Raw genomic sequence first — 72,089 nt, 5'->3', positions numbered from 1 at the left:
AATTAAAATGATCCAAAACACACATACACTTGGAAGCTGAATAGCATGTTATTAAATATTGATTGGGTTACCAATGAGATCAAAGAAGAAATTAAAAACATCCTGGAAATTAATGACAATGAAAACACAACAATCCAAAACCTATGGGACACAATGAAAGCAGTCCTGAGAGGGAAGTTTATAGCTCTACAGGCCTACCTCAAAAAACAAGAAAAAATGATAGTAAATCATATAACTCTACAAATCAAAGAAATAGAAAGAGATCAACAAGAAAAGACCAGAGTGAGTAGAAGGAAGGCAATAATAAAGTTTAGAGCAGAAATAAATGACATAAAGACCAAAAAAAAACTAAAAAAAAACAATACAAACAATCAATGAAACCAAGAGCTGGTTCTTTGAAAGGATAAATAAGATTGATGAACCTCTAGCCAGGCTCACCAAGAAGCAAAGAGAGAGGAATCAAATAAAGAAAATCAGAAATGATAGAGGTGAAATAACAACAGATCCCACAGAAATACAAATGATTGTTAAAAAATACTATGAACAACTCTACTCCAACAAACTAGGCAACCTGGAGGAAATGGACATATTCCTAGAAAAATACAACCTTCCAAACTCAATCAGGAAGAATCTAAATATCTCAATAGGCCAATAACTATGGAAGAAATTGGAGCAGTCATCAAAAAGCTGCCAGCAAACAAAAGCCCAGGGCCAGACAGCTTCACAGGGGAGCTTTACCAAACATTCAAGGAAAAACTAAAACCTATCCTCCTCAGACTATTCCAAAAAATGAAGAAGAAGGAACACTTCCAAGCTCATTCTATGAAGTCAACATCACCCTAATAGTAAAACCAGATAAAGACAGCACAATGAGAGAGAATTACAGGCCAATATCCCTCATCAACATAGATGCCAACATCTACAACAAAATCGTAGCAAATCAGATTCAGCAGTACATCAGAAAGATCATACACCATGACCAAGTAGGATTTATCCCAGGGATGCAAGGATGGTACAATATCCGCAAATCAATAAACGTGATACATCACATAAAAAATTGAGAGGGAAAAAAACCACATAGTCATTTCAATTTATGCAGAAAAAGCATTTGACAAAATCCAAAACCCATTTATGATAAAAACTCTCAGCAAGGTGGGGATAGAAGGATCATACCTCAACATCATAAATGCCATATATGACAAACCCACAGGCAACATCATACTCAATGGGCAAAAACTAAAACCATTTCCCTTAAGAACAGGAACAAGACAGGGATGCCCACTCTCACCACTCCTGTTTGACATAGTACTGGAAGCATTAGCTATTGCGATTAGACAAGAAAAAGAAATAAAAGGCATCCAAATTGGAAAAGAAGTAAAACTGTCCTTATTTTCAGATGACATGATATTGTACATAAAAAACCCTGAAGACTCCATCAAAAAACTATTAAACTTAATAAAAGAATTCGGCAATGTAGCAGGATACAAAATTAACGCCAAGAAATCTATGGCATTTCATACATCAATAGTGAATGTGCAGAAAGAGAGACTAAAAAACCAATCCCATTTACCATCGCACCACAAAAATTAAGCTATCTAGGAATAAACTTAACTAAAGAGGTAAAAGACCTCTACTCAGAAAACTACAGGATGTAGAAAAAAGATATAGAGGAAGACATAAACAGATGGAAGAACATACCATGTTCATGGATTGGTAGAATCAACATCATTAAAATGTCCATAGTACCCAAAGCAATCTATAAATTCAATGCACTCCCCATTAAAATACCAATGGCATATTTCACAGACCTAGAACAAACTTTTCAAAAGTTCATCTGGAATAAAAAAAGACCCCCCAATAGCTGCAGTGATTCTGAGAAAGAAGAACAAAGTAGGTGGGATCTCAATACCAGATATCAAGCTGTATTACAAAGCCACTGTTCTCAAAACTGCCTGGTACTGGCACGAGAACAGATATATAGATCAATGGAATAGAATAGACAACCCAGAAATCGACCCGAACCATTATGCTCAATTAATATTTGACAGAGGAGGCAAGAACATACAATGGAGTCAAGACAGTCTCTTCAATAAATGGTGTTAGGAAAATTGGACAGATACATGCAAAAAAATGAAACTAGACCACCAACATACATCATACACAAAAATAAACTTAAAATGGATAAAGGACTTAAATGTAAGATGGGAAACCATAAAAATACTAGAGGAATCCAAAGGCAACAAAATCTTAGAGATACGCTGAAGCAATTTCTTCACAGATACAGCTCCTAGGGCATTGGAAACTAAAGAGAAAATAAACAAATGGAACTACATCAAAATAAAAAGCTTCTGCACAGCAAAAGAAACCATCAACAAAGCAACAAGAAAGCCCTCTACATGGGAGCACATATTTGCCAATGTTATCACCGATAAGGGTTTAATCTCCAACATTTATAAGGAACTCATACAACTTAACAAAAGGAAGATAAACAATCCAATCAAAAAATGGGCAAAGGACCTAAATAGAAACTTTTCAAAAGAGGACATTCAGAAAGCTAAGAGACATATGAAAACATGCTCAAAGTCACTAATCATCCGAGAGATGCAAATCAAAACAACGAGGTACCATCTCATACCTGTCAGATTGACTATCATCAACCAATCAACAAATGACAAGTGCTGGAGAGGATGTGGAGAAAAAGGAACACTCGTGCACTGCTGGTGGGAATATAGACTTATGCAGCCACTATAAAGACAGTATGGAGTTTCCTCAAAGAGTTAAATTAGAACTTCCATTTTACCCAGTGATCCCACTTCTAGGAATATATCCCAAGAAACCAGAAACACCAATCAGAAAGGATATATGCATCCCTATGTTCATAGCAGCACAATTTGCCATAGCTAAGATTTGGAAACAGCCTAAATGCCCATCAGCAGATGAATGGATTAGAAAACTAGTACATCTACACAATGGATTACTATGCTGCTGTAAAAAAGAAGGAATTCTTACCATTTGCATCAGCATGGATGGAACTGAAGAGCATTATGCTAAGTGAAATAAGCCAGTCAATAAAAGAAAAATACCACATGATCTCACTCATTTATGGATAATAAAGGCCATTATAAACTGATGAACAAAAATAGATACAGAGGCAGAGCAGCATGGAACAGACTTTCAAACTACCACAGGAAGGCCGGGGAGGGTTGGGGGGGGCGGTGTAAGAGATCAACTGAAGGACTTGTATGCATACATATAAGCATAACTAATGCACACAAGACACTGGGGGTTAGGGGAAGCCGGGGGAAGGGTAAGGGGGGGAAGGAGACATATGTAATACTCTTTGTAATACTTTAAGCAATAAAACAAAATTTAAAAAATGGCTTACAAAATTAATATGCTCCTGTGACATATAGATACATATCAATTAATACTTAGAATTATGGGTAGAAAAGAGGTACTTTTGTAATTGTTTGTTGTCTAATTCATACACATGAAGATTCTTCTCATTGTTTGGGTTTCATCTCTTCATGTAGCATGTCAAATATGCCATTCTTGGCTAATTTAATATTGGTCACCATGAGAAATAAAATAGCAATACTGTTATTATTCATAATGCCATAGCTCTTAACCATTTGTATTGAAATAATGTTGATCTTCTTGCCTTTGCAATTTCTTAATGCCATTTCTTTCAGGCTGATAACATAGACCAATGAAACAAAATAAACAGCCCAGAAATAAACCCACACCTAAATGTGAATTAATATATCATAAAGGAGACAATAACATACAATGGGGTAAAGACAGTCTATTCAATAAGTGGTCTTGGGAAAATTGGACAGATACATTCATAAAAATGAAACTAGACCACCTTCTTACACCATATACAAGAATATACTAAAAATGGAATAAAGACTTAAATGTAAGACTTGAAACTACTAAACTAGAAGAAAATATAATAAGCAGTAAACTCTCAGACATTTCTCTTAGCAATATTTTTTATGATATATCTCCTCAGGCAAGGGAAACTGGAAAAAAAATAAACAAATGGAACTATATCTAACTACAGGTTTTTGTATAGCAAAGGAAACCATCAACAACAACAAAAAAGACAACCTACTATATGGGTAAAAGATAGTCACCAGTGGTACATCTGATAAGGGGTTAATTTCAAAAATTTATAAAGAACTTATACAACTTAACACAAAAAAAATTCCAAAACAAGTCAATTAAAAATGGGCAGAGAACCTGAATAGACACTTCTCCAAAGAGGACAGAGACATGGCCAAGAGACATATGAAAAAATATTCAACATCATTAATCACTAGAAAAATGAAAGTTAAAACCGCAGTGAGCTATCACCCCACACCTATCAGAATGGCTATCGTCAATAAATCCACAAACAACTGGTTTTGGTCAGGATGTGGTGAAAAGGAAACCCTCATGCTCTCTTGGTAAAAATGCAAATTGGTGCAGCCACAATGGAAAACAGTATGGAGGGTCCTCAAAAAATTAAAAATGGAACGGCCTTATGACACAGTGATTCCACTTCTGTGTACACATCTTGAGAACACCAAAACACAAATTTGAAGAGATATGCATGCCTGTATTTATTGCAACATCTTTTTACAATAACCAGATATGGAAGCAACTCAAGGGCCCATCAATAGATGAGTGGATAAAAAAGTGGTGGCACATATAGACAATGGAATGTTACTTAGTCATAAAAAGAATGAAATCTTATCATTTGTGACAGCATAGATGGGCCTAAAGGGTATTATGCTAAGTGAAACAAGATAGTCAGAGAAAGACAAATACCATATGATTTCACTTATATTTGGAATCTAAAGAAGAAAATAAATGAACAAAAAAAAAAACAGAAACAGACACATAGATACAGAGAACAAACTGATGGTTACCAGAGGGAAGGGTTGTTGGGGAGCTGGGAGACAAAGATGAAGGGATTAAGAAGTATGAATTAATAGTTACTAAATAGTCACAGGGATGTAAAGTACAGCTTAGGGAATATAGTCAATAATATTTTATCTTTTTTAAAATATAATTTTTATTGATTTCAGAGAGGAAGGAAGAGGGAGAGAGAGATATATAGAAGCATCAATGATGAGAGAGAATCATGTATCGGCTGCCTACTGAATGCCCCCAACTGGGGCTTGAGCCTGCAACCCAGGCATGTGCCTGAGCGGGAATTGAGCCATGATTTCCTGGTTTATAGGTCGATGCTCAACCACTGAGTCACACCAGCTGGGCAGTCAATAATATTTTAATAAGTATGATGTGCCAGGTGGGTACTTGAAATATTGGGGGGATCACTTTGGAAGGTATATGATTGTTTACCCACTAGGCTGTACACCTGAAACTAATAGAAAACAATATTGAATGTCAACTGTAATTGAAAAATAAAATTTAAAAACAATGCCTAAAACTATTCTCTCTGCCCTCAGGTAATATAGGCAGAAGGTTGATTCACAATTGGAATTCAAATGGAAGAAAGCTAATGTTTAGGTCAATGGTGCCCTAAAATAATCCTGTGCTCAATGAGAGAGTCATTCCTAATCAATATCACAATACCGATCTGGCAGCTCTATCTTGCATAATCCTGGGCGTGAAATATTTTACCAGCCAGGGGGAGCTATTTGCTTATAAAGCTACCCTCTTAGCATAGGGTCTCATTAACAGGTCTGTGAAATGATTTTATAGGAATGAGTCCTAGAGCTTCATGGGGAATCTGGTTGGCCAGATGACCAGAATAGTAGAGCAGATAATGCCCTAACATGGAGAAATAAGGACTGAGATTCACACAGGTACCAGCCCTCACTCAGGGAAGCTCATCTGGACAGCACTAAAGGTATCTTAGAAATTTTTGAGAAAGGCACTTCAAAGAGTAGGGCTCCCAAAGGTATGCGCCATAGCAATAGTTCTACTTGTCCAGGTCTAAGGGAGGTACTATGTTCAACACACACACACACACACACACACACACATTCTGGCTTCATTGTTTCTGTTCTTTGCCTATTTCCCAATGGCAATGGTTTTCTTCAGGAAGGCCAGTTTCTTCAGCGAGTTCCTTGACTCATAGCCGGAAGTAAAGCCCAAACATTTTCACTGTCCCAATTAATAAATAACAGCTATCTCCTGACTTTATATATATTATATACTATGCCTAAGAGGTACTAGTTTTTTAATTTTTAAAGGTTTTTTATTGATTATTTAATTTATTTGTTTAATATATCTTTTTATTGATCTCAGAGAGGAAGGGAGATGGAGAGACAGAAACAGCAATGATGAGAGAGAATCATTGATCAACTACCTCCTGCATGCCCACTACTGGGGATTGAGCCCACAACCCGAGCAAGTGCCCTTGACTGGAATCAAACCCGGGACCTTCAGCCCACAGGCCGATGCTCTATCCACTGAGCCAAACCAGCTAGGGCTTTTATTGATTTTTAGAGAGAGGAAGGGAGAGGGAGAGAGAGAGAAACATTGATGAGAGAGTAACATCGATCATTTGCTTCCTGTATGCCCCATACATTGGATCAAGCCCACAAGCCAGGCATGTGCCCTGACCAGGAATTGAACCAGCAACTTTTTGGTGCACAGGACGATGTCCAACAAACTAAGCCACACAGGACAGGACAAGATACTAATTTAAGGTTCAATTATAGGTACTTCTTACAGATCTTTTATATTACTTTTAGGAAATAGAGCCACATGTTCTAATGAAATGAATGGCAATCACCATCTCCTCATTTCTGATTACCATGTCTTCTTTTCAGCTCTTACTAGTTGGACTAGCAAAGCTGCCTCTTTGCTCACAAAGGCAAGGACATGGGGATGGATGGTAAAAGACATCTACTCCAGTTGGAAAAAAAGCAAAAGAAATAAAAAAGCTTGGGCATTCCAATCAGACTGCTTTCTATCCAAGATCATTGGCTTCATGGTAAACTTTATTTTTATAAAATGTTAAGATTAGCAGAAAATCAAGCTGTCCCTTTGAGTACATTTTCCCTTCTTGTCTAAAGCCTGTGAATTAAAGCCACTATTTCTGGCAGATTTAAAAATAGGATGTGGGTATTAGAAAAGATGCCATGGCTTTTTCTTCTTGAATAATTTGAAAGGAAGTGCTGAGAAAGGCATCATTTTTAGTATGCTCTTTTAGGGACTTGGAAAGAGTTTGACTGCTTTACTATTTGTGAACATACAGGCCCCAGGGCTCTATATTCTTAAGTTAAAATGAGCTTTGGGACCTGAAGATCCTCCACAGAGGACGCTTTTATTGCTTACAAACTTCCTCTGTGATTAAGATCCAACCTAGACTTCAGTAGTCAGGTAGCATAGACCCACACATCTGCATATCTTCTGGCCAGTTTTCTCTCTGCTTAGGAGTTCCCAGACAAGTGCTAGAATTGGGTAGCTTTATTCCTTTTAGAAACCAATTGTAAGGTTGACATCTGGAATCTATTATAGTGAATACTTTAGTTCTGCTACACAATGGCCCTTTGCAAAGTGGTTTCTCTTTAGGCAAAGGCAGTTGGGGCTTTAGAAAGTATTTTTTTCCTTCTGTACATATTCATTCATATACTATGAAAACAGAAGAAAAGTAGAAATCATGTCTCAATACAAATGAAGATGGCTAGCAGGGTAGTGGAGGGGAGAGGGGTTGAGTCTGCACTTTCTTATTCAAGCATATGGATGCTGTGAAATGCTTACATTGTTAAAAAATAAATTTTGATTTCCACATGAATTTCTATGCCTCACATGGGAGTCAAAGATAATAAGAGGCACCTTAGCTTTCCTCAGGAAGGCAAATGTAGCATCAAGTTTGTTTTTTAAAGGAGTTTTTAGAGATAAAAATGCTAACTGCATTTCATTAAAGAAAAGTAGATTTCATTAATCTATGGTTGAATTTTAAAAAGGATAACCAAAAGGGTTTGCTATTTGATTGAATTACAAATTAAAAAGATCAACTCTCTTCTCTCAACCCTTTAATATCTTGTTGTCTTAGCTACTGAGTTACTGTGAGCAAATGTCATCAAAATGAGTCACAGACTGTACTGCCTGTGATACAGCCCCATTCTAAGAGCAAAGGAGCATTTGGTTGCACATATATATATAAGACTCAAGTCTTATTTCTTCTTCCAAATTGATGGTGATCTCAACCCCTTTGTCAGTGTACAGCAGGGTGGGTAGTGAGGTCAGGACACATCTCAAACCAAGCAATCTGGCTTCTGTCCTCACCTCTCCAATAAAGCAACTTTGGTAAAGGTTCTCAGTATCCTCCTATTTTCCAATTCAACTGGACCTCTCAGCTGCATTGGGGATTTATTTATCACTCCTTCTGATAGGGGTAGAAATAGAATGTTGAGGAACCAGCTAGAACTATAAGAAATATTAATCATGCTCTGTTAACCATGATTGTTTTATTCTGATTAAAGAAGGCACATTCTAACTTGGCTGGCAGCTGCACTCAGGGTCTGGGAGCTCACCTGGAAGTGCAGCCCTTCCTCCCCATTTGGAGATGCCCATTATCACAGAAAGATTAACAACTTTGCTGCAGAAACCAGAGTTGCCAGACTTTTGAAGATCCCCAGTCCTTGCACATCACTAAGCCCTTTGAAAATCCCCAGCCCTTTTGCATACCTGCAGACCTTTGCAAATGTCCAGCCTGCTTACCTCTTAACTGCCAATTTAGCAATACCCTTTGGCTATTTCCCCATGTAATCCTTTGTACTTCTTCCAATATAAACAGCGGGCTTATGGTGGGGTGCAGAGCAGATTTCTGTGGATGACCTGCTGCTCTCTCATATTGCTGGCAGTATTGGAATAAACGCTCATATATGATTCAACCCTGTCTCTGCTGAATTGGCTCAAATAGTGACAGGCAGCATGGACCCAATGATTGTCTAGGTACACTTTCCCCTTGAAACTTTTATCCCTTAGCTCTGATAACACTCTTCCCCCCCCCCTTTTCCCCCCTTAATGCTGTAGATTAATCTTTCTGAATTTTCTTACTCTGTTCCTCTTCCTCTGCCTACCCTTTAAGTGTTGTTATCATCAGGACCTTGTTTTCAGTCTTTTTTCATAGTTACACATGGTCGTTTTAGATAATCTCATCTAATACTGCTTCATCAATTACATTTTCATCAAAAACCACCTATTTGCTTGCTAAATCAAGCTCAAGATAGAGATATAAAAATATATCCACATATAAACTTGACAAAATTTGCTGAAAGAGATTTAGCACCCCACCTCCCACAGAACCCACACCCCTCCTCTGGTAATCCATATTTTAGTTAAAATTATCCAGATTTCTTCCAATTACTCACAGTCATCTCCAATTCCAGCTTTGACCTTAATTATCTGTTCTTACCACTGCGAATCAAGAACTAAAAAGACAATCCTCTAAATTCCATTGAACTTCATACCCTCAAATCATCATCATCTCCTTAAAGGGGGAAGAGATTAACCAAAGAACTTGTATGCATTTATACATAATCCATAGACATAGAGGATAGGGTGGGAAAGGCTTGAGGTGGGGCAAGAGCTGGGTGAAAGGGGACAATGGTGGAAAAATGGGGAACATCTATAATACTCTCAACAATAAAGATAAATAAAAAAGAGGATTCTGACCCTTGTTAATATAATAAGAAAGACTTTATTTAAGACCATTGCAATAGGAGTATTGTAAATAGGGGAGAGAGATTGGACTCAACTCTAAATACAACAAAGACAGCTGGGGCTTTAGAGATAACAAACAGAATGATGGGGTTATTGGATAGAAATTACTAAGTGAAGACATTTAGGGTGGGGGGAGGGGTTCTTGCTAAACAGACCAGAGGATTCTTGCTGAATGCCCTGGCTGGTGTGGTTCAGTTGGTTGGGCTTCATTCAGTGCACCAAAGGGTTGTTGGTTTGATTCCCAGTCAGGGCACATGCCTGGGTTGCTGGCTCAATACCCGGTGGGGGGCATGCAGGAAGCAGCCAATCAATGTGGTGCTCTTACAAGGTTGTTTCTCTCTCTCTAAAAATCAATAAATTATTCTTTAGAAAAAATAATAAGATTCTTGCTGAAGGCAGACCAGGGTGACCAGATATGAAAGGTGAAAGACTCTCTCTAAACTAACTTAACAGGATTCTTGGTAAAACTGTACTCACCAAGAATGAACATGAAGGTCTAAGATCAAAGCCTAGTTGAGAATAGGGCTCAGCAGAACCTGACTAAAGTTTGATCAAGGAGAAAGTCTTTGTCACTCTGCTCCAATTTTGTCCTGGCCCTTATCAGCTCTTTCCTTAGTTGTTGCACTAACATCCTGACTACATCCTTCCTCTAGTCTCTAGCCCCTAAGATATCTTCTTCTTTCTCTATCCAGAGTGGTTTTTAATACATACATACATACATACATACATACATACATATAATCAAGTCACTCCCCTTCTCAAGAATCCAACTTCAACAGGCCCCCATTGCCTACATATATAATTCAATCTCCTTTACACAAGAACAACAGTTACAACTTATTGAGCACTTATATGTCTCAGGCCTGTGCCAAGAACTTGATAAACATAATATTTTATGTAAACAAATCTTCATTGCAATCACATGAAGTTGTTATACTCTTCCAATTTGATAAGAAACCCAAGATACAAAGAAATTAAATAACTTGTCCAAAGTCACATAGCTGGTAAGTGGCAGTGCCTAAACCTGAACCTGTTTCATCTGATCCAGAACCAAGTGTTAGATAGTTGCTTCACCATCTCGCCTGACCTGTCTTTCCAATCTCATTTCCATGATGCTCCCCTACATAGTCTCAGCACTTCATACACCCTAACATACTTCCCATTTCTTAAGGATACCATATGTCCAGCTTTCATACTTCTGTGTCTTTAAATATATACTAGAGGCCTAGCACACAAAATTTGTATGTAGGTACGGTCCCTAGGCCTGGCCTGCTATCAGGGCCATCTTCCCTGGCTGCCCACAGCTGTCCCCGACCCCTGCTGCCACCTACCCCCAGTTTCCCGTTCACCATTGGGCAATCGGAGCCTGACGGCTGGAGAAAGCGACCAAGAGGTCAGCCATTCTTGCCTGCTTGCCCGTCCCACCCCTGCCCGGGTTGCCCTCTGTGTGTGGGGGCCTTGTTCTGGCACCACCCACATCACCCACCCCCAGTTCCCCATTTGCCATAGAGTGATCGGAGCCTGCCAGCTGGAGCAAGGGACCGAGAGGTGGTCAGTGCACCTCATAGTGACCGGTTGAGCAGTCGTTTTGGTCATTCTGCCATTAGGGTCTATTTGCATATTACCCTTTTATTATATAGGATAGAGGCCTGGTGCATGGATGGGGGGAGGCCAGCCTTCCCTGATGGGGGCCCCAGATTGGTGTGGGGGTCCCCGCTGGGGGGGAGGGCCAGCTGGGGCGAGGGCCATGGAAGGTTTGCAGGCCGGCCATGCCCCCAATTGGGGTGGGGATCCCCTTCTGGGGGGCGGTGCTGGCCGGGCGAGAGGCTGTGGTTGTTCTGGTCTCTGGTTGTTCTGGTCATTCTGCTATTTTGGTTGCTGTGCTTTTATTATATAGGATTCCTTCTGCCTAAAATGTTTTATTTTTATCTCATTGACTTAATGAATCTCTTCTCATCCTCCCAGATCTAACTCAAAAGTCATGATCACTCTGTAGTCTTGCCCAACCATTCCAGTTAAGTCATCCCCTCCTGTGTCAAACCACACTGCCTTGTACATAAAAGAGAATGGAAGCTCAATGAGGACAGAGACTGTCTTCATCACTCACTTTAATTCTCTGGCATCTAGCACAGTGCTTTGCTTAGAAGGGAAAGAGTAGGTTCTTACTTTGAGTTCCCAGTGGTAGTCCATAAATATGTGTTTGAATTAATTAAAAATACCTTTCTCATAGCAGTTAAAATCTTACACTAAAATTATTTTGCAGGCCCATCTCTTATACTATACTGAAAACTCCTAGGGTAGAACCACATTTTATTATTGTCATATCCATTGTTTCTAATGCAGTGTTTGATTCATAGCAGGAATGTATTAAATGTTTAATAAAAGAATGAATACCTGAAATTCACACAATAGAAAGCCATTTCTTGGAATAAGACTTTGTTTTCCTAAAAATTTCCTTTTGAAATGCAAATATGCCTGAGGAGGAGGATAGAAGCCACTTTGAAAAGACCTTAGTAGAGATTGATTTGCCCGATTGATTGCCAAGACAACAGGTGCCAGCAGGTGGGTACTTAGGACAGAACATCATGCAGTACAACAGGTCCATAACAAGGGACACAGTAGAGGTCCCTGAGCTGTCTAAGTATTGCCTAAAGGAACTTAATGTCTTGAAGAAGAAAGGCTGGTGTGCTTGTAAATGTCTCTATGTATAAGGTACTTGAAAGTGGAGAGTGAAGCAGATGGTCAAACAAATTGGTTGCTCATTGGATGAGAAAAAGGTTAGCCTGGGAAATTCACAGATGGAAAAATTTTCCTAAGATTTTAGCATTCTGAGCACACAACTCATACATGGAAACACACAGACAGCATACACTGAAGGACAGATATCAAGTGGATATCTGAATGGAGAGTAAAGTATCTCCATTTTCTGTAGCACTGGTTCTGGATAGGTCTTTGTGCCACTTTTGGCTCTGCATATGGTGAGTACTCAGGCCTGGAATTGCTGGCAGGGGCCCCAGACACTGCTTGAACTCAACAAGGCCATTGACGCAGTCCCTACTCCCTAGAAAGAGCATATCAAGAAAGCCCACCTTGACATTTACATTCCTTAGTGAGCACCTGGAGCTCGCTAGCTAGGGGAAGGAAATGGATGGAAAAACTAAGGTTTCAGCCTGTTCAAGAATTAGATTTATCTGATTATATATAGTTGCGTGCAGAGTTAAAATCACTTAATGGGTCTATTTTCAAAGCTTCTCTTCATCAATTTTCAAGAAAAGTACCTTTCTAAGGCTCTAAGTAATATTTAGCTTATTTATGCCTCAAGCAAGCTGGAGTATATAGTTCCTAAGGAAGAGAAAAAATAACCAAATAATTTACAGAGGCCTAAACAGATAAGCCAGGGAGTGAGGATTCAAGAAGTTGCAAGTTGTTGTATCCAGAAATTTGGGATGTCATTACCTTTAAGGCCACAGGGAACCAAGTGCTCTAGAAAACAGAATCAGTCCTGCACCTCAGTGAAATCAGCAAGAGTTAAATGCCTTACTGGTTTAATTTGAGGTACAAGAAGCTCTTCCTTACTTTTCTTTCCCTTACTCTAGAGCAGGGGTGGGCAAACTTTTTGACTCGAGGGCCACAATGGGTTCTTAAACTGGACCGGAGGGCCGGAACAAAAGCATGGATGGACTGTTTGTGTGAACTAATATAAATTCAAAGTAAACATCATTACATAAAAGGGTACTGTCTTTTTTTTTTAGTTTTATTCATTTCAAATGGGCCATAGTTTGCCCACGGCTGCTCTAGAGCTTTCAATTCCCATCATTATATTAATTTTTCCCCTTTTGGATAAGGTGCTCAAGTAAAATGGAAAAACCCCTAGGAGCATGAAGACATTAACTTCTTATTAGATTTAACTACCTTAGCACCAATTCATTTATGGCTACCAGGGGAACACCCCTGGAAGAAGAGAGTAGGGAATCAGGTGTTGGAAGAAAAGTAAAGGTTAGAGCAGAGCCTGGCCAGGGTTTGGAACACAGTAGTCCTGGTTAAACAGGAAATGGTGCAGGACCCCTGAGTATCTTGTGAGAAGAGAGCAGTGAAGCAACCTAGAAGAAACACAGGGAAATAACAAGTACCATAAACAGTTCCCTGATGTCACAATTTTCTAAGATTGACTCTGAGGGAAACATTAAAAGGTGAGCTTGGCTCCTTCTTCTCACTCCAGTACTTCTGAAAATACTCTTTTATTTATGTTTACAATGGCATTGGGAGGCACTGCCAATCTCCAGAAATAGGAAATCCATCCATCATCAGAAATAGGATTGGGAGGACACTTTGTGCTTCTCCTTGAATAAAACTGAGATGTCACAACTCAAAAAAGCTATACTGTTATCAATAGTCAGGAGCCCAGGTAAGCAAATTGACACAGCTCTGAACTCCATCCAGTACATACCTTAGTCTAACCAAGATCTAACGGGAAGTGTAGCTAGCTCTGGTCAATCATGCTCATTTCCTTCCTCTTGAGACAGTAACTGCCTACCCCAAATTAAGTTTCAGTTTGAGCCTTGGACTTGTGTCCTTCATCCTCATTACTCACTGTCATTCTTGCTCACAGAATAAAACCATCAAGCCTAGCCTGGCTGGTGTGGCTCAGTGGTTGAGCATCGACCTATGAACCAGGAGGTCATGGTTCAATTCCCAGTCAGGGCACATGCCTGGGTTGCGGGCTCATTCCTCAGTGTGGGGTGTGCAGGAGATAGCCAATCAATGATTCTCTCTCATCACTGATGTTTCTGTCTCTCGCTCTCCCTTACTCTGAAATCAATAAAAATATATTTTAAAAAATAAAACCATCAAACCTAATTTTGCTTACTTTATTGCCAGCTCTCTCCTACTCAGTTCAACCCTTTTTGTGTCATATTCCTCTGCGTTCTGAGGCCCTCTGGTCTTTTCACTCTGCCCTCTGGAGTCTAGTTCTATTGTCAATAGCATTTCTTACATTTTCGTCTCCACCCGCCCAACCCCCCCGCCCAGTATTCCCTCTTGCCCTGTGATTTACCTGCTGCTTACTGCTTTCTTCATGGCCATTCCAAGAGAATGCCCCTCATCTTCTCCCTCTCAGGGCCAAGAGAGAATTCTGCCTTTACCTCACTCATCTCAGCTATTTGCCCTCCACTGTCCCATCACCTTCCTTCAGTTACTACTCCCCCTTTGACGATCACACTGTAGTCCAGGTACACCTTCAACTTCTCATCCTTCACAGTGGCATCACTCACCCCAGATTCCACTCTCACATTGTGTTTGTAATTTTCTTCCATACAGGCTCCTGTCCAGGGTGACATTAGTTTCTATATGCAGAAGCCATATGACACCTTGACATAGCAATGCCTTAGTTCATTCTACTCTGAAAACATCTATTTTGACTAGTTTTTTATTAAAGTATATTTTTATTTTATTTTTTAATATATTTTTATTGATTTCAAAGAGGAATGGAGAAGAGAGCGATAGAAACATCAATAATGAAAGAGAATCCATTGATGGGCTGCCTCCTGCATATGCCCTACTGGGGATCGAGTCTGCAACCCTGGTATGTGCCCTGATGGGGAATTGAACCGTGACCTCCTGGTTCATAGGTCAAAGCTCAACCACTGAGCAACACCAGCTGGGCTTGACTATTTTCAAACCCCACTCTCTTCTGACTAAAATTTGTGACAGCCTCAAAATTTGGAATTCAAACTAAGAACCTCCCTCTTCTAGGCACAATCTACTTTGCTCCCTTATTCAAAATAAATCAGTCTTTTTTAAAAATATATTTTTTGATTTTTTACAGAGAAGAAGAGAGAGGGATAGAGAGTTAGAAACATCGATGAGAAAGAAAACATCGATCAGCTGCCTCCTGCACACTCTCCACTGGGGATGTGCCCACAACCAAGGCACATGCCCTTGACCGGAATCGAACCTAGGACCCTTGAGTCCGCAGGCCGATGCTCTATCCACTGAGCAAAACTGGTTAGGGCCAAACTAAATCAGTCTTTAACCTCATCATGACTTCCATTCTCAACTTCTCTCCATTTTCCCAGTCTGAAAGTGCCCTCCTGCTTTCACTCTCCTCCCTTGCCAACCTGATCCCCTTAAGCCCTGTAATGCAAACCAAAGAAACACCATAAGACAAATCCATGTTAACTTTCCTCGGCTGCTGGTATTTTTATTTTATTTTTTATTTGCTGCATATCCCATCCCTCCCAGCCCATGTCCCACTCTTCTCAAGCCCTCAGTTTCACCTGTTCTTCAAACTTGAAAACAAAATAATATTTTTTAAACCTTATTTGGAGACTGCATTCATCTCAGTTAATTCTCCATTCTTTTTACTGACAAAAATGGGTAGATTTTGTTTTTTACAACTTTTCACCACACACTCCCTTAATTCTTACCACTATACTGAAATTGGTGTAAAGTATGGCATGGTGAATATAGTCAATAATATTGTAATAACCATGTATGATGTCAGATGGGTACTTGACTTATTGGGGTGATCACATCATAAGCTATATAAATGTCTATTCATCATGTTGTATACCTGAAACTAACATAATATTGTATATCCACTATAATTTTAAAAATTTAAGAAACCAATGGAAGGGTCCTTGTGTAAATCACAGGATTATTATATGACAGCCTCTCCTTCATAAGCTAGTTGTGAGGATGACATGACAAAAACTATGTACACAGTTTGTCAACAGTGCCTGGCTCAACTATTACTTTTAGCATTATCATCCTTATTCTCATTAACAAAGCTTAAGTCCAAAATTTTAGCCTATAGTTAGAGACCCAAACCAGAAACAAAGGCAAGGAGCAGTTGTGGGGTTCCCAGGACACAACATCCTAAGTCAGACTATATTGGCTATCCTTTATCCTGTTTTGTTCTCTGCACCCCCACCTCCATTTCTCTCTCCAGGAAGTTATGATCTTGTCCCCATGAATGACTACATGAGTTTGCCCTCTACCATGGAACTACAGAGTTCAACTGACTTAATAAGGTTCTTCATTACTTGTATACTCCTTTCCTCTTCAGACTCATCTGCCATCACTCTCATTCTTACATTTTATCCTCTGGGTACACTGAATTGCTCATAGCCTCCACATACTCTCTCATGTCTCTTTGCTTTAGCTCAAGCTGTTCTATCTGCTTAAGAAGTTCTCACTCATTCAACAAATAATTAATCATGTCCACCAACACTGTTTCAGGTACTGGGGATACAGCAGTGAAGACAACAGGCAGAATTCACCTAACCTCATGGCACTTATATTTAGCAGGGGGGAGACTGATAATAAGTATGTAAATAAAAACAAATAACACAATTAGAGATTGTGATAAGTGCTATGAAAAATGGAGAAAAAGGCCGAAACCGGTTTGGCTCAGTGGATAGAGCGTCAGCCTGCGGACTGAAAGGTCCCAGGTTCGATTCCGGTCAAGGGCATGTACCTGGGTTGCGGGCACATCCCCAGCAGGAGATGTGCAGGAGGCAGCTGATCGATGTTTCTCTCTCATCGATGTTTCTAACTCTCTCTCTCTCTCTCTCTCCCTTCCTCTCTGTAAAAAATCAATAAAATATATTAAAAAAAATGGAGAAAAAGTACTGAGATAGAGAACAGGGTGTTATTTTCTTTTTAAAAAAATATATTTTGATTGATTTCAGAGAGGAAGGGAGAGAGAGAGATAGGAACATCAATGAGAGAGAATCATTGATCAGTTGCCTCCTGCATGCCCCCTACTGGGGATTGAGCTCACAACCGGGGCATGTGCCCTAACCAGGAATCAAACCATGACCTCCTGGTTCATAGGTCGATGCTCAACCACTGAGCAATGCTGGATGGGCAACAGGTCTTATTTTCAACAGGGTAGACAGGAAAGGCCTCTCTGAAAGGTGTCCTGTAAATGATTATTAGTATTATTATTCTACTCAACCTTCAGGTTTCTGTCTCAGTCTTCACTTCTCCAGGAAGCCTGCTCTCAGTCACCAGATCAAGATAAATACTTCCCTTCTGGACTATCACAGTGCCCAGTGTATGCTACACACAGTCCCTGACATATAACAGAAACCTAGTAGAAATAGGGGTTCTTAGCCAGAGGACTATGGACATTCAGGGGATCCACAGAAAGACTAAATTGCACTCAAAAGTCAGGATATACATGTGCATTCATGTATTTTTCTAGAGCAAGTGTTCATAGGTTTTATCATATTCTGAAACAGTAAATGACCTTATCAAAGTCTAAGACCTCCTGCTAAGTTGATGATCAATGAACCATCAAATTTCACTGCCTCCTTGTGAGCACTGCATTAGCTCTCCTTGAATGAGTTCTATCCCAGAGGTATGTGTGACTTAATGCTAAATTAGTAACCACACTAAATCATTTCTTTAATGTATTTAATGTCCCTTTATTGAGTGATGAAACTATACCAGGAACTATGTTAAGCACAGTGGGAGCTAAAGAGATGAGGTCCAAATATAGAGCATAGGAAAGGCCGTGTAACATTTCCTCACATATATCTATTCCCTTCTATTTGGTCACAAATTCTTGTAAAGATAGAACCCCTTGCTGTGCTTTCCTCTATATCTCCCTTTAGCTCTTAATGTGAACTCATATAGATGGTACACTATAACATACTATTCAGTTCTTGGTCATTGTTGTCAATATACAGTACAGTTAGCTGAATTCTATCATAGCTAGTTAACAATGAGTCTGTGTGTACTTTCAGAAATGTGATTAAATTTAATCTATGAAAGACAACAGCTCAGAAAATACAAATCCTATTGGATTAATGGTGTGGCCCCTTCCTGAAGTAGAATGGTACATGGCATTCATGTTGTGTTCCAGGAAAATAAGTGAGGTTCCTGGGAATGAACTGAAATAGCCATAAAAGTATTTTTAGGGCTAAATATGTTCCCACTAGAGTTCACAACACAGTAAAAGGGCATAATTCAGAAAACAGCAGGATTATTTAAATGAACATGGTTTTCTAGGGGAGAACTCAACATCCAGAAAAAGGCAGGAAGGGTGAGAGATGGTAAGAGGAAAAGGGGGGAAAGGAAAATGTGTTGCAGGTAACCACTAAATATCATTTTGGTCCTCTGTTAAATTGGAAAATAGTTTCATTACAGTCAGTTGAAACTATCTCTGAAGTAATAATTCTAAACTCCGTCCCACCCTCCACCTAACTCCTATTTAACACTGCTCTGGGTCATACCTGGCCTAGCTTTAAAAAAATAACAAATTGCATTCCTTTAGACATGAGTAGTCTTCCTTAGAATAATAATTGAAACATGTCTCAAAATATTTTCCTTTTTATTTCAGACCCTACTAAAACATTAGTTTTATGCTCTCTGTTTTATTAAAAGGCTGGTTGGAGAAATCCAGGAAAAGGGTTATTTAGAGTCACCTTTTATAGAAGTTTTGCAAAATTAGATTATTTAGGAATAAAATTAATCTGAATTTGTGCAAAGTCTTCCTTTTAGAAAAAGATTAAAGAAAACTAATTCTATCAAGTATTACGCACAAATGTAAACTAAATGCTAATAAACTGCTTTAATAAAAAGACTCATTTAAACAAGCTTTAATTAAGAGATATGACTCATTTGCAATTACAATATTATTTGTAGGGAGGTAGGTATAAAAAAAGTGATTCGAGAACTCTTTTTAAAAAAAGAGTTCAATTTCTCTTTTTAAAAGAAAGTTCTGCAGCCTTGCTTTATTGTTTATATGTACATGCAAAGATAAATCAAATCCCAGTTTTTTCCAAATGATCATAAATTCTTATTTTTAGAGGAGGGCTTATAAAAATTAACACTATAGCCCAGCCAGTGTGGCTTGATGGTTGAGTATTGACCCAAGAACCAGGAGGTAAAGGTGTGATTGAAGGTCAGGGCACTGCTAGGGTTGTGGTTCGGTGGGAGGCAGCCAACCAATGATTCTCTCTCATCATTGATGTTTCTATCTCTTTCTCCCTCTTCCTTCCTCTCTCTGAAATCAATAAAAACTAACTAATTAACTAGCTAATGAAAATAAAATTAAAAAAAATTAACACTATGGTGTACACCTGAAAAGGAATATGGAATCTTAAATGTTCAAGGAAGTCATAAGCATCTGTGGAAAACCAAACTTCATATAGATGGCAACATCTCACACCAGGTTATACAAGTAGCTTTCCAACTGTAAGATCCACATACAGGGGATGGGTGTGGCAAATGTTCCAAACAAACAAATGTCTCACTGTATATCCACATAAATTTCTGCAATTCATCTCAAATCTAGAACAAACTATCACATCTCTAGACATTTTAATTCTTTAAACATATAAACCATAGTTACTTTAAAGTCTGTATTTGGTAAATCTATTATTGAGGGCACTTGTGGGTCTTTAATATTTGTGGTTTATCTTATTTTTTGATCATGTAGTCTTAACTCTTTCTATGACTGATTATTTTTGACTGAACATCCAAGACATCATATGTAAAAAATTATAAAACTAATTTGAAGCTTTAAATGATATTATCTTCCTACAGAGATGTTTTATTTTTGCTTTTGGCAGGTACTAATCATCTAAGAGCACTAACAACCCTAGATCATTTTAATCCAATCAGGTATTAAAAGAACTAGATGTTGGGCTTCAGTCTCCATAAGTAGTAGCCTATTTTTGGTTTGCTCTTACACCTAGAATTTTGCCTTTCAGGGTCTCAACCAAAAACTGGGGTCTTTACCAGAAACCTTCCTCTGTGATGGGCTCTGACCTTCAATTTTGCACCCCCCCCACCACCTCTAGAGTTTTAAACTCAGTTCAACTTAGCCTCTCAGCTGAACTCCTAGAATCAAGAAATATATATGACACTGAAGAAAGAAATTGAAGAAGGAACAAAGAAGTGGAAGCATATACCGTGTTCAGGGATAGGAAGAATGAACAACAATCAAATGTCCATACTACCCAAAGCAATCTATAGATTCAACGCAATTCCTATCAAGATACCAATGGTGTACTTCACAGAACTAGAACAAATATTCCAATAATTTATATGAAATCACAGAAGATCCTGAGCAGTCACAGCAATCTTGAGAAAGAACAAAGTTGGAGGAATCATGCTACCTGATATTAAATTATACTACAAGGACATAGTAATCAAAACAACATGGTACTGGCATAAAAACAGGCATATAGCCCAATAGAAAAGAATAGAGAACCCATGCATTTACAGTCAATTAACATTTGACAAAGGAGGCAAAAACATACAATGGGTAAATACAGCCTATTCAATAAATGGTGTTGGGAAAATTGGACAGATACATATAAAAATGAAATTAGACTACTTTCTTACACCATATACAAGAACAAACTCAAAAATTATTAAAGTTTTAACGTAAGACTTAAAACCATAAAAATCCTAGAAGAAAACATAAGCAGTAAAATACTGGATTTTTTTTTTCAAGGCAAAGCCAGCTTTTATTAAGTTTAAAAAATGGAAAAAGTCTTTGCTGAATACCATGTTTATTACTCTGGCTTCCTATGAAGGGGTCCCTTTTAGATCTACCTACCTCCCAGTAGGAAATAAGGAAGAGAAGCAATCTCCCTCACCTGGGAAGTAGCAGCAAGGAGGTAAGACTGATCCACCAAACAGATGGGGTAGGTGGCTCAATGTCAAAGTGGGCAGTGAACTTATATCCCCTCAAGAGAGAACTCAGGTAAGCTTTGAGAAGTAGTATTTTAAGGACCAAACAGCTACTAACTTTTAGAACTTTTAATTTTTCATTTTGAAATAATTTAAGATTTTAAAAAAGTTGCAAAAACAGTACAAAGATTTCTCATAAACCCATCAACCAGATTCCCCTGTTTTAATGTATTCTATAACCACAGTGCATTAAAACCAGAAATTAACAGAGGGAGTTAATATTATTAGATGATAATGCTGTTATTTAATCTAAACAGTTCTAATTCAAATGTCCCTAACTGTCCCATTAATGTCCACTAATATTTTAATGAAAGCAATTCAAGAGCTGAGAACAGCATGTAGAAATTATGACCATTAATGTTATGACCATTTCTTAAAATGTAATGCCTGAGTTGCAAATATAAACAGCAAATATATTCTGTTGGCAAAGAAAAAGCCACAGTGCTAAGGTGATGTGAACAAGAAAATACCTCAGTCCTTAGATTCTAAAAACATATTTGTTCCTTTTGCACTTTATTTCTGCATCATAAGATGCAGATCAATGTGTAAATTTCATTTGGTGTTAAGCTATTAAACTGGCAGTAAAGTCAGCATAAGTCTTATAACCTATGGACTTGTAAAAATTAGAAAGTAGAGAAGGAATTGTTATTCAAGGTCTCAAGAAGTACAATAGAAAGAAAGATTCATTAATATTCTTTCTTATAAAATTAGTAGAGAAAAAGAAATTCGATACTCAAAAATTTAAGATTTTAAAAAAGCGGTTTTCAGTAATTGCTATATGAATAAGATTATTAATAATGGCATATTAATGGGCTCTAATAAAGGGATTATTCCTTTTTTACCAACTTCACCTGATATTTGGAACAAATGAAGGGCTTTGTGATATGACTTGCTGAAAAATCCAAGGTACAAGTCCTTGGGTAGCCAGGCAGACCTGGGCTAAAACGCCAGTCTCCAAATAATTGAAAAGCTTCCCATCAGTGCAGGATGCCTTTACTAAATGTGGTTTCACCATGGTTACTACAGATGTATAGCGCTCCACTACAGGTGGAAATCCAATTTCTAATTGTGTTCTGAAGTATCCGGATCTCTTGGATATTATATTGGATTTTTTGCACCACGGAACAAAATGTTTGTAATCTTCTATTCCTGCTACTACATCATACGTTTCCTGCATAGAGTATCCTATAATTCTCCTCTCTGAATACTCCTTTCTTTTGTTTATTAACGGTGCAGCAATTTTGAAGAAAGTTCTTGCATATATCTCCTTGGGCAAAACTGAGGTATGTAGTGGAAGAGTTCTGCTCATCAGTATACCACAGAAAGCTAAGTATCTGACGTTCCGCGTAGGCCACTGTGCTGAAACTGGGGGTCCAGCTGCTACCGGCGACTTTGGATGACATCCCGAGCCCGAGACTACCTTTCTCAGGACCCTCTGACCGGTTCGAGCTGCCATGATCGTCCAATACTGGATTTCTTATAGCAATATTTTTTTCTGATATATTGCTTTGGGCAAAAGAAACAAAAGAAAAAATAATCAAATGGGACTATATCAAACTAAAAATTATTTGCACAGCAAAAGAAACCATCAAAAAAATGAAAAGAAAACCCACTGAACGGGATAACATATTCACCAATGATACATCTGATAAGGAATTAATATTCAAATTTTATAAGGAACTTTTATAAAACTCAATACCGAAATCAACAACAATGCAATTTTTAAAATGGGCAAAGAACCTGAATAGACACGTGTCCAAAGAGGAGAAAAAGGACCTACAGATGGCCAATAGACATATGAAGCAATGCTCATCATCACTAATTATCAGAGAAACGCAAATTAAAACTACAATGAGATATCACCTCACACTTGTCAGAATGGCTATCATCACTATATCAACAAACAAGAAGTGAGGATGTAGAGAAAAGAGAACCCTTGTGCACTGTTGGTGGGAAGGCAGACTGGTACAGCCACTGTGGAAAGTGGTTACCTCAAAAAATTAAAAATGAATAAAAGTATGATATTTATATGTAAAAAAAATAAAAATGGAATTGCCTTATGACCCAGCAATTCCACTTCTGGGAATATATATCCAAAGAAACCCAAAACACAAATTCAAAAGAATATATGAACCTCTATGTTCATTGCAGCATTTACAACAGCCAAGATTTGGAAGTAGCCCAAGTGTCCATCAGTAGATGAGTGGATAAAAAGGGTGTGCTAGCCATAGCTGGTTTGGCTCAGTGGATAGAGTGTAGGCCTGTGGACTAAAGCGTCCCTGGTTTGATTCTGGTAAAGTGCACATGCCCAGGTTGTGGGCTTGGTCCCCAGTAGGGAGCATGCAGGAGGCAGCCAATCAATGAGTCTCTCACCATTGATGCTTCTATCTCTTTCCCCCTCTCCCTTCTTCTCTGAAATCAATACAAATATGCTATAAAAAAAACAAAACTGTGATATATTTACACAATGGAATACTACTTAGCCATAAAAAAGGAAATTTTACCCTTTGTAACAGCATGGATGGACCTGGAGAACATTATGTTCAGTGAAATAAACCAGTCAGCCCTAACTGGTTTGGCTCAGTGGATAGAGCATCAGCCTGCGGACTCAAGGGTCCCGGGTTCGATTCCAGTCAAGGGCATGTACCTTGGTTGCAGGCACATCCCCAGTAGGGGGTGTGCAGGAGGCAGCTGATCGATGTTTCTCTCATCGATGTTTCTAACTGTCTATCCCTCTCCCTTCCTCTCTGTAAAAAAATCAATAAAATATATTTTTAAAAAAAGAAAGAAACCAGTCAAAGACATTTACAATATGATTTCACTCACATGAGGAATCTAATGAACTAACAAGCAAGATAGAGAGACTCATAGAGAGCAGAATGACAGCTGCCAGGGTTGTGGGTTGTGGGTTGGGTGGTGGGGAGGAGGGATTGAACATAAAAGAAAAAATAGAAAAAAAAACTCATAGACACAGACAACACTGTATTAATTGCTGAGGGAAGGGACTTGGTGGGGGAGGGGGACAGGTGGAGGAGGATATAGTGGGGTTAAATGTGATAGAAGGAGACTTGACTTAGGGTGGTAAACACACCATACAATATACAGATTATGTATTGTAGAATTGTATACCTAAAACATGTATGTTTTATTAACCATGTCACCCCAGTAAATTCAATAAAAATAACCAAAAACAATTGAAAGATGTTGAGAGGAAATGTGGCATGGAATGTTGGGTTCACCTCTCTGGGCTTCTCTCCTCTCTTCGTCTTGATCTATTAATTCTTCCCTGCCAGTTTGTTCGCTAGTATCTTAAAATGGATTTATTTATATTTTGAACATCTTTTTTGTTATTCTCAGTTAAAGGGTTGATCCAAACCAGAAGGACTGACTTATTCATTAGGCACAGTAGACACTGTGCCTAAGGCCCACAGTAGTTTTAGGGGCCCACAAAAATATGTTAATTTTAAAAATAAGTCAAAATAAAAATTTAGGTTGAATAAGGTGTTTTAAAATGTAATTTTAATATGCCCATCATTATACCTATGTAGTCATAAAACACAATATTTAATACACTTTATAGAGGAACAAATTCATGAAGGGAAAAGTGCCTAGAGTTCACAAAAGTCATAAGGTGGCCCTAAAAACAAGCAGTCTGTCATTACTGAAAGCAACATTTCTCTGGGGGCACTTTATTTTTTTGTTTGTTTATTTATTAATTTATTTTGGAGGTACTTTAAAGGCATTAAGACTACTGTAATCATGTCCAAACAACATTTTATACTTTGCAAAGCACTTTCTTACCCACCATCTTGTTTGAGACTTCGAAGAATCTGGTGAGATAGGTAGGGCAGGTATTAGTTTACTATTTTGACACGTGAGGGAAGTGAGACCCAGAGAACTTAAGTGACTTGCCCAAGGTGCCACAACAAGTCAGTAATAGACTCAGGATTAGATCCTACATCTGAGTCTAAACAGTGTTCCAGAAACGCATTGTGCAATATAATCATAGAACCCAATATCACATGATAACCTATTTTCAAAAAAGCTGAGAAAATACTTGCTTACATCAATGAGCATCTAGGAGCCATAAAATCTGAGTTTTAACCCTGGCTCAGCACTAACTTATTGTGTGACCTTGAAAAAGTCACTCTGGATCCTGGCCCTCCTCTCTAAAATGAAGTGCTTGGAGAGCTCAGTCTGAAATCCCCCACCAGCTCCATTTATTTATTTTTAATTGTGTAATGTATTTTTTTATTATTGTTATAAGAGTCCTTTATACATTCAGTGAACCTAACAAGCCAAAACACTCATCCTGAAATTTTTAAAGAATACTTGGAATAAAAAGAACAATTGTAATTCTCTTCATTAACATAAATAGCCTGCCACATAACAGCCAAGAGTACTCAGTCTTCCTTGAAGTAACAAACTAAAGCATATAGAGGAAAAGAGCCCCAGTAATGAAACAAGATCATGTCAGATAAATGCCATTTCTCCTATTATCTTCAGGGTTTCAGAGACAAATCAATAAGTGTGGAGCCAGGTCTCTGTCCACATTGCCACTGCCTTTATTAATATTGCTTTTTTTCTATTCCATTAATATCGCAAATACCAGCAAAGAATTTATGTTTAAACTTTCCCCACTCCTTTGTAGTAAGGCATGGCAGTTTAAAAGCAGAAAGAGTTATATTTGTCTGAGTCCCATATACTTGAATTCTAGAATAATCCTCCACATCAAATCCATTTCCCAGCTAGATCACTGAGTTACTTACATCGCATTTTGATCTAAGGAGAACACAGAGCATACAAGTGGCAAGAACATTCAGGGGACTGGGCTTTAATTGCTGCTACTTAAGGAAATAGTTACATTCAATTCTCCTGGGGCCTGTGTATTATCTACGGTAACACTCCTTTGAGAGGACACCAGGGCTTAGGGCAGTGATGGCGAACCTATGACACACGAACTCATTTTTTTGGTTGATTTTTCTTTGTTAAATGGCATTTAAATATATAAAATAAATATCAAATATCAAAAATATAAGTCTTTGTTTTACTATGGTTGCAAATATCAAAAATTTTCTATATGTGACACGGCACCAGAGTTAAGTTAGGGTTTTTCAAAATGCTGACACGCCGAGCTCAGAAGGTTCGCCATCACTGGCTTAGGGCCTGCCTTACCACAGACATTCATTACATAAATCTGGTAAACCGCTTCCCTCTCTGGGCCTTTGTCTCCTGCTTGTACAAGGAGGAAGTTATATTAATGATTTCTAAGAGTCCTTTTAATTCTAAACATTTATGATTCTATTCTCAATCGGTTTTGTAATGTATGGGCTCCTACAGTCTTTCCCAGTTTTCATGTACCAGAATCACTTATATTCCCTGTGTCATGACTTCACTCAGTGTGCTATATGACACTAGGATGCTAACACAGACTGCCTGACATTTTGCCAGTTGCACTGCCCACATGGGTGGCTATAAAGATTTTAAGATCATGATCTACTGACAAGTCAAGATCCCTGGGGGAACTGGGGTGAGAGTGGAGGAAGGAAAGAGAAACATCAAGATATAGGGCTTCACTTTAAGCAACATGCAAGCCACATGTTTTCCATTAACACCATCAAAGCCTTGCTTTGTGACAGGCAGAATACTACTGGAGGACCTAATGGCCCCTTTTCCAAGAAGACGTTTTCTTTCCATGCTTATGGCCTTTTTTCCTCTGTAAGACTCATACAGTAGGGGTTGTCCACTGCCCTGGCAGGAAACGGCTCCCATTTTCCAAAATGGAGATGCCCAAGGTCATATACGTAAGAATTAAGTAGCACCTGCAACTAATAATGTGGCTGCAATGCTGAGGCACACTGCTATGAAAGTGCAGGGGAAGAGGAGGGGAGCAGGGAAGGAAAAGCTAGAAGAATGAGGGGGAGAGAGAGGAGGGCAGAGAGCAGAAGGGAAGAAGGAAAAGGAAAATAGCATAAAGAAATGTGAAAACAAACAACTGGTTTTCTATTAATAAAATAAGGGATATATTAAATGCCATTTTCTGAACCAGAAAATTTATTGTGAGACATATTAAAAGTGTTTAAGCCCAACCAGCGCAGCTCAGTGGTTGAATGTCCACCCACGAACCAGGTCAGGGTTCAATTCCTGGTCAGGGAACATGCCTAGGTTGTGGGCTCAATCCCCTAGTAGGGGGCATGCAACCGATCAATGATTCCCTCTCATCACTGATGTTTCTATTTCTCTCTCCCTCTTCCTTCCTCTCCGAAGTCAATAAAAATATAGACATATTTTTTAAAGCGTCTACGACTTAGACAGGAAAATAACTCACTAATTTCTGGCACACAGCACTAAACCATGTTTATCCTCATTTCAGGTTTTCAGCTGACTGCTACTGTCACTTTAGGCACTGACTATTCTGAGGATTGGTGGAAGGCCTCTCATGCTTCATGCAACTTGTACATGTATTGCAAAATTACTCAACAGATAGTATATATCTTAAATATGGTAAGGGGTTGCTTTCATTTTCTTTCAAGGTCTCTTTCTGCTTAAATGGCATGGAGCCAATATTATATAGGTTCACATGTGGAACCCTGAGTTAATTGGCTCCACACTTCCAAATTTCCCAGTGCTGTGTCAATACCCCTTATATCCTTATGCCTTGGGCAGCTATTCTGGCCCTCAAACCAATTCTGCTTCCAGAGAATTTCAAGCACAATACGTCCACCACATGATACTTTTCCGAATGAGCAGTTTGGTCTAGTTAAAAGAGCATGTGCTTTGGACAGAAACAGACTTGAATTTGAATCCAGGCTCTGCAACACTTTATCTGTGTAGCATTGAACAAAATAGGGGTGATGGTTCATACCACACAAGATTCTTACAGCCATTCAATGAAATAATGAATGTGAAGTCCCTAGTGCAGAGTAGGTGTTCAAGCAATGCTAGTTGTATGATAACAGTTACAACACTAATGATAATAATAACTGAGTTGATGGTATTATAATTCTTATTGCTATCCTACCACCAGCCTAGTTCAGTTTGTTCCTATACCGACAGTGAGGTCAGCCCCAAAGCCTCTGCCTTATCAAGTGGGTATTGCTGGTTCCCAGATACCCTCCTGTCCTGCCTGTCCTATCCTACAATCCACTATGTGTTTGAAGCTCTTGTTCTGACAAATTGGCAAGCTATACGGCAGAACTCACCAGCAGGAACAAGGGGCTAATGGCCCTAGCAGCTGCAGCACCTAACCCCAGGGAGAAAAGAAAAATGAGGGCGCCAAATATATAAATGGCCCCTGTCTGGACAACTCATGAGAATTATCAATTAAGATCTGAGAATGCTTTGTGTGCTCATGTCTTCTTGGTGATGGGAATGATGGTTGCAATGTAGCATATCACCCTTAATCGCTTCAGCCCATCAATTACCTACAAGAGAGGGGAGGGAGCATGGCCCACTGCCAGGGAAGGTCTGTAATTGATGGTCACTTGGTCACCTGAACAGCATGGATCAGGTCTTACATTAAGCATGAACAATTAAAAAGATAGTTCAACTGAAAGCGGGCAGGTGGTACACCAAGTTGGACTCTCTCACACATTTCAGAACTTGACCCTAGCCCTACAATATGGTAAGGCATTATTTGATATACTCATAGGCAAAGCCACATTCACTTTGGAGGGGCTGGTTAGCCATTTTTAGGCCTTAGGTTTAAAGGCTCATGTCCTTTAGAAGACCTTGGTCCCTAACTCTAAGTTGGATTAATAAAGAATGAAAGGACTCCTATATTAAGTTAGAACATTTTTTTGCTGTTAAATGAGTTTGTGGCCACATTAAAACACACACACACACACACACACACACACACACACACACACACACAAAACGTGGTTTACAGACTTCAGATTTTGGAATTGTGGATATGTATTAAATAAATAAATGAGTGTAAAAAAACCATCTTTAGCCTCAGCACCCCTGTCAGAGAGTAGGGATATGTTATTAACAATCCTCCTGTAACTCCCTGAGCAACTTTGCCTTCTACATCTCACGTCAAAATTGAACAATTACATTATGATTACATTATGATAGGGGACATGCTCTATACAATATAACTTCCAAGGAAGCCAGTTTTTCTCCCTCATCCCATTCATTTGGCTTCAAATAGTACATAGGCAAAAGAGTGGGTACACTTGGTGAGTAGGTGACTCTGTCATTCACAGGGAAAATGCCTTCACCTCTCTTAGTGGAAATCTCTTATTCTGTAAAACTCAGGGTAAATTTAGGGAGTAAATAGCTAATATTTACTGAATATCTTCCAGGGTAAAGTTATTGTCTATAATTTACAGATTAACAAACTGAGATTCAAAGGGTTTGGTTACTCCAGCCCTTTCCCCCTTAGTCAGGAGAGAGATAATTGAGAGAATGGAAGGGAAAATATGGAAATGAGTCAAAGTGCTAACTATACACATGCAAAATAGTATGAAGATGATAATATTGTAACAAATCACAAACCTGATGCTTCCGCCCATGTCTCTCTGTTAGCTTTTTGCGCTAAAATAATTATAGCAAGGACAGAGTGTGAAATTAAGAACTGAAAGTGAGCCCAGCCAGTGTGGCTAAGTCGACCTATGGACCAGGAGGTCATGGTTCAATTCCTGGCCAGAGCATATGCCTAGGTTATGGGCTTGATTAATGATTCTCTCTCATCATGGAGGTTTCTATCTCTCTCTCCCTTTCCCTTTCTCTCTGAAATTAATAAACTTTTTTTAAAATACTGAAAAGAAAAATCGGTGAGATGGAAACACCCAAGTTTCTGGGAAAAGTAAGGGCCATTGAATGGCAGGGATTAAGGTGCTATATTTTAGTACTAGTTGAAAATGCAAATGATGCCATTATCAACTACTCTTTAGCAATATTTCTTAGTATTCAAAGTGCAATTGTGTGGTTTGGAAACAATTTAAACTGAACAAAAACTAATGCTGCTTTGACTGATTCTGTATTGGAGTTTTCCCTTCCCCTCCTCCCAAACACAGTCTCTTCTATGAATACACAGTGAGTCAATCTATATCTTGATGGTTGAATAAGCTCTTTGATTTTTGAATTATTTTGAGATTAACTGAATTTGAAATGTGGGCTGCCTGCAATGTCTTGCTGACACAAAAAGATGAGCTTTGTTATTGACAAAGAAGACTTGCAAATGACATTTTTATTATTATTCTCCTGCATTGAACTTCTGTTAGTTTCAGCCTGGCTCTGCTGCCTAGATGAGGGCTGCAAGGCCAGGTTCAAAAGTGCAATTTACAATCTTCTTTCTCAATTCCCATGAACTGCTATGTGGCACAGGGTGACTTCTGCCTGGGAGACAAGACACATATTTCTTGCTGCAATCAAGGAGCATTGCCCATTATTAGGGTTTTTGAGAACCTGCATAATGTCCCAAATGAATATAAGCTGTCATCCAAGAATCATATTATGGGTAAGTTGAATCAGAATGTCACTGAAGCTGTTCAAGGGATTGAAGCTCTACAATCCTGTCCTTGGTTCCAAAGGAAACCTAGCAATTTCATATCAGCCTTAGGGCCTCAATCTGTGGTGTCCCAGGTAATCAAGCATCCTCTTTATTCCTATAGTAAAGCCCACTCTTTCTCCTCTTTTCTCTCTCTGTTCTCTCTCTCTCTCTCTCTCTCTCTCTCTCTCTCTCTCTCTCTCTCTCTCTCTCTCTCTCCTCAAGGCTCTGTTATCTACATGAAATGAGTACCTTCTCCATCCATACTGCCACCTCTGTCAGCCTACTATTCCTTCTCCCTTGACATGAAAGCACTCATTAGGTAGGCACAATGATTAGCTGGTCTGTTCAGCCACCTATTAGGAATTCTGCTTTAATGCATAGATAATAATGATTTTAAATTAACCCATGGTAATCTGCACAGGCTAGTACTTCTAAAATATTCTTCCTTTTAGCATTTCTGTCTAGGGGATACAGTAGTGCTAAAAAAAAAATAAGTTAGACAACAGGCCTCAAAAAGGCCTCTCAGGAAACAATCAGACAGGCAGGCCTTGAGCATGATGGCAAGCGACAGAATGGCCCAATTACAAACATAGGAGTCGCAAGACCTACTGAAACCCCAGCCCTTCCAGATCTCTCCCTCTGTCTCAAATTCAGGGTCAGGAAAAGTAATGATGCCCCTGGGCAACTGACAAACAGCAACCTTCTGGCATTCCCACAGGACCTCTGTGCCATCACTCCTGCCCAGTCAATCTGCAAACCACTGCGAACTATTTCCTCCTTACTATTTTCTGCATCGGCCAAAACGGGCTCCAAACTGAAATCAGTGGGAGGAAACAATTCTTCTCTATCAGTTATGCCCTGCTTTTACCTCACACAGCAGCAATAACTTGTGCTCCAGGGGTCATACATAAACTCTACAGATATGACTATCATCTAGTTTTTGCTATTATCCCTACCATTAGTACAACTGTAAGCAGCTTGAGGCAAGAGCCTCATTGCTGGATCCCCTGGTGATGCCTATCACACAGTAGATATCACACAGTAGATGCCCAATAAATATGTATTGGATTGAGTTGTACCAGTCAGTAACATTATCAGTATTAAATTATTCTGTTTCCCACTTTATTCACAAAGACATCTGCAGCCCTCTCCTTCTACTTGTTCTTTGCTTCATTGCTAAGGCAAAGGATGAAAGTGTCACTTTAAATTCAGTGGCCTTCCTTTTATTGAAAGGTAATCATCCACAAGGTTTTTCTCTCCCACTGATACCATATGAGAAAACAATTAACAATTATTTTTTTCTGATGTCAGTAAGTGACCTCAATAATAATCTTATCAGGCTTATCTCTTTTGGGAGTTTATTCAGAAATCAATTCAGGTTGCATTATAAATTAAAAAGAAGAGAAGCCCTAGCTGGTTTGCTCAGTGGATAGAGTGTCAGCCTGAGGACCGAAGGGTCCCAGGTTCAATTCCAGTCAAGGGCACATGCCCGGGTTGTGGGCTCGATCCCCAGTAGGGAGCATGCAGGAGGCAGCTGATCAGTGATTCTCTCTCATCATTGATGTTTCTCTCTCTCTCTCTCTCTCTCTCTCTCTCTCTCTCTCTCTCTCTCTCTCTCTCCTCTCTTTCTTTCCCTCTCCTTCTCCCTCTCTGAAATAAATAAAAATATATTTTTTAAAAAAGAAGAGAAAAGCAATTCCTAGCTTTCTCTTCTAATGTAAACACATCAGTTAGGAATATCCTGATTAAAATCTCAGAATTGTATCATAAATGATCTATTCATTTTTTTTCTTTTTCAGCTGTATACTTAATTTGTTAACCTTCTGAAAGTATTTGTTTCAATAACTGTTTCTATATTTACTGTTTGTTCACCCATTCATACTCTCACAAGTTCTTTTTCCCCAGAATAGTAGAAATGTAGACCATTCATTATATCCATTTCTGTGATGCGCTTGCCACCCAATAATGGGCACATCTTCTAAATCCAAACTCACTTCTCAGATTAGGCAGTCTATTAAACACTTCCATTGGCAATCCCATTTCTTTTATCTTTCTTTCAACCTAAGCCAATAATTACGGCTACTCTGATGACCTGCATAACTTATCTCTAACCCTGCTACTTTCTTGTACACATGCAAACTCAGAACATAAAAAGCCCAATGGCTTTTGTCAGTGCACTAAATTTAACAAATATTCATCCAGATTTCTTCTAGTTATTCATCTGAATGTCTGTGACCTCTATGATTCTTTCCACAGCAAATCTTCTATTTCAAGTTTAAAATTAGTCCAGAGTCTACAATTACATGAACTCTGCATTATTGAAATCATCTAATTAGCTGGTAATGATCCTGTTTATACAGTTTTTATAACCTCCATTCCTGCTCAGGTCCCTTTTTCCTCAACCTCTTAGCCGCTGACACATAACACATTTCACTTCCCCAAGTCATATCAGAGGAAGTATATTTTTGATTGCTTTGTATATTCTTTCCATTCTTTGATCAACATAAAAAAAGAATTAAATCAGCCCTTCTTGAAGCTAGTTCATTTGTTAAGAACATTTATTCATTTGATACTTGTTAAGCAACAAGAATTCTATACAATAATTTGGTTAGAGACTTCCCAGTCAGTGTTATATGAGAATCTTAAATCAAATAGCTTAGCTATTGAATGATTTGAGCCTAAAGGTATTATGACTAGACTTATGTTTGAACAACATCACATTGGATGCTGCAATGAGAATAGACCATACAGAAAGATGGAAACAAAGAAACCAATTAATAAGCTCTTTCAATAATCCAGGTGATTGTGCTTTGGACAAAAATGGCAGCAATAGAGGTGGTGAGAAGTGGTCAGAATCTGGATATATTTTAAATATAAGGGCAAGATTTCAAATAAAATTACTGAAATGGGAAAGAGGTTGGAGCAGAGTTGGATTTTCAGTATTTTAAATTTGAGATGCTTTTTAGAAATTGAAGTGAAAATTCATATTAGGCAGTTTTCTATTTGACTCTGGGCTTTTGGGAAGAGTCTGTGCTAAAGATATAAATTTATGGTTACTCTGCATATAGATGGTAGTTAAAGCCATGAGACTGGATGAGATCATCAAGGGAGTAAGAACAGATGGAGTAAAGTTCCAAGAAATGAGGTCTAGAATACTCCAGCAATTAGAAGTAATAGGATAAATGTGTATCTTGGAAGTCAGGTGAATAAATTTTTAACATGGTACAAGGAATCATCAACTGTGACAAATGCTGCTAATATAAATACCACATGATCTCACTCATTTGTGGAATATAATGAACAACATAAACTGATGAACAAGGACTGATGCAGAGACCAAGAGGCATTGATTGGACTGCCGGGCCTTGGAGGGAAGGTAGGGGAGGGTGGGGGTAAGGGGGAGAAATCAACCAAAGGACTTATATGCAAGCATATAGGCCTAACCAATGGACACGGAAAACGCGGTGGCGGGGAGGTGAGGGCATGAGCGGGGGGGGGGGCGGGTAGGGGATAACGTGGGGATAAGGACACATATGTAATATCTTAATCAATAAAAAATATATTTTAAAAAAGGAAAATAAGATGAAAACTGAGAATTAAAAACTGGGTGTGGCAATTTATTGATGTTCAGTGACTATGATGAATCACTTCAGGGGAGAGGTGATTATAAAAGCCTAATTAAAGTGGGTTCAGGAGAGAAGCTGTCCGGAATCTATCTCCTGTCCAGACCCTTCTTTTACCAGCCCTTTGATACAGCCAGGGAGCAGTCATGTGACAAATTGAGCTAATGCAATGTTCTATCATGAGTTTCATTTTTTTTTTCATAAAAGAAGCAAGGGAATATACATTAACATGTGTGGTGGAAGTAGTAGCAGCATCAGTAGTGTCCTAATCAGCTGATTCCTGCTATGAAACAGTGTCTCTACATTCCCTGGAGCTTCTTCAGATTTTGCTTTTTATAAGCTCGGTTTCCCAGCCTCCCTTCAATTGTAGGAGTCCCTGATGCCCTTCAAAAATAAATCCTTTAGCCTGAGTGTGTTTGTGTGACTTGTAGCCCAGAACCCCAATTTACATAGTAGTACAGCCTTGTCAGGAAGCCAGGCCATTTGCTGTAGTGGTGAGAATTGGCAGAGTAACTCAGATTTTACATAAATAGGCCTGGCCTTCCATCCTTAAGAGTCCAAGGTTTGGGAAGTTGTTTTTATTTTCTTGAAGTTTTTGCTGAAACAGCAGCAGAATTGGTTTAGAACTAAGTGCATTGTGCACCATTTAATTTGATGAACATGGATTAAATAATGTAACTGAGAACTCAAGTGAATAGAAGAAATAAAACTAATAAGGTGTAGACTGAGATGGAACAATTGGGGAAGATCACATGGGAACCCAAATGTATGGCAAAACTGGACTTCTTGAATTACTACTCCTTTGCCCCAACATGTTCTTTTTCCAGATGACATTTTAAATACTCTTATTGAAGTTTGATGTAGAGTCAATCGTTAAAAAAGGGAAGAAATAAAAAGGTAAGAAAACTTCTGTCCACTAAGGAGCAACCAAAAATGAAGATACAGCAATGTCAGTCAGTGGGGAAGGATAATCAATTGACATAGGACTTTTCAAGGTCACATTAAATAATCATTGTAGGTTAAACCTATGGTTTAAACTATCTGTTTTATATTCATTTCCTGGGACTATATATCTCCATATTTACCCTAGAACAGTTCTCAAATCTGGAGCCCATACCCAAAGACCCATTTAGTAAGTGCATGTTGTAAACTCTAATCTCCCAGAAGGCAGTTCCCAGCACAATGCCAGACCTGTGGTAGTATTCAATAACTATTTGGTAAATAGATAGATAGATAGATAGATTGATTGATTTTTAATACTTCCCCAGGAAAAGAAATACAATTTTACATTGAATTTTGGGGTACTATCATATATTAATTATTTGAGAAAATGTTTCTTTCTCAGCACTTGCTACTGACTCAGAATAAGTCACCATTTGGACTTTGCTGACATGAACAGGATAATTGATTACTTTATCCAAAGCAACTGTCCTTCAGCCCCATGTATGAAGCTGCAGATCCAGAGAACAGTGTTGCTTTAGGATAACAATTAAAATAGGTATCACTTTTTGAATGCTTAATATGTGCTAGTAACTCTTCTAAGTGCTTCACATGTAGTATCTGATGATATAGTCCAAGTATGGAGAGGAAAAGACAAATAGTAAAAAAATGAGGAATAACAATGATTACAATAGTAATAATAACAATATTTATTGGGCATTTACTACATGCAAAGAACTGTTGTGTTTTGCATGAATTATCTATCTCGTATAACCCTCATAAAAACCCTATGACATAAGAACTATTATTATTCCCACTTTATAGAAGAGAGTAACAACACTTTAGGAGTTTAAGTGACTTGCCCAAGAGCATACAACTAGTGAGTAGTAGAATCAAGACTCAAAGGTTGATATGTATGACTTCAAATCCTGAACTTTTGCCCATTCTGCTACATTGTCTCCCTTTTGGATAGCTGTCTGTGCAGAATCTGACTTTGCTGATTCAAGTAAGACAATGTGTGGGAAATAACTTCACAATGCTATAAAAGTGTGTGCTTATTGTCATCATTCATTTGTATATTGACCATTTATTGCCTTATTTTAGAGCTGTGAGCAAGACAAACATGACACCTAACCTTAAGGATGCACAATCTAGTGGAAAAACAGAGATGTGAACAAAGAATTACAATCAAATGGAGGAGGCAGAATGAGAAATATGTGTACAAATCATTATGGCATTATAGGACCACAAAAAAGAGGTACTAATCTACTCTGAGAGGGGAGGAGGGAAGACAGATATTCTTTCCTAAAGTTGGTAGATCTATGCTGAATCTTAAAGATATGTCAAATTATACAAACCAGGGAGATCTATATAGAGGGAGGCATTCTAACAAAGTGAATAGTATATGCAAAGTATAAGAACACATAATGGCATGTTATAGGGAAGGACAAAGGACATTTCCAAGGTAGGGCTAGAAATGTAGGCAGGATAAGGTGCTGGAAGGCATTAAATGCCATACTATGTAGGTTGAGTTGTTCTCAGTAGGTAATGAGGAAACTGCGGTTTTAACCATAGCAGTGACAAGGTCAGATTTTATTAAAGAACTCTCTGGTGGCAGTGTGGAGAATGGATTGTAAGGGAGAAAATCAGAGGTTAATTGAAAACTATTATTATAGTTCAGAAGTTAAAATGAGAGAGCATTTCGTAGGACTAAAGTAGAAAGGAAAAATGTAAGGAATATTTAGGAGAGAAAGTCAACTGGACATAGTGGTTTATCATATGTATGGTGAAATAAAGAAATGATTAACATATGACTTTTCAATTAAATGACAAAATAGAGACATCAAAAGAAGGAATGGGTTTTAGGGAGGGGGAAATGATGAGTTCCACTTTGACATAAAGAGTTTGAATTGCCTGTGAGACACCCAGCTAGAGATGCTGGCTTGCTACTGAATATTTATCCTGACATTTCAGTCAGATATTGTGGCTAAATCATAGATCTGGGAATCATCAGCACATAGGTGATGAGTAGAAGGCATTGCCCAGTGAGAGTGTTGACCTTGGCAAGAGTAATTTTCATGGATAACGGCAGCAGAAGCCAGTTTATAATGGAATGAAGAGGGAATAGAGGTGTGAAATTGAAGACAGTGAATATGATCTACTTAAGAAGTTAGGATAAGAAAAATAAGAAGGAATGAGAGAAACATGAGGAGTCAAGGAAGATACTTTGTTTGTTTATAGAGCAAGAGGGACTGAAACACGTTAACTGTTACTTGTAATCTCTTTCAAGGTCACCATTGAGATGGCAGTGCTATTGGAAATGGGCAAATCAGATGCCTAGCGGTGGATCATAGGAAAGAAGCCAAGCTCCCTAATGTTCTGAGAAATTTAGTAATGACAGTTCAGAAAGATGAAGTTGACAGAGAGGGGTTATTTAAGAATAAGACAAATAAATTGGTGACCCAGTTACTGGTATTTTCGGATTGTTAATAAATGTTTAACAAAAAGGGGTTCAATAATTCAACATCACATTAAGCCAAAAAATATTTTAAAGCTGTCTGTAGATGCTCATAAATCGAATTGTGCAGCATGTGATAGACTTCCTGCCAAGAACATTTGCTTGTTCCAACTTACTCTCCTTTACTGAGATGCAGTAATTATTTCATTTTGGCAATGATGCTTGTTTGAAATTAACACTTACTGATCCCTACACATTGCCCCCTTCTGAGTTCTCCACATATCCCATTGTCTACCTAAAAAATATTTTTGTAACCAGGTCTCTACAGTAAAGGCCTTCTAGAAAACATCCGTCTCGAGATAGATTCACTAAAGGAGAGCCACTACTGGTCACACTGGATCTGGCACCCAGTGAGCAAAGAGCCTCTAGGTCCACAGGAGCTAGCAAAACCAGTCCATGGGGTCAGCAATAGATAACATAATAATAGCATTAGCTATACTGTTTTTGAGGCCCTTACTACATGTCAGGCACCCTTTTAAATGCTTTACACATATTGACACTTTTAATCTTGCAATTCCACAACTCAATGAAACTAGTACTTATTGTTATTTCTGTTTTACATGTAAAACAACAGAGGCACAGAAATATTCAATAACTTGTCCAAGGTCACCCAACAAGTAAGTGCTGAAGCTAGCATTTGAATCCAGGCAGCTTTGACTCCAGAGTCTGTGCTCTTAGCCACAATGCTCTACTGCCTTTATGGTCATAATATCCTCATCATTACCCTCCTCTGTCTCTGACTCTAGTCTCCTAAACACAAAAGCTATTTCTCTTGTTTCCTTCTTCTATCCACTTCAGTTAATGCAGTTTGATATCATGCGGACCACTGATTCAGCATATGGCTAAATTATGAATCCAAGATCAGGCTGAGCTAGGATACCCTGCTCTACCTAATTTAAATCCTGTAAATAAAGCACCCAAAGGCAATGTTGGTTAATAGCAGGCACTCAAAAGATTTTTGTTTTTTTTGTTTTTTTGCTAGATCATTAAAAACAATAAAAAAGAACTTCTTAGTACCCAAGTAAACCAAAAGAGCAGATAGATCAACAGCCTGGAATAAAGGCTTCAGGAGGTAGGAGAAATAGGATAATGAGGTCACTTAAGATACTCCCTAACTCCTCTTTAACCTCATCCACACACAGACAGTGCTATGGGAAAGGGCCATCTAAGCTTCTCCCCAGCCTAAGATCTACTCTATGTTCCTTTAGAAATCCTTAACAGAATAACAGCAAATGTGGACATGGATAGAAGGCAGATAGTGGAAAGGAAATGATAATCAGTAACATGAACTGTTCTGTTATACAAAGCAAGCCTCCACCAGTACCAAACCTCAGCTTTATTAATCATTTATATCGAGTACAAATGATCCTTTTTTAAAAAGACATCTAGCCGTGGCTGGTTTGGCTCAGTGGATAGAGCATCGGCCTGCAGACTGAAAGGTCCCAGGTTCGATTCCGATCAAGGGCATGTACCTTGGTTGCAGGCACATCCCCAGTGGGAAATGTGCAGGAGGCGGCTGATCAATGTTTCTCTCTCATCGATGTTTCAAACTCTCTATCTCTCTCCCGTCCTGTCTGTAAAAAATCAATAAAATATATTTTTTAAAAAAAAGAGGTCTAGCTTTTGGTTGGTTTCCCTGAAAAGTAGAAGATAGTTGAGGGACCTGATAATCTAAGGTTGTCAGAGAGAGCAACAAAAGCAGTCATACCACACTTCATAATCTTGTATTATGCCTGATACACAATTGCTTCCTGTTGCACGTAGGACTGAGTTCCCCTTTAGGCAAAATAGGTACAATGCTTGGGACACAAAAATGTTTTGCTTTCTTTTAAAATCAGAAGGAAAAAAATATGAACTTTTAGGTAGAAGAAAAAGTTTTCATATTTAATATTAATATACTAGAGACCCAGTGCGTGAATTCATGCACTGGTGGGGTCCCTCGGCCTGGCCTGCAGGATCGGGCCGAAACTGACTCTCTAACATCCCCCAAGGGGTCCTAGATTGTGAAAGTAAGTATGCAGGCCAGGCCGAGGAACCCCACCAGTGCATGATCAGGACCAGGGAGGGATGGTGGGAGGTTGGCCAGCCAGGGAGGAACTGCAAGAGGGCTCCATGGCGTGTCTAGCCCATCTCACTCAGTCCAGATCAGCCAGACTCCAGCAGCAAGCTAACCTACCAGTCAGAGTGCCTGCCCCCTGGTGGACAGTGCACATCATAGCAAGCAGTTGAGCAGCCTTAGCATATCATTAGCATATTATGCTTTGATTGGTTGAACGGAATACCAGATGACCGGACACTTAGCATAGTAGGCTTTTATTATATAGGATTCAACTTTACATCAATATAGTAATAGGATGTAATCTTTAATTTTTTTTTAATGAAGAAAGAGGTCCCATGAAGGCACAAGTAAAACTCAGGCTCACGAAAGTCATAATGTGGCCTTGGTCCAAGGTTGTGCTCCCTGGGAAACAAACACTGAGGAAGAGTTCAGTGTCCAGGATATTTTTTAAGGTGTGTTTATGGTAGCAACACTTGTAGAAGAGAAGGAAATAAAGCCAAAAAAATAAAAAGAGGGAAGACTTGAACTGCAAGGTAGGTTTAAGGACAGACTTGGCCAGCTCCACTGGGAGCTCCAGAGTTAGAATGACCCTTCAGCATTGTTCCAAGTTGGGCTGAGATGACAGGCCTCTTATTCCCGCATCCATCAATGGATATAAGATGCTCAAAGAATGAGAATGGCAACCTTATTCCCAGTAGCTGAGTAGTGAGTCCTTACTTTTTTAAAAAAATATATTTTTAAATTACAGTTGACATACAATATTAATTTCAGATGTACAACATAGTGTTTAGACATTTATATAACTTATGATATGATCACCTCAATATGTCTAGTACCCACCTGGCACTGTATTTAGTTATTACAATATTATGACTCTATTCCCTATACTGTACTTTACGTCCTGTGACTATTTACCTGAAGGTGAATCTGGGAGGTGCTTTATAGCTTCCACCACACCTCTTACACTACTGCTGAGGAAAGAGCCTTTTGTAATGAGAAGAGCCTTTCATAGTAAGGAATCCACACCTCCACTGGCTGAAAGCAGGGCCTAGTGGCAATATTCCCCAACTTCCTTCCAGTCTGTCAAGAACAGCCACAGGAAAGACATCATAAATTAAATCAAATACATTATGTAGCACATTTATTTTTATCTCAGTCTACAACCCTTGGGTTATTTTTATTACCTTTTTAAAAAGAAAATTCAGCTCTCCCTGGCCAGCCCATCAATTTGTCAAGTTTGAATTCTGAAATCTATATATCCATATAAAATGTACACCCCCTCCAAGCATATTTTTATCCCCACATAAAATTTATGACAGCAGTGTTTTGCCAATATGGCTACCATAAAAGTTTTGTTTAGACTGAGAGAGTGAACTCTATACATTGCAGATAAGGATTTCCATGGTACAAAACAGCCAAAGATATGTTACAGGATAGAGTGTTTGGCTGACTTGTGCACACATTTATTAGCATAAACATCTTCATTTTCTGATTAGATAAGAAAGAGGACAGGTACCATTTTATCTATAGTGCCTTTCTCACATCTGTTTTGCAAAGGTAGCAAAACCCAGAGAAGGAAAGAAAATCAGCATCAACCCAAATAAAATAGTTGAATTAAACCTGTTTGAGGGAAGAGGAAGACAGAGGGGAAAGGTTTTTGCATTTGAGATTTTTTATTGAATTTATTGGGATGACATCAGTTAATAAAATTATACAGGTTTCAGGTATACAATTCTACAATCTAATCTAATAAAAGGGTAATATGCAAATTAGCTGTCACTCCTTGACAAAGATGGTGGCATCCATAGTGTTCTGCACCAGGAGCAGCAGCAGCAGAGAGCTACCAGCGGCAGTGGGAATGGTGGCCAGGCTGTCAGGCGGCCAGCTTGGGTGGGCCATACCCCAGGCTTCTGGGGCCTATGCTGAGGCGACCAGTGGTGAGGGCAAGGCTGGAGCACTGGGAGACGTCAGACTGCAGCCCAGGAGGTGAGGCACCAGAGGACCTGGCTGCCACCACCCCGGCACTGAAGCCACCTCCTACGAGATGTATCCTAGCCTAGGTGTGCGGAAAGCGGGTTCAGGGAACCTCTCCCTTTGCAGCACCCAGAGCCCGGCTCAGAGAGGGGAAAGGCCGCGTTGATTGATCAGGAGCAGCAGACCCGCCCTAGGCTGCTTCTCCTTGGGAATTTGAAGAAGACCCACTTCCAGTCCGGAGGCTGACGTGAATGTTGGGCATCTTTTGAAGAATGACTGTTTTGCTTGGGAATGTGGTTTGTCTGTAGAAGGTTGGGAAAAAACAAAATCTGGTACCAGTCCTCCTCCAAACAGACACCCTCTGGAGCTGGAAGCCTCAAGAGTGAGCGCTTTCACACCCCTATCTCTGGTCTTACCAGCGCCCGAGGCAGATCTGGTGAGTAGGAGGCCACCCTGCCTGTTGTCAGTCCGAGGGAGGCATGTCTGGGAGTAGTGAGAAGGGGCATCTTCTAAAAGAAGCTTCTCTGTCATTAACCGTTTCATAAATTTCTCCACTTTGGTAACAAGATATTTACTTTTTATATATTCAGAAGCAGGATATTTCCCACATGCTCCAATCAGTAGGATGCAGCCCCTTGCTCTGCACCAGTCATAGCTGAAAAAAGAGATGCCCATTAACCACATACCCTTCCCCTACAAACTTCAAAAAGTTGGGTTGGTTTCCTTTCCAGGGAGCTAGGACTGATTTTGGGGTCCCAGATACACTGGACCTGGTTGCTGTGGAGTGATCTACCTGCTCAAATGACAGAGGTGGGATGAGACAGAGGATGTATTTCAGTTTTCTTCTGTTTTTCCAAAATTGCCTGTTACAAACACTTCTGCAGTAGTCCTCAATTGTACTCGAAGTACTGTATTTCCTCCATTTGTATGCATACTCCTTTCTCTAAATTTTAACATTTTTGAAACCAGGATACATCTTAACAGAGAGGTTAAAAGGACTTGCTAGCTGCTAGGCATCTATGTGAAAATATACATATGGCTAATATGCAAAGTGTCCCCTTAGAAGTTTGACCAGGAGACCTGGAGATTGATTGCTTGCTATGACGTGCGCTGGCCACCAGGGGGGTGGTGTGGAACAAAGGAAGGCCCTGGCTGTCAGCCAGAAGGCCCTGATTGGCCCTGATCACTGGCCAGGCCTAGGGACCCTACCCATGCATGAATTTCATGCACTGGTCCTCTAGTTTATTATATTCTACATTTACCCCCATATTGTACATTTACCCCCAAACTGAAGTTTCCTTTCATCACCTTTTATCCCCCCTTTACTCTCTTTTACCTCCCCCTAGCCCCCCTTGCATTTGGAAATTTGACAACGGTGGAAGTTTTAGGAAACATTACCTATTGATTTCTCATTTGCAAGTGATGCAGAGATTTCATTAGATTTTTTAAAATATTATCACCACCATTTCACCAAAGAAACAATCCTATATAATAAAAGCCTAATATACACATTGACCGAGTGGCAGAACGACTGGTTGCTATGACGCACACTGACCACCCGGGGGTAGGCACTCAACACAGAAGCTACCCCCTAGTGGTCAGTGCGCTCCCACAGGGGGAATGCTGCTCAGCCAGAAGCTGGGCTCACTGCTGGCTAGTGCAGTGGTGGTGGCAGGAGCCTCTCCAGCCTTTGTAGCAGTGCTAATGATGTCAGACTGCCATGTTGGGCCCACCCACTCCCCACAGGGAGCTGGCCTAAGCTGTCAGTCGGACATCACCCAAGGGCTCCCACACTGCGAGAAGGTGCAGTTCAGGCTGAGGGATCCCCCCTGAGTGCACGAATTTCGTGCACCAGGCCTCTAGTATGATATAAATATCTATTTTCGTCTTTAGTGAAATGCCTGTCACTTCTTACTTGGCTCCCGTCCTCCCTAGATTTGATTATTGGAGATAACTTATGAAAAGCCATTTCAAAATCTGTACAGTGCCATGCTTGTTTTCCCAAGTATTCCTTTTAATGTGTTTTATACATCCTAGGTTCCAGATTATGTGATCATAGGCAAACTCTATGCTCAGATTCCAGCAATTGATAGACACAGATTTGATTATACAATCCTGAATCACTATGGAAAGCTTTTATTTTTCTTGCACACCCATAATTGCCTGAGCTTTCCTTTGCAGCTGCCTGCCTCTCAGCAACCCAGTTGGGTTTCAGTTTGCAGACTCCCAACTCCTAATCACAAACTTCATTTTTTTGTGATAGGAAAAACATTCATCCAGGACTAAAACAAAATACTAGGACCATCCTTTCATGTCATAAAAATGTTCCAATTCCAAGTCCTTTTTCTACCTCATGATGATCCCTCTCTGGGCTTTGCATGGACCACATGTTCTATATGAAGGAGATCCACTATAAGAAATCACAAATGTATAAAGTACCGGGGATAGATGATATGGGTGGAGATAGTTGAGAAGGCAAAAACAGACAGGAAATGTAAAGTCATGCATTTGCTTTAAATAAAGGTTTACATAATGACCCTCTTGAGTACCAACATTCCCCAACATGCACACCTAATACATTTAAGTACACCCACACTTCTTGATAAATTGCCTTGTAACCTTCTGCTTGAGCCTTTCATTTATTTAATATCACTTTAGTTTCACCAATGCAATCCCCATCCTAGAGCATGGTAAAGTAGCCTATATATAGTTGGTTCTCAATAGGAGTGTATTGTTTATTGAAATAATGAATAAATAAATGAATATTGAACAACTACTGTAAAATGGAATATAACTGGAGTCACTAATAGCTAAGAGTGAGAGAATATATGTGAAAATACTTAACACAAGGTCCAATACTCAATATATGTTACTATAAAGTTTACATTGACTTTGGGTGATAAACACACAATGCTATACACAGATGATGTATTATAGAATTATACACTTGAAACCTATATAGTTTTATTAACCAATGTCACCCCAATAAATTTAATTAAAATAAAAAGAATGGTACATTTTTTTTAAAAAAAAAGGAGTCATTTGCTGATATATGGGGTTTCTCAGCCCATGGAAATGATATTTGTGTATGTTCCCCCAAAGATTCTGAATTTTCTACAACTTTTATTAAAACTTTAATATAATATACCAATATTCAGACACCACAGCTTATATTCAGGTACTAAAATACTACATCAAACAAGAGACAGATTTTCATGTCTGCTGATTCACTAAACTAATATTTTCATGACCCTAAGATAATGATAGCTAGTTTCTTCCCTAGCTGTAAAACTACAAAGATTGATGAGATAAACTTCATGCTCAACTTTGACATTTGTAAGAGTAAGTTAAGTTTGAAGCTTGTCAAAAGACTGTCGGTTCCTCTTTAAAAATAAATTTCCCAGCATATCAAATGATGTTTTATGTACAGGCGCATTCAATTCAATTTAATTTTTAAAATATCATGGAAATTACCAAGCATGGTGTTCGAGTTTTTACGGGGGGTGGGGGGGGACCTTTCAATCTTTATTCTGAACTTGGATTCTGAAACCCTTGGGGGTGTTTCCTTTTGAAAAGCTTTCCAGTTATAAAGATCCTAAAAGTTTCATTAATAACTACTTTGAAAGCATAAAATATCTTCCTCTTGCATTGAATCTAGTAGGCTCTTAAAAATTTGTTAAAATGTGCTGTGACTTTGTCACCTTTTGAAGATTCATTCTATGGGGAGATAGGGAAGATGAACTCTTGGCTGCAAAAAATTAGAGATCCAATAAGAAGCTTTGACATAGCTTTCCTATTACACAGTTAGGTAAGAGAAGGAAGCTCACCATGGAAGAAACAGTGCTAGTTATTTGTAGGATTAGTGCCAGTGTTGGTGAACCAGATGATTCTTTTTAAAAATATATATTTTTATTTATTTCAGAGAAGAAGGGAGAGGGAGAGAGAGATTGAAACCTCAATGATGTGAGAGAATCATTGACTGACTGCCTCCTGCAAGGCCCCACACTGGGGATTGAGCCCACAACCTGGGCATGTGCCCTGAGCGGGAATCAAACCGTGAACTCCTGGTTCATAGGTGATGCTCAACTACTGAGCCACACTGGCTGGGCATGAACCAGATGATTCTTAATGGCAGGGCTCCAGAACTGAGACCTATAGGCAAATGGAAGTAAGGAACATAGGCCTCTAGGATTGGGGAAAAGGAGAGCTCTGACCCAATCTAATATTTACCTGGTTGTGATCCTTGGACCACTGCATCAAAATCACCTGGGGGTTGTTTAAAAATCAGATTCCTGCTGGGTCAGCATGGCTCAGTGGTTGAGTGTGGACCTATGAACCAGGAGGTCACTGTTTGATTCCTAGTCAGGGCACATGCCTGGGTTGCGGGCTCATCCCCAGTGTGGGGCAAGCAGGAGGCAACCAATCAATGATTCTCTCATCATTGATGTTCCTATCTCTCTATCCCTCTCCCTTCCTCTCTGAAATCAGTAGAAATATATATATTTTAAAAGCACATTCCTGAGCCCCACCCCAAATCTACCAAACCAAACTGTCATTTTGGGAAATACCTTGGAAACTGCAATTTTAGCAATCACCCCCAGGTGATTATTATATACTAGTGGCCCAGTGCACAGATTTGTGCACCAGTGGGATCCTTTGGCCTGGCCTGCACCCTCTTGCAATCTGGGACCACATGGGGGATGTCAGAGGCCTGGTGCACGGATTCAGCCTGATCCCTGCAGGCCAGGCAGAGGGACCCCACTGGTGCATGAATCCTCTAGTATGCATATAAGATCTTTGGTTAATCTCTTTCCACCTCCTCCCTCCCCCTTTCCTCTGAGATTAATCAGTCTCTTCCATGTTTCCATGCTTGTGTGTTGAGTGTCTGCCCCCTGGTGGTCAGTATGCATCATAGCTACTGGTCGAATGGTTGCTTAGACTTATATATATATAGATAATAAAGTTTGGGGACTCACTAAACTGGTGCTTCTGAAATTAGGCTAACATCCCAAGATACTATATTTTAGCCCTACTATTTTTTAAATATATTTTTATTGATTTCAGAGAGGAAGGGAGAGGGATGTAGAAACATCAATGAGAGAGAATCATTGATCTGCTGCTTCCCGCACGCCCCCCCCTGCCTCCCCTCCCCCCCCTCTGGGGATAGAGGCTGCAATCAGGGCATGTGCCCTGACTGGGAACCGAACAGTGACCTCTTGGTTCATAGTTGATGCTCAATCACTGAGCCACTCTGGCCGGGCAAGATATGCATCTTTTTTAAAAAAAAATACATTTATTTATTTATTGACTTCAGAGAGAAAGGGAGAAGGAGAGAGAGATAGAAACATAAATGATGAGAGAGAATCATTGATCGGCTGCCTCCTGCACACCCCGCACTGGGGAACGAGCCTGCAACCCAGTCATGTGCCCTTGGCCAGAATCGAACCTGGGACCCTTCAGTCTGCAGGCTGACGCTCTATCCACTGAGCCCAGCTGGCCAGGGCAAGATATGCATCTTATAATGACTCTGCATTTGAAAACGACTTTACTCTCTCATAAAGCAAAACTTGAAAACAGCAGTCAAGACTGTAGAAATACATTTGAGTAGATGCATAGGAGTTTAGGAAGAAATTTTAGCACCAAAGTTTTCATCTTCCCATTAACAGGGATTATTACCCAGTGTATTTTCAAATGCTTCTGCCCATATCAGCAGAGAAGCTCAGGACTGTGACTGAAAGTAGCTGCCACCATGGCCCTGATCCCACCCACTCACTTAGTGGTCACCTCTGTAAGCTTCATGGAATTGATTGTGGAAAGCAGGGGATTAGGGTTATTTTCAATTTCTACAGATGAAGCAGAATTTAGATTCAACCTCCAATTTAGAAAATATTTCTAAAATGTAATTGTTGGTTTTATTTTTGCCTGGAAAAGTTAAGACTGGTGAGTCTAGGTGAATTCCTTTTTGAGTATCCACAATTCTTCTGGGCCTCAGGGTCTCCTGAACATATCATTGGTCAATAGCACAAGACTACATCTGTATCACAGATAGGACACTTGGATACAATATTCTAGCTAGGAGAATTCCATAACAATATATGCGTTGCTTTACTTTAATACCAGTAGCCTGGTGCACGAAATTTGTGCACATTAAGAAGGAATTAATTAGCAGGAATATTTTAATATTGCTATTTGCCCTTTCTCTATAATAGAAGTGTGAGAGATGAAAGGAAATTAGTAAAATGTATATGAAAATAATATATAAATTTATTAATAAACAGTAACAGAAAGATATAACAATAGAGGCATGATACAAAAACATTAAAAACATGATATGAAAACAAAAAAAACATGATATAAAAACATGATGCAAACAATGACTGATAAAGTGATTAAACTTATTCTAATATCTCCCTGTACACCACATTAAGAGTGAAAACACTTTCAGAGTGCTTGACTAATTTCCCTTGTGCTGAAGTATTTAGAACTTTAACTTTAACGTCACATGCTCTTCGAACTCGAGAGAAAGCAACATATAACTGACTGTGTGCAAAAATGGGTTCAGGTAGGAATATGCCTACTCTGTCTAGAGTTTGTCCTTGTGATTTATTAATAGTCATCACAAATGCTGGCATCACAGGAAACTGTCGTTGAATCAATTTAAATGGGAGGCCAGTGTCAGATGGGGACAAATCAATTCTTAGAATCAGAACAACCTCTCCCTCTGCAGATCCTGTTAATACTTCAGCTTTGATAATGTTAGGTCATAATCTTTTGATAATAAATCTGGTACCATTACAAAGACCACATGTACTATTAAGATTTCTCAATAGCACGATGATTGCACCCACTTTCATTTTTATTTTATTTTTTTAAAATATATTTTATTGATTTTTTTACAGAGAAGAAGGGAGAGGGATAGAGAGAGTTAGAAACATCGATCAGCTGCCTCCTGCACACCCCCTACTGGGTATGTGCCTGTAACCAAGGTACATACCCTTGACTGGAATCGAACCTGGGACCCTTCAGTCCACAGGCCAACGCTCTATCCACTGAGCCAAACCAGCTAGGGCCCACTTTCAATTTTAATTTATGACACAGCATTCCCAAAGGAGTAATACTATTAATCAATTTGATGGGAAAATTTTCCTTTTCAGCATCATCTGTGGAATCAATGGAATCATCACTCAAATATGTGTGAAAATATCCATCGAGTATATCCAAAATTTCTTCATTTAATTTTTGAACATGCTCATTTTTTGGACAAAGAATTGCATGTTTAGATATATTTTTAATATTATCTATAGATATAGTATTTCCAAAGGTAGCTTCAATAATAGATCCATTACAAATCATTTCACAGGGGATTTCAATAATATCTATTTCTAAATGAAAACTGCTATCAAGTTTGCCATCTCCAAGTTTTATTAACCATTCACTATAAGCAGAAACCTCTGATCTCATATTTGTTGTAAGAGATAACTTTCTGAAACATCCCCAAACAGTACAGTACTTTAAACTCCTTTGTACTATGTCTGATCACATGGCATGTGGTACAATACTGAGACATTGTCGAAAATCCCCTCCAAGAAGGAGAAATTTCCCACCAAATACAACATTCAAACTTCTCTTAGTAATCTGTCTATGGCGTTTACAACATGACTGGATGCCACGGTGCATTCATCAATAATGAGAAGTTGGACCTTTTTAATAGTTTTAGCAATTTCACTGTTTATATCGAATCTAGAAATTGAAGTTTCATTTAGTGGAATGGGTAATTTATACCGGAAATGAAAATTGCTTCCACCAAGAAGTAAATTTGCAGCAATTCCTGTAGACGCTGTGGGTAAAACAGTACTACCACAACCTCTAATATAATGTATTAAAACTTTATAAAGATATTCCTCCATGCTCCGAGGGTGGGTTCCTGCCTGAAACCTCGCCACCCTTGTGGGAAACAGCTCGGGGAGGGTGCAGCCGTTTCCAAGACGACCCCTGCAGGACTGACTTCCTTCCAGTTGGTGGAGCCTCAGTCATGACGTTACACCCAGGGTTTTTATTATATAGGATAAACAATTTTGAACTTTTTATATTCCTCTCTCTCAGCCTATTGTATCACCATTTGCCTCTTCTTCCTCAAAGTGGATTCGGCAGGGGAGTGGGAAGGGGAAGATTCAACACAGACATTCCCATAATCATGGGCTCCCAATAATGGAGCTTTAGTTAGAAACAAAACTTCTCTGTATTTGAGACCTAATGTGGCTGCCTCAACACTTTGTCCAGTGTTTCCTAAAACATGTCCTTATCAGGGTATGAATTATATATAAAATCCATCAAATAAATTTGAGAAACACTAAGCTATATGAGTTAACTGATTTCTTTCCTGAAGGACTTCCAATAGCCTTTATTATACTAACATGCATTGAGAATGTTCAGAATAAAATTATAGCATGTAGCATCTCACAAACGTATGTAACTATTAATTTCTTTTTACATAGAGCATCTTATGTGATTAGCTTCCCACCCCCACTCAAATGTTACCAGAGCCACACAAATGAGCCCTGATTAAATGTTACCTACTTTTTAATCCTCACTGAGGATATTTTTCCATTGATTTCTAGAGAGTGTAAGGGAGGAAGCATAGAGAGAGAGATGAAAGGGAGAGGGGAGAGAGAGAGAGAGAGAGAAAGAGAGAGAGAGAGAGAGAGAGAGAGAGAGAGAGAGAGAGAGAGAGAGAGAAAAGAAACATCAATGTAAGAGAAACATCAATGTAAGAGACACATCGATTAGTTGTTACCGGGGCTGAGGAACCTACAACCAAGGTATGTGCCCTTGACCAGGAATCATTCAGAGGGTCGATGGTCTAACCATTGAGAAAACTGGCCAGGGCCAACGTTACCTACTTAGAGAATGGGTCCTGATAATTTTCTCTAATACTCCCACTCCACTCCTTCTCTTTAGTTGCCTTTATTTGCTCCTTAACACTTACTACCTGATAAAAATATGGTCTTTTTTTGTTTGTTTATCTGTTTTGACCATCTCCCCTACTATGTAAAAAGTCCAGAACATCAGGGACTGTGTCTCTTTGATACAATTGCTATGTTTCTAATGTCTAGAACAGCACCTAACATATAGTAGGCACCCAATCAAAATCTACTGAAGAAGTAAACAGACTAAACATCTGATGTAACTCCCTTTTGATCACCTGCTACCAAGAAACATTAACCTTGAGACCAAATGGCCATACCAGTACTACTGACCAATAGCATACAGAGCACATAATATGTCTGTAAGTTCTTTGAAAGGAAAGAGGTAGCTTTTCCTAACTCCCTTGTTGGCAGCTCTGAATTACACTATTCTGTAATGGCAGTTGAAGTATCACATTTTCCCAAATAAATCTTTGAGATTTATTCTAACTGGAGAAGTTGCCTGAAATATTTAGGGGTCTTATATCCTATATCATTTACAAATTATGAGAATAAGATATTTCTGTGTTCTATAAGAGAATAACAAATTGATCTGCCTATACTGCTAACTTCTAGTGGCTAATCCTCACAAACCAAGGCCATCCTAATACTGGAGTAAATGCCCTAAGCCAAATGACAGATTATAAAATGTAGATTTCAGGCTACCCTGGACCATTGGAATGGATGAAGATACAAAACCTAGAATCACAACAATTCATAAATAGAAATAAAGCTAGATAAACCAAAGACAATACCAATGAACTAGAAGGGTAACATGGTGTGGTGAGGCTTGTTCACATAAAATCTCTTCCCAAAACTTAATGAAAAGAAGAAAAGAAGAATAAACATAAATTATGAAAAAAAGCAGCAACTACACAAAGAAAGACTCATCTCCATTGCACAATCTTAGAAACAATGCAGTTAAGGGAAATGAGAAATAGTACTTCCTCAGAATTGACACAGCTCTCATCAAGCCCCTCTCTCCCATGAACAGTGGAAAGAAAGTAGGTGGATAAAAATCTTGAAAGTACATTGAAAGGAAAATACTTGAAAAATCTGTCAAGAAAAGTCACTCCTTACCACCTTAGGATCTTGCCAGGATATTATGGAGAGTCAGTGAGGTTTTAGTTTTGGTTTTACAGGCTGGGACTGATGCTGGAGTGAGAAGACAAAACAACCATAATCACCCATAACTAACCTTTTCTGGAAACAACTAAGAATAGGTGCAATAAAAACAAAACAAAACAATAAATTAAATATAAAAGTTTCTGAAGGCATGAGGGACTCAGAAAGAAGAGGGACATGGACATGCTCTGATGAATTCCTCCACCAAGCATGCAGGATAGTACTGTGGCTAAAATCAAAAGTTTTATGCATTTTTATCTCTTCTGTCTAAGAGGTGGGGATGAAGTAGCAAAAGTTAATTTCTGGCACTGATTGTATTTGCTAGAAGGGAAGGCATTAGGCTTCACCTTGAGTTAGAGGACAACTTGAAGCTGAAGGTATCTATGTGGACAATATGGTGCTACCACTTGAGTCAGTGATTCCCTGTCCCAACTGTGTATTAGAATCGGGGGAGCTAAAACCTACCAAATCCTGAGCCTCAGGCCAGACCATATGAATCAGAATTTGGAAGTGAAGCCCAAACACTAGTACTTTTAATAAGTTTCCCCCAGATTATTGTGATGCCTAGTGAGGATAAATAATCACTGAACTAGGCAGAATGAATCCTGTTACAGGCATTTATTAAAAAGTACAGGTAAGCCCAACCAGGGTGGCTCAGTGGTTGAGTGTCAACCCATGAACCAAGAGGTCACCAGTTCAATTCCCGGTCAGGAGACATGCCGGGGTTGCAGGCTCCACCCCCAGTAGGGGGCATGCAGGAGGCAGCTGATCGATGTTTCTCTCTCATTGATGTTTCTCTCTCTCTCTGCCTTCCTCTCTTAAAATGTATAATTTTTTTTAAAGTACAGATAAGAAAGTAGGGATCCACAGACTGTGACTGCCTTTGGGCAGCAAAATGTGACTGGTACATGCAATGCCTATTTGCCAAACTTGAAGAGATACAAAGTAAGAGGGGAGTGAAGAATTCATCACACTGTATATAGAATTAGAGAAGTATTTATCTTAAACATGAATACAATGAAAACATGTAGAATGACAACTCTGCAAAAATACTAGAGAGAGAGAGAGAGAGAGAGAGAGAGAGAGAGAGAGAGAGAGAGAAATAAGGAGAGAACAAAATACAGATAATGAATCCATGCTTGAAGAAAACATTCCCCACTAAAGAAAAAAAATTAAAAAGCACACAGAATCATTGAAACAAGACATCAAAGAAAAATGATAAAACAATGGAATAAACAGAATGAGATGAAAAGTGAGACTACAGAGCTAAGAAAACAATTTGAAAACCAAAACATCATTACTGAACTATGAAACATTATATACCATGAAAGAAGAAATCAGAGGTCATAATATTAATATCAGAGAAGATGGAATTCAAAGAAAAAGCGTTTTGATAAAGAACACATTCCACAATGAGGATATAACTACCATAAATATACACACACCAAATAACAGAATCAGAATACATAGAATATAAACTACATAAAATGCAAGTCTTTAAAACACAATAGTAGGAGTAGATTTTAAAACATTTTATCATCTAAGATGGATGAGGTAGACAAAAATAAATAAACAAGAATAGCCGGGAAAATTCTGAAAAAGGAACCTAAGAGAACAGAATTAATAGCATTATGAAGCTGCAAAGATTGAGAGTTTAATAATGGAAAATAAATAAGTGCCATAGATCAATGCAATATACTAGAGTCCAGAATTAGACTGATATACATGTGGAAATTTAGTATATGAGAAAAGTGGCATTTCACATCAGCAAAGAAGGTATGGATAAGTCAACTAATGATGTTGAGACATGTGACAGTTTCAGGGGAAAAAAGCTGAAATTCTTCTTTATTTATTATAATAAAATAAATCCTTAATGGATCAAAGATTTCAACAGTTAAAAACAAAACTATAAAATTACTAGATAAAAATATGAGGGGATTAATTTATAAACTTGAAGTTCAAAGAACTTGCCAAGCATGATACCTTAGAATCAAAAAAAAGAAAAAACACCCCACAACACATTACAATTGACTATAAATAAGTGTAAGCATTTTATTGAAAACATCAAAAAGAAAAACAAAATACAGACTGAAAAAGTATTTGTAGCATATATGACAAATTACTATGGCCTTTTATGTACAATAACCTGTATAAATCAATGACTACATGATAAAAAAAAAACAAAAAACATGAAAACCAGGCAAAAAAATAATAACAGACATTTCTCAGGGAAAGAAATACAAATGGCCATTAAATACATGAAAAGATGCTCCATCTTATTCATGATTAATGAAATGCAAATAAAAACAGCAATGAAGATGCTTTTTTCACCCATCACATTCTCAATAACTCAAAAGCTCACCAAGATAAGAAGTAATAGGTACTCTCATACACTGTTGGTGGAAATGCAAATAGTTCCCACCTCTGGGGTGGAAAATTGGGCAACAGAGGCAGTCCATATATCCAAGAATAACCACTACTGGAAAAGAAGGCCACTTAAAGGAAATATAGCTAAAACGAGAACCAGAATATCATAGTATATATTTTTTAAAGTTTAATTTGAATTTTATCTTCAACAAAAGTCTATTATATCATATATAATATTTTTTAAAGTAACTAAACATGCATTCTTTGAACAAAATCATCAAATGTTGATTCTGGATTTCTTTGATGTGACTTTTGGACAAAAATGGCATGAAGGTACAATCAGCTACCCTTCTCATTATTTCACAAGATCATAAAGAGTAAGTTTTACAAAATATTCAATGACTTCATCAATTTTCCCAAGGATCTCTTTTGATTGCTGATATTCCAATTATTCTTTTTCATCCTATCTATCCTGTCACTATCTGTGTGAATTTGTTCGTTTTCTCAAAAGTTAACCTTGCCAAGTCCTCACCTGTCAATGGCTTTGTAGAAGTCAAGCAAATCTCCATCACTTTTATCAACTTCATTAAGTCTTGTGTCTTTCACAGATTTTGAAATTTCACTTTGCAATTGATTTGGCCTGTCTTTCCATTGTGGAGACTGTCAAAGACATTTACATGATGGACAAGGATAGGCTCCAGAGCTAAGTAGAAAGGAGTGTTGAGTGAGAAACAATTTCCTAAGTGGTCATAACAAAAAAAAATATTGTTGTGCTCTAATGAATTTTGCTTCTCCATAAAATTTTGAATGTGGGGACTCAAATAATGAATATCCTATATAATAAAAGCCTAATATTCTAAGTATCCAGTCATCCAGTGGGCTGTTCAACCAATCAAAGTGTAATATGCTAATGATATGCTAAGGACGCTCAACTGCTCACTATGACATGCACTGACCACCAGGGGGCAGACGCTCTAACCAGTAGGTTAGCTTGCTGCTGGGGTCAGGCCGATCGGGACTGAGTGATACAGGCTGGACATGGCCTGGAGCCCTCCTGCGGTCCCTCCCCGGCTGGCCAACTTCCCACGTCCCTCCCTGGCCTCGATCATGCACCAGTGGGGTCCCTCGACCTGGACTGTGCCCTCTCGCAATCCAGAACCTCTCAGGGGATGTCGGAGAGCCGGTTTCAACTCAATGGCAGGACAACCGGTTGCTATGACACACACAGACCACCAGAGGGCAGATTCTCAATACAGGAGCTGCCCCCCCCCCCCCGGTGGTCAGTGTGTTCCCATAAGAGGAGCACTACTCAGCCAAAAGCCAGGATTACAGCTGGGGAGTGCAGTGGCAGTGGCGGGAGCCTCTCCCGCCTCCATGGCAGTGCTAAGGATGTCTGACTGATGGCTTAGGCCCAGTCCCCGGCAATGAACATAGGGGTGCATATAGGGGAGTGGGCCTAAGCTGTCAGTTGGACATCCCCTGAAGGCTCCCAGACTGCAAGAGGGCACAGGCCAGACTGAGGGACCTCCCCCCGAGTGCACAAATTTCTTGCACCAGGCCTCTAGTTAGGATATAAGGATCTCCTGCTGCATATCAAATTAAAATGCATCTACCTTTTGCACTAGGCCTAAACTATTCTTTCCCCCTCTTTAACTGCTACTCATCTTTTAGTACTCAGTTCAAGCATGCATTCCACAGAGGAGCCTCTCCTGGCCTCATTGACTAGTTCAAATGCCCTGTGCAGGTTCTCAAAGCACCTTTGGAACATGTGTCATGGTTGCAATTAGACATATCTGTAAATTACTTAATGAACATCTTCCCCACTAGACTGTTTACTTCACAGAGGCTGAGATTATGTCTGGCACAGAGTAGTCCCTCAATAAATATTTATTTAAGAATTTAATAACAGCAAAGAATTAAAAACTACCCAGATGTCCATATAATGGAACACTGTGTTAAACAGCTATTAAAAAGAATAAGGTAGCCCTAGCTGGTTTGGCTCAGTGGATAGAGCATCAGCCTATGGACTGAAGGGTCCCAGGTTCGATTCCGGTCAAGGGCATATGCCTGGGTTGTGGGCTTGATCCCCATTAGGGGACGTGCAGGAGGCAGCCAATCAATGATTCTCTCTCATCATTGATGTTTCTATTTTTCTTTCTCTCTCCCTTCCTCTCTGAAATCAATAAAGATATATTTAAAAAAATTAAAAAAAAGAATAAGGTATGTCATGATATGGAATGACTTCTAAGACATATTAAAATTCAAAAAAGCAAGGTGAATAGCAGTCTGTAAGATTCTGTGTAAATTTACAAAGAGTACATATGTATGCTTGTAAGTGCATGCAATATTTTTCCAGAAATACTAACAGAGATTACCTTTGGTAAGATGTACTAGTAGTAGGAATTTTGGGGAGGGAGGTTTCAAGTTTCCTTTTATACATCTCTTTATTGTTTGTATTGTTTTATTGCATTCATGTGTTATTTTAATTTAATAAAAATGCATTGGTATTTGATAGAGGGCACAAGTGCTGACTAGCAGAGCAAGACAAGAAGTTCAAAGACCATATAGACAGTCAGCAACTGGAAGCCATGCTAGAGTTGAAACAACCTACTATACTAGTATATTCCCTATCTTGCTGGTGGCCCCCATTGCCACAGTTACCAAACCAGAAAACCAAGCCAACTGCTAAGCCAGTGATGGTGAACCTATGACACGCGTGTCAGAGGTGACACGCAAACTCATTTTTTTGGTTTTTTCTTTGTTAAATGGCATTTAAATATATAAAATAAATATCAAAAAGATATCTTTTTTTTACTATGGTTTTAAATATCAAAAAATTTCTATATGTGACACGGCACCAGAGTTAAGTTAGGGTTTTTCAAATGCTGACATGCCGAGCTCAAAAGGTTCACCATCACTGTGCTAAGCCTTTCTTTTCCTTAGACCTCATATCTATTCACTTAAGTCTTATTGTTCCTTGCCGGGAGACAGTCCATCCTTGCTGTTTCAAAGGACCTGGCATATATGGCATACTGTTCTTAATATGTTTGCTCACCTTCTTGGCACTATGTGTTTTAACCAAGGTCTCCTCTCTGAGAAAGGTTGCTTCCCCAGGTAGGGATTTTTCCCTGAAGGTAGGGAGGGGATAAAACTCCTTAACTAAGTGCCAGGCGGGTAGTTAATCACTTTAACTACAAATAATCACGCTTAAGCTACATAATCTTTACTCCCTGGAATGGAGATAAGAAACGCCCTAACCTTTGTAATAGAGATTGATAGGATTGAATCAACTGGTATAAATACAGACGTAACAAGACAGCAAGAGACAGAACTTAGAACACAGAACTTAGAACACAGAACTTAGATTGAGAGAACATGGCAAAAGAGCCTGGACTGAACCTGACTATAGAAATTGGCAAGAGAACCTGACTAGACCCTGGTGACTGAACCTGGCTGGAGAACCTGGACTGAACCTGGCTGGAGAACTTGGACAGAACCTGGCTGGAGAACCTAGTGAGGGAACATGGCTACAGAACCTGGCTGGAGAACCTGGACTGAACCTGGCTGGAGAACTTGGACAGAACCTGGCAGGAGATCCTAAGCAGAACTTCGCTGGAGATCCAGACCAGAACTTGGCTGGAGATCCTGGCTAGGCTGCTGATCAACTGAACACTGTCTCCGTGCCCTTCCTTCTTCGCCGACTCAGTCCACACCTTTGGGGACCCCTGGACCCGCTGGGGTTGGACCCCGGCAGTTCCTATTAACCAAACAGCTTTCCATTTCATTTTTTCCTCACCTTCCCACTGCCATTGCCCTAAATTAGAGTTTCATTCCATCTCCGTTAGACGACTGCAATACTCTTTTATTCTCCTTGCTTCCAGGTTCCACTCAAAAAACCCATCCCCTACTCAGCTGCTAGAATAATCTTCCAATCTAATTAAACCAAAACAAAGACTTACAAACCAACCCAGCCTCATCTGCTACTCTTTCTCATAGTCCTTACATTTTAGCCAACCCAGTATACATAATTTACCTGAAAGACCTTGTTAGCTTCTCCCTCTGGGAATCTGAGTATGCCCCCCCTTTGTTTTTTATATTCTCCCTTTCCCCATTTACTTAGTTAACTTCCACTCATATTTCATTACTTTCTACCCTATCCTTACCCCCTTCAAACTAAATTAGCTCCCATAGCATTTTGCCCTCATCCTTCAGAACACTCATCACATTTGTATTTGTTTTTCCTGTATCTGTGTTCCCTACTTCCATCAAGAGAAAGACTAAACCCACAGTGCTTGAAAGAGAGCTTAGCACATAATAGTAGCTCAGTAAATTCTTATTCATTGGCTGACAGTCTGAATGAATGAATGCAAATTGGTGTGCATAACTTGTTTAAACCCCCTTGGCTAGCTCCTTACCATGTGAAAAACAAAGTTTATGACATCCTTCATGATTGGGCTCCTACCTGCCTCTTCAGGCTCATCTTTCCCAGCCCAAGCCTTTGTATCTCCTGCTTTAGCAATCCTATATAATAAAAGGGTAATATGCAAATTGACCCTAACAGCAGAACAACTGGGAATGACTGGTCACTATGACACACACTGACCACCAGGGGGCAGACGCTCAATGCCGGAGCTGCCCCCTGGTGGTCAGTGTGCTCCCACAGGGGGAGCTCTGCTCAGCAGCACTAAGGATGTCCGACTGCAGCCTAGGCCTGCTCCCTGCTGGCAAGTGGACATCCCCAGGGGGCTCCCAGACTGAGAGAGGGATGTCTGACTGACAGCTTAGGCCCAATCCCCCGGGGAGTAGGCCTAAGCCAGCAGGTGGACATCCCCTGGGGGGCCCAGACTGTGAGAGGGCACAGACTAGGCTGGGGGACCCCCCACCCCCGAGTGCACAAATTTTTGTGCACCAGGCCTCTAGTTCTGAATAATGTAGAATTCCTGTAACAAACCATTTTACTGCTTCTTGCCTTCATGTATACTGATCATGCCACATCAATCACTTCTCCCTCCTTCTTCTTCATGTGTATCTAGTGAATACCCATTTACTCATAAAAAAACACCCAGAAGTTTTCTCTTCAGAGAAGTCTTCCCTGATCTCCTAAAGTTTGTTTATGCTTCCTCTTTAACTTGTATGTTTTCTCTTTTTGTTATATTTATCATCCTGAGAATATTCTCCAGGTAAGTATTTTTGTCTTACTTATCTTTCCCCCTAATTTCTAATACATAACTAGAACATAGTGAACACTAAATGTCTGAAGTTAATTGCACATGAATTGGTGTAAGTATAAACTATTAATAGTATATCTATTATACCTCCATGCTTATGTATAATATTTCTGGGCAATAGAACATTTTATCAATATTATTTGTAGTAACTCCATTAACTGCCCTGAAAGAATAGCAAATGCATATTTTTTTATATCTAATAAACCTTCGTGCTGCTGATTGAAAGGCTGCATAAAGCTTTGTTTCCCTGGGACACAGCCAAATCTAGGGCAAACAGACCTCCACGCTCTCCCCCATCAGATCTAAGGTTTCAAATCCATGTGGCAAGAAAGGCAAAGTAAATGGCCTCTATACAGTTTTAACAGCAGCGAAAAAACAAAAACAGCCACTTAGTACCCATGCAAGTATTCCATGCCATCCTCTCATGTCACATGAAAGAATTGAGCCTAGCATAACTAATGACAGGGGAAAAAAGAGGAGAAAAAACAGATTTTCCTTCTGTACAGGGTCTTCCAAATTCACAGATGCAAATTCTGAGTTAGCAAAGCCTATCTAAGCACTGCCATTTAGTCTCAGCACTTAGATTAAGAATCACTAAAGTCATCCTCCAGGTGTACAAGAGGTTAACAAAGTCATAACTACATATTTTTTTTAGCTTTCTAGGACCCTTCCAAGGTATACTAAATCATTTGTCCCTCTTAAGCCCAATCAGCATTGGATAATTCATGGTTATGGTACAGTCAAGATCCTAGTCCATTTTGGAAACCCTGTCTTCATCCTAGTGATTTTGAAGTTCTTTGAATGATTGCCAGGAAAACGATTAATCTAGGCTTATCTAGGGCATTTCTGAGGACTGCACAGGATCTCTCTGGAACATTTCTTTTGGAACACCAGGGATCAAGGCAAACTCTGCCCACCCTTCAAAGCCAAATCCCAGGTCTGTCACTTTCAATAAGCTTTTAACCCCACTTTGACCTGAACAAACCTTTGCTGGCATTTCTATATTGCTAACAGTCTGTGTCCCATGACTAAAGGCTTGATGATAGGGTGCTGTGTATTATTATTCTACTAGAGGCCCGGTGAACAAAAATTTGTGCACTCGGGGGGAAGGGGGGTCCCTCAGCCCGGTCTGTGCCCTCTCGCAGTCTGGGACCCCTCGGGAGATAACGACCTGCTGGCTTAGGCCTGCTCCTGGGTGGCAGAGGGCAGGCCCATTCCCTAGGTGCAACCCCTGGTCAGGCTCAGAGCAGGGCCGATTGGGGAGTTGGGGCGCCGCCCCTGTCATGCACAGAGCAGGGCGGATCAAGAGGTTGCGATGCCACCCTCAGTCACGTTCAGGGTAGGGCTGATTGGGGGGTTGGGGCACCGCCCCTTGTCACACTCAAGGCAGGGTCGATGGGGAGGTTGTGGCACCACCCCCTGTCACGCACAGAGCAGGGCCAATCAGGGGGTTGGGGCACTGCCCCCTGTCACTCACAGAGTAGGGCCAATAGGGGAGTTGGGGCACCACACCCTGTCACACACAGAGCAGGGCGGATCAGGGGGTTGGGGTGCCGCACCCTGTCACACTCAGGGCAGGGCCAATGGGGAGGTTATGGCTCTACCCCGTCACACACAGAGCAGGATCCATGGGGCGGAGGAGGGGTTGGGGTGCCGCATCCTGTCACACACAGAGCAGGGTCGATCAGGGGGTTGGGGCGCCACACCCTGTCACACACAGAGCTGCAAGGTGATCAGGGGGTTGGGGAGCTCCCCCCATCAGGCACAGAGGAGGGCCGATCAGGGGGTTGGGGCGCCTTCCCCTGTCAGGAACAGAGCAGGGCTGATAGGGAGGTTGTGGCCCCACCCCCTGTCACACACAGAGCCTCAGGGTGATCAGGGGGTTTGGGCGTTGCCCCCTGTCATGCTGATCCCAGTGCCGGGAGGCCTCGTGGCTCCGCTGATCCCGGTGCTGGGAGGCACATTACCCTTTTATTATATAGGATAGAGGCCTGGTGCACATGTTGGGCCTGGCTGGTTTGCCCTTTAGGGTGTCCTGGATCAGGGTGGGGGTCCCCACTGGGGTGCCTGGCCAGCCTGGGTGAGGGGATGATGGCTGTTTGCAGCTGGTCACACACCCTTCAGGGTGGGGGTCCCCACTGGGGTGCCTGGCCAGTCTGGGTGAGGGGCTGAGGGCTGAAGCTCCCAACTACTCCTTTTTTTCTTTTTTTTTTTTATTCTGGGCCAGGTTTAGCTCTGAGGCTCCAGCTCTGAGGCCTCTGCTGCTGAAAGCAGGTATCTGGTTTGTTTGGGTTCTATAATCGAAACAATGTATAACTCCAGCTCTGAGATCCTGGCTCGCTGAAAGCAGGTTTCTGGGGTTTTGTTTAGCTTCTATATTTGTTACAATGTTTCAAACTGCAGGCTCAGAAGCCGGCAAGGCAGGTGGGGAACGTTGGTTTCCTCCGTCACTAAAGCAAGCAAGCCTCATGTTAGTTTTAAGCTGCCTGGCTGCTGGCCACCATCTTGGCTGGCAGTTAGTTTGCATATCGCCCTGATTAGCCAATGGGAAGGGTAGCAGTCGTACGCCAATTACCATGTTTCTCTTTTATTAGATAGGATTGTTTCATGTAGGTTATTTTTCTTCACAAACTAGAGTAGTAGGAAGTTCCCTTAAGGTAGACATCAAGACTTCCCATTAGAGCCCAGCTCAACAAATGTCATCTAGCACTTCCTATACTCTAGATTACATTGGTTGTAACTCTTTTGGTCACAAACCACAGAAATCCAGTTGAGTAGCTTAAGCGTAAATGGTGACTTAATTATACAAAGAATTATATAAGTGTCTTATAGGACCCAATGAGAGAAATACAACTGGACCTGAGGAATGGGCTGTTTTACTCTTTCTTTAGCCAGATTAACCTATAATCTTCCTTTGCAAACTACTTTCCTCTACTTTGGGTACCAAAGTGGCAGAAAAGATAGCTTCAGGTAATCCCTAAGCATACATCACTGATACAGCCACAAAGTCAGAATCTTTCTCAAAGTTTAAATTGTTGTAGCATGGACTCTAGCTCAGGTGAGGTCACAGGCTACCCCTAAGCCTGTCAACTCTGCTGAGAATCTAATAACATAATTTAAATATAATATGGTTAAGTGTTTTTAAAAGAGGTTAATTTATAATTCTATCAGAGCAAAGAGAAGGGAAATGGGGATTAGAGAGTATTATTGAAAAAAGATAGTTAACAGGAGGGAAATGCATTTCAAGCAAAGGGGACATCATGAATAAAGAGACAGACAAATGAAACAGAATATGTCTGAGGGTCTAAAACTAACATAAAATAAGAGACATCACAAGCTTAAATACAGGCTAGAGAGGTAGGTAGGGTAAAAATCATTAGTCCTTACATGACAGATTAGGAAATCCAGTTCTATGTAGAATATGGCATAATCTGATTTCCGTGAGCCACATGCAGCTCTTTGGTCCCTTGATTGTGGCTCTTCCTAAGCCTTAGGAGTACTCTAATTAAGTTAATAACAATGTACCTCCCTATATAGTTTAAGTTTAAAAAATTTGGCTCTCAAAAGAAATTTCAATCATTGTACTGTTGATATTTGTGGCTCTGTTGACTAATGAGTTTGCCAACCACTGTTTTAGATCACTCTGACAGCTGTGTGGAAAATGGATTAGAAGAGGAAGAACACACCCTACCAACTCAGCATGCGGCACACATTTGGGAAAACTGGAATAACATCTGGATGAATGAATGCAATTCACAACATCCTGTTTCTGGCCACAACAGATGACCATTTATTTGATCACTGCTACCCCATTCCTTACACTCGCAAGTTGCAGGTGGGTTTGTTTATGTATTCCAGTGACTAAGTCACTAATTTTATTCTATTTAAAAAAAAAAAACTTTATTGTTCAAAGTATTACATGTTTCCCCTTTTTTCCACCATTGACCTCTTCTAGCCCACCCCCGTCCCAGGCCTTTGCTACCCTATTGTCTGTGTTCATGGGTTATGCATATATACATACAACTTCTTTGGTTGATCTCTTTATACTTCACTAATTTTAGATGCCAGGCTGTTCTGGAGACTTCCATGGGGCAAGATAAAGCCATAATTATTAGGAATCAGGAACCTTAGGGCTTAAGAAAGAATATCTAGCCTGGGGCAACATAAATTCAAATTGGGGCCAGTTAGCCTGGGGCTTAACAGAAGTTTGTGGGGTCATCTGATGGGATTGGGTATAAAAAGCCACAAGATTCCCAAAACTTGTCTTCTCCCAGCACTTCATAAATGTATTCTCAGATATCTCTCTACTTTTCCTTCACATACCACCACCCACTACATCTACCCCATCAGCCTGCAAACAGCCCCACCCTTCCCTCAGTAATGATAATTTATGACAGTGGGTAACAATAAAATGGCGGGGGGGAGGGGACAATACAAAGGAAGTTGTTATAGATTGAGGTAACATTTGCCCAGACCACGCCTATAGAACTCATTTTGAGTGCACAACACTCTTCTGTCATCTTCTCAATCCTGTCAGCTAACATATTCAGTGACTGTTACCATTTGGAAAACTGTTTTAGCAAAGCCAACCTGGCCCTCTTGCTTTCCCTGACTGAAAAGTTTTCAAGATCTCATTTATGCTGTTTTTCTCTCACTGTTTTAACAGGACATTTTATTTGAGGAAAATAAACAAACACTTAACTCAACCTGCTACTAAAGTTTGCTACTCAAGAGACACACTCAAAGGTCACCCAAAGTTAGTGCCTGACATTTACTGTCACAGAGAGTGGCTTTCATGTGGAACCACACAGAGTTTTTAGGGCTGGCACTGTCTGTGGTCTCTAAAATATACATTCCATGGAATCGAATCCTGAGGACACACGTCAGAGTCCAATTCCCTGCCTGATTGCCCTTTTTTTACGCTACCTTCCCTTCTCTCCAAGTGTGGTCTACCCACTTGTGATTAAGGTAAGGATCTTCCTTTCACACTATCCAACTCAACTCCTACAATTCCACCCCAATCACTCCTTTTCTTCCTGCCTACTGCCATAAGCTCTCCAAGTTAAAATGGGCCTCTCTCAGCAGAGCTATATCCTTGTAAACGACAATGGAGAGAAATACTCAGCTAACTCAGCACAAAAAGTTAAAAGCAAAATAATTAGATTCCTACAACACTCTCCTCTCCAACAAAAAACTACAAATACCTATGATCATAGTAATATAGCCATAGAAATAAGAATGATATGTGTGAATACACTCACACAATTATTTATATGGCTATTTCATAGCAAATAAATTAAGAACTGATTCGGAGAGAGAATAAGACTAGGCCAATCTGAGGATTTGGGTTTTTATAGTGGATACTGACATACACAGGGGAAACCTTTATGCAGACAGAAAAATACAACTCTTTGTCCACTCCTATTCAAGAAAAGGTACAGGCATCTAATTGGTTAGTAATTCAAATGTCTGGAGCTGAGAGCTGGCTCAAATTCAAAGCCAGGAGCAGGCAGAGACTTTTGGAAAGAGTGTCCTTCTCTTTCCTCTTCCAGAGATGCTTCCTCCTTCCTGCTCAGGATCTCTGTGCTCTTGGGAGGGCCTCTGTTCTGAGGGATGGAAGGAACTAACTAAGACCTTCATACTGAAAACTTAATGATAACATGCTACTCTTTGCATGGATGTTTGCATTTCAAAAGGAAGCAGAGAGTATAACCATAAAGAATAAATCCATAATAGTGGAATTTCAGAAATACAACACTTGGGGAAGGAAATAATAGGTGCTCAGGAAAGTGGGTGAAGGGGGCTTTCCAACATCCCTCAAATTACACTTTTTTTGCCTATTTGTAAAAACAACATGATGTTGATACCCTCTCAAAGTACTTCATTTATCTCTACCATCTACAGGATCAAGTCCATGTTCTTTAGTCTAACATTCACATCTCAATCTTTCCAGATTAATTTTCCAATGTTCCCTTTTACAACTTCTTCACTCCACTCATTATCTCCCAGATATACCTTCACTTACTTTTCTCATGAAGCTTCCTCTCCCTGGAAGTCCCTGCATTTCTAAATTCTTCCAAATTCAACCCCACTCATTCTTTTAAAAAAATATTTTTATTGATTTTTAGAGAGAGAGGAAGGGAGAGAGAGAGAGAAAAAAACATGGATGTGCGAGCAACACATCGATCGGCTATCTCCTGCATGCTCCCTACCGGGGATGAAGCCAGCAACCTGGGCATGTGCCCTGATTTGAATCGAACTGGCAACCTTTCAGTGCTTGGGATGATGCCCAGCCAACCGAGCCACACTGGCCAGGCAACCCCACTCATTCTTTAAAGCCCAGCACCAATCCTACTTCTTCTATAAAATATTCCCCAAATATCCCAACCAAAGGTAATCACTTGCCAAATATTTATCCACATTCCTGCATTACAACTAAAATACAGAAAAATTCAATACCACACAATGATTGGAGTTGGATGAGTTTGGCTTCATAACCATCTAGTATTTTCTATTCAATCTGTGAACCTGGATAAGTAGCCTATCTCTCTGGACCTTATTTTCCTGTTTAAAAGGTAGATAATAACAGTAACTGTTTCACAAAGTTGTAAGCATTATATAGGACAATTCATAGAAAGCACTAACCCAGGGCTTGAATGAACAATAGCTATTATTGTACGTAAGCTCTCACAAGAACTTTTTGAGGACCCTGGACTATTCATCAAGGACACTTCCTCCATGCTTTATCTACTGTCTCCATATGCCTTCAACCTTGCCTTCCTAACTTGACCTATCAGAGTATGTTGGATATTATTAGGTAACCACCAAAATATGTTCTCTTCTTTCTGGACACATGGAAAGAATACATTTCCTAATCCCCCTTAAAGGTGTGGCTATGTGACTAAACATGTAAAAGATTGTGTTCTAGTTTTATCCTTCTCAGTAAATTTCTATAAAACTTTGAGAAAAGCACTTTAATTCCCTTGGTCTCAATATTCTAATATGTAAGATGGAAATAACAAATTATAGAGGCAAAAGTATCTGAAATAACCTTTCCACATTTCTCTGTTCCTAAATCCAGGGATTGGGTCCATTATTTCCTAAATGTTCCCAAATAGAAATATTTTGTAATCATTATGGATTCTGTAAACTTGGCCAAACAACCAAAGATGCCCTAGATGACATCTATGACCTCAGGTAACCAGGAAATAAAGTTAAGAATACTTCTGTCTTTACTTTTAAAAGCCCCCAGAAACTCTGCTTTATTGCATCAGAATGAATATTACAAAGTTCAACCCTAATTAAAACAAAAATAAATACCATTATAACTGAATTATCTTTCTACACTGACTCAATATATATCTAATTTTCATTATTCTAAAAGCACTTGAGACAAAGAAAAGAGAGAATAATTATTAAAATTTTTAAAATAAAGAATAAAAGAGGGGACGCCACCACTGAATGTACAGAAATTAAAAACGATTATAAAGGAATAGTAAGAACTGTATGTCAACAAATTAAATAACCTACGTGAATTTGACAAATTTCTAGAAAAACACAGATTGCTAAAACTGACTCAAAAGTAAGAAAATCTGAATAGACCTATAAAAGCAAAGAGATGGAAATAGTAATTTTTAATACTTTGCACAGTTCTGCCAGTGTGGCTTAGTGGTTGAGCATCAACCTATGGACCAGGAGGTCACAGTTCGATTCCCAGTTAGGACACATCCAACACATCGAGCCCTGATGCCCCGGTTGCAGGCTCCATCCCCAGCAGGGGGTGTACAGGAGGCAGCTGATCAATGGTTCTCCCTCATCTTTGATGTTTCTATCTCTCCCTCTCCCTTCCTTTCTGAAATCAATAAAAATGTATTTTTATAAAAAACCACAACTTTCCACAAATAAAAGCCCCAGACCAGATGACTTCACTGGTGACTATCAAATATTCAAAAAAGAATTAATACCAATCTATCACAGACACTTCAAAAAAATAGAATGGAAGAGAATTTTCCCCAATTACTGGCAGTTCAATGGAGCCAGCATTATCCTGTTACCAAAACCAAACAAAATCATAACTAGAAGTACATACCAATATCTCTTGTATACATAGACATACAAATCCTCAACAAAACACAGCAAAGCAAATTTAGTAACATATAAAAAGGATTATACATCGTGATCAAATGAGATTTATCCCAGTAATGAACATTTTGTTTAACATATAAAAATCAATGTAATATACTATATTAACAAAGGACAAAACCCACATGATCACCTCAATAGATGCAGAAAACCATCTGAGAAATTCATGAGAGAAAAAAACAACAACAAACAAGAACAGAAGGAATTGCCCAAACTGATAAAACACACAGCTAAGATATTAATGTTGAAAAACTGAATATGTTCCCCTAAACATAAGAATGTCTGCTCTTGTGACTTCTATCGAACAATTTACTAGAAGTTCAAGCTAAAATAATTAGCTATAAAAAATAATTCAAATTTGAAAAGAAAAAGTAGCCCTAACCGGTTTGGCTCAGTGGATAGAGCATCAGCCTGAGGATTCAAGGGTCCCAGGTTCGATTCTGGTCAAGGGCATGTACCTTGGTTGCGAGCACATCCCCAGTAGGGAGTGTGCAGGAGGCAGCTAATTGATGTTTCTCCCTGATCAATGTTTCTAACTCTCTATCCCTCTCCCTTCCTCTCTGCAAAAAAATCAATAAAATATATTTTTTTATAAAGTAAAATTATCTGTTTGCAGATGACATTGAGCATATCTCATGTTAAGTGTTCTTACTATACACACACACAAAACAAAGAAAACTCTGGGAGGAGTTGGATATGTCTAATACTTTGATTATGGTGTTAGAATCACAGGTGTGTACACATGTCCAAACTCATCAAATTGTACACATTATATATGGGCAGTTCTTTGTGTATCTATTATCCTATATAATAAAGAGCTAATATGCAAATAGTCGTCATGCCCCCGTGCTCTCATACCCTCATGCCCTTGTGCTGGGGCCAGGGGACCTGAGGCCAGGCCAGGGGACCTGAGGCCGTATCCCCCACCCAGTGGGGCTTGATGGGGGACCTGAGGCTGCACCCCTCACCCAGCGGGGCTTGACAGAGGTGGGGCTAGCCAGGTCTGGGTCTTGCATGATTTCGAGGTGCGCACGGATGGGCAGAGACTTGACTCTGGGTCCTACAGTGCACCCCAGACTCTGACAGGAGGAAGATTTTCATATACATTTTACTAATTTTCTTTTATCTCTGACACTTCTATTATACAGAAAGGGCAAATAGCAATATTAAAATATTTCCTCTAATTAATTCCTTTTAATGTGCATGAATTTCGTGCACCAGGCCACTAGTACCTTAATAAAGCTGTTAAAAAAGAGTATGGTACTGGCAAGCACAGACATTTAATCAATGAAATAGGATTGACAGTCTAGAAATAAACCCTTACATTTATGGTTGATTCTACCCAAAGGTTTCAAGACAATTCAATGAGGAAAAGATAGTCTCTTCAACAATAGTGCTAGAACAGCTAGATAGTCATGCAAAAATTGAAACTGGGCCTTGCTGGTATGGCTCAGTTAGCATCGACCTATGAACCAGGAGATCATGACTCAATTCCCAGTCAGAGCACATGCCCGGGGTTGCAGACTTGATCCCAGAATGGGGCATGCAGGAGCTAGCCCATCAATGATTCTCTCTCATAATTTATGTTTAATATATCTCTCTCCCTCTCCCTTCCTCTCTGAAGGCAATAAAAATATTTTTAAATGAAGCTGGACCATTCATTCCATATACAAAAATTAATTCAAAATGGATCAATGACCTGAATGTAAGAGTAAATCACACAAAAATCTCAGAGAAAAGACAAACTTGATTACCTTGCATTTGGCAATGGAATCTTGGATATGACATCAAAAGCATAGTGAGAAAAGAAAGACAGATAAATTATACCTATCAAAAATAAAAATATTTGTGTTTCAAAAGACATGATAAAGAAAATTAAAAGAACATCAAAATTACAATTAGACCACTGAACAACCATCATTCAGAACCACCTGAAATCTGGCTAAACAGAAGTCCTACAACTAGAGAATTAAAGAAGAAGCCACAATGAGACTAGTAAGAAGGGCAGAGGCCTGGAATTGGCTGGTCTGATACCTATGAGTGGCATTTCTTTAACTGGGAGGGATATCTAGGCTGTGGAGGTCTACGTGAGGAGCAAGGGGTCCCAGCCCCATACCAGGTCCCCATCCCATGGTTCCAGTGTCAGGAAGAGAAGTCCCTGTAACTTCAGGTTGTAAAAACCAGTATGAATTGTGGCTGAGTAAGATGGAGGCTTCTGGAGTCCCAGGTGTTCCTCTTAAAGGACCTGCACATGGACTTACACCTACTCACTTCCTCTGAGCTCCAGTGCTGAGGCAGCAGCTTGAAAGGATCCAGGGACATATGTAGAGGAACTATATTGTCTGGCATCAGGGCAAGAACTGGGGGACAGCTTTCTCCCAGACCAAAGTGCTGGCAGAGGTCACTATTCCTATGCTGAGACCTCCCCTGCCACAAAGCTGACTGGCAGGCGCCATATTTGAGTTTCCATCAACCTGGCTCACACTGTTCCCCTGACCTTGGTGACTCCTGAGACCTGCCCCATCCAATTTGCAGCCCCAACATAATGGCTTTGGTTGATTTCTTGGTTCTCTGTTCTGTTCCATTGATCTATATGCCTGTAATTGCACCAATACCAGGCTGTTTTGATTACAGAGGCTTTGTTTGTAGTGGTCTTTCCATATGAATCGCCTGCCTGATTCAGGCTTCAGACTTTTCCAAAATCTTTGCAGAGAACCAAAGCCCCACTTAAGCATGTCCTGCTCCATAGAGTCGGCTCCTGCATAGTAACTCTTCTGCACCAGTCTGCATTCCCACCAGCAGTGTACTAGGGTTCCTTTTCTCCACATCCTCGCCAGCACTTGTCATTTGTTGATTTGTTGATGATAACCATTCTGACAGGTGTGAGGTGTCATTTTAATTTGCATTCTTTGATGATCAGTGACTTTAAACATTTTTTCATATGTCTCTTGGCCATCTGTATGTCTACTTTGGAGAAGTGCCTATTTGGGTCCTTTACCCATTTTTAATTGGATTTTTTGTCTTCCTCTTGTTAAGTTCTATGAGTTCCTTATATATTTTGGATATTAAACCTTTATCAGATATATCATTGCCAAATATGTTCTCTCATACAGTGGGCTCTCTTTTCGTTTTGATGGTTTCTTTTGCTGTGCAGAAGCTTTTTATTTTGATGTAGTACCATTTGTTTATTTTCTCCTTAGTTTTCTTTGCCCTAGGAGACGTGTCTGTAAACATATTGCCACCAGAGATATCTGAGATTTTGCTGCCTATGGTTTCTTCTAGGATTTTTATGGTTTCACAACTTACATTTAAGTATTTTATCCATTTTGAGTTTATTCTTGTGTATGGTGTAAGTTGGTGGTCTAGTTTCATTTTTTTGCATGTACCTGGTCCAATTTTCCCAACACCATTTATTGAAGAAACTGTCTTTACTCCACTGTATGCTTTTACATCCTTTGTCAAATATTAATTGAGCATAACAGCTTGGGTCGATTTTTTGTTTCTCTGTTCTGTTCCATTGATCAATATGCCTGTAATTGTACCAGGACCAGGCTGTTTTGATTACAGAGGCTTTGTACCATATCTTGATATCTAGTAATGTGATCCCTCCAACTTTGTTTTTCTCAAGATTGCTGCAGCTAATCGGGATCTTTTGTGGTTCCATATAAATTTTTGGAGTATTTATTCTAGATCTGTGAAAAATGGCGATGGTATTTTGATAAGGGTTGCATTAAATCTATAGATTGCTTTAGGTAGTATGGACATTTTAATGATATTAATTCTACCAATCCATGAAGATGGTACATTTTTTCACTTCTTTATATCTTCTTCTGTCTCACAGGTTTTTTTTCTTTTTTCTGTGCTGTGGCTTCGGGAGGGGGCTAGAGCCTCAGGAAAATTGTCCCTTTCATTTTGGGGGGTGTGACCGAATGCAGGACTCCCAGCTGCTGCTTTTCCCTATCTGCCCACAATGCTTCCCACCCCAGCCTCTCCTGAGGCAGTCCAAGTCCACACTACCCTCCCTTCACCAAAGCCTTGGGTGAGTAGCTGCTAACAAAACTCCTGTGCTCTGGGTTTAAAAAAAGAGGGAAAACACACACACACACACACACACACACACACACACACACACACACACACAACAAAAGAGCAGGCTTTATTTCTCTCCAACCAGCTCAGGTCTATCAGCTCTGGTCTCTTGAGTAACCAGAAGCCCTGCCGCCTTTCATGGCTGGATGTTATGT

At 39.6% G+C, this 72,089-nt stretch overlaps 1 pseudogene; it reads right to left on the bottom strand.

The window, feature by feature from the left end:
- Positions 1 to 22,232: 22,232 nt before the first annotated feature.
- LOC118654422 lies at positions 22,233 to 22,861 on the bottom strand (annotated as a pseudogene).
- Between the last annotated feature and the right edge of the window lie 49,228 nt (positions 22,862 to 72,089).

Source organism: Myotis myotis, unplaced genomic scaffold (assembly GCF_014108235.1).
Source record: "Myotis myotis isolate mMyoMyo1 unplaced genomic scaffold, mMyoMyo1.p scaffold_m19_p_4, whole genome shotgun sequence".
Classification (NCBI taxonomy): domain Eukaryota; kingdom Metazoa; phylum Chordata; class Mammalia; order Chiroptera; family Vespertilionidae; genus Myotis; species Myotis myotis.
Note: the sequence above shows the minus strand (reverse complement) of the source record. Positions and strands in the feature narration are given on the sequence as shown.